Source organism: Lithobates pipiens, unplaced genomic scaffold (genome assembly GCF_037356315.1).
Source record: "Lithobates pipiens isolate NorthernLeopardFrog02 unplaced genomic scaffold, aLitPip1_a1.2 Scaffold_16, whole genome shotgun sequence".
In the NCBI taxonomy this organism is placed as follows: Eukaryota; Metazoa; Chordata; class Amphibia; order Anura; family Ranidae; genus Lithobates; species Lithobates pipiens.
Window position 1 is genome coordinate 148,713,778 of NW_027507748.1, and position 72,089 is coordinate 148,785,866.

The 72,089-nt window shown below is 43.0% G+C and overlaps 2 protein-coding genes across 3 annotated transcripts; one reads left to right on the plus strand and one right to left on the minus strand.

Moving 5' to 3' along the window:
* Positions 1–5,365: 5,365 nt before the first annotated feature.
* On the minus strand, positions 5,366–28,078 carry POLDIP2 (DNA polymerase delta interacting protein 2). The gene is made up of 11 exons (XM_077480592.1): positions 27,889–28,078; positions 24,470–24,551; positions 23,395–23,492; positions 21,275–21,371; positions 16,548–16,623; positions 16,267–16,374; positions 16,041–16,177; positions 14,493–14,519; positions 12,838–12,963; positions 9,855–9,934; positions 5,366–5,781 (listed from the first exon to the last, which is right to left on the minus strand). Exons 1-11 carry the CDS (start codon positions 28,038–28,040, stop codon positions 5,667–5,669), a joined length of 1,098 nt encoding a protein of 365 aa, XP_077336718.1. The 5' UTR covers positions 28,041–28,078; the 3' UTR covers positions 5,366–5,666.
* A 25-nt stretch (positions 28,079–28,103) lies between these two features.
* Positions 28,104–53,590, plus strand: VMA12 (vacuolar ATPase assembly factor VMA12). Of its 2 annotated transcripts, XM_077480593.1 has the most exons (6): positions 28,106–28,318; positions 33,542–33,615; positions 40,161–40,250; positions 47,048–47,087; positions 49,263–49,375; positions 51,823–53,590. In XM_077480593.1, the coding sequence occupies exons 1-6, from the start codon at positions 28,147–28,149 to the stop codon at positions 51,916–51,918; spliced, it is 585 nt and encodes a 194-aa protein (XP_077336719.1). In that variant the 5' UTR covers positions 28,106–28,146; the 3' UTR covers positions 51,919–53,590. The 2 variants fall into 2 exon arrangements, with proteins under 2 accessions (XP_077336720.1, XP_077336719.1); XM_077480594.1 differs by lacking the exon at positions 49,263–49,375 and having other exon boundaries at positions 28,104–28,318.
* The last annotated feature ends 18,499 nt before the right edge of the window (positions 53,591–72,089 follow it).

Sequence of the window (72,089 nt, forward strand, 5' to 3'; positions counted from 1 at the left end):
CAACAAGTGTCAGAAAAAAGGTTTAGTCTTTAAAGGGGTTGTAAACCCTCAGGGTGTTTTTCGCCTTAATGCATTCTGTACATTAAAGCAGAGTTCTGCCCAAAATATGACTTAAGATAATTAAAAAAAAAAAAAAAATACCCCTAGAATACTCATGCCTCGTGCAATGTAACAAAGGTATGCTGTAAACTATGCCCAGTTTTCTATTTGTGCAACATCGCTTTCTTACTTTGTAAAGTTCCTGCACAGCGTGGCCACCTGAAGCCTCAGTGTCCGTCCTTCCTGCATTCCGTGCATGCTGGCTACCCAGCATGCACTAGGGGTGCTGAATATAATCGCAGCATCAATACATCTCGATGCTGCGAGTTGGCTGAATCGATTCATGATGACGCCATCGGTCACTCCGCTCCGTCAAGTAACTTGAGTAATTTTTCCAGTTTCAAACAAAGATTTGAATTCCTTGGACTGTTAGGCCTATTTACTATCTGCATGGGAGCACATGACTAGAGCATGCTGTGTCTCCACTAACTTGTGTTTAACCAATGAGTGGGTTGGAAAGGACTACAAATCCTGATTCACACCTTGCATTTTGCATTTTTCAATACGCGCTTGTGATCCATTGAAGTCTATGGAACCAAAAACAAATCCCTGGCTCTTTCCATAAAATGTACTGACGTGAACTACATCCATAGGAAACCATATTAATTGGACTGTAGTGCGTTTCCGCAAAACACTTAAAAAAAAACTATTGTCTTTACAGCCCCTTTATCTTAATGCATCAAGATAAAAAGCCATCTATGTGCAGCAGCAGTCCCCCTAACACTTACCTGAGGTCTCTCTCTCTCTGTCTACGAGTGTCTCTGCTGTCCAAGATTCTCCCTCCCAGATTGGCTGAGACACAGCAGCCTCACCATTGGCTGCCGCTTCTGTCAAAGTCAGGAGAGAGAGGGGTGGGGGGGGGTCGGGTCAGGGCTCCGTGTCTGAATGGACACACAGAGCTGTGGCTCAGGTCATATGCCCCCATAGCAAGGTGCTTGCTGTGGGGGCACTGAACATGAGGAAGGGGCCAGTAGCAACGAAGAGGGACCCAAGAAGGGGAAGAACCAGGCTGCTCTGTGAAAATCCACTGCAACAGAGGAGGCAAGTATAACTAACTTTTTTTTTTCCCCCAATAAAAATAACAGAATTTACAATCACTTTAATGCCACATAATTTAATTTGCACTTGTATTTAAATTTAAACTACAGGCATACCCCACTTTTAAGTACACAATGGGGTTTATTTACTAAAGATGAAAAGTGCAAAATCAGGCTCACTTCTGCATAGAAACCAATGAGCTTCTAACCCCAACTTGTTCAATTAAGCTTTGGCAATAAAACCTGGATGCGCATTGGTTTCTATGCAGAAATGAGCCCGATTTTGCATTTTTCAGCTTTAGTAAATAAACCCCATTTTGTACTTAAAAGTGGGGACAATGGAAGTCAGCAGAGTTTCTGCTTTGTTTGCTAATTTTACTGCTATCATTTTTTGTGTGACAGGTGCTCTTTTTAGATACTTCAGGGGTCTTTTGGACCCCAATGTCTCTTCTGCACTTAGGCAACTCTGGAAACAGCAAAGCAGCCTCATTCCGCTCTCAACCTGAAGGTGCTCAGAGCTGAGCACTTCTGGGTTCACACACCATGGAATATCTCACACCACCCGCCATCCTGACGTGCCTTTCTTTGGTTCCATGAAAACTTCTCCCACACAGTCATGTCATTCATGCAAAGAAATCTGGGAATGAATGGACTACAAGTCCCATCTTCCACTGCAGCACATGGACTTGTAGCTCTCAATGAACTACTGTTGTGGTAATCCCCTGACTCTTCCTTCAGCTCTCTGACTGACAGCCTGCATAGAGGCTCTTGTTAAAAAAATAAATAAAAATAAATAAAAAATAAAAACACATACACATTTGTTTTTTTCTAAAAAAAAGTGAACTGAACCTTTTCAGGTTTCAGTGAATTTTGCTGAAAGCCCTGCAAATGCTTTGTAAGAGCTTGTTGTATGAACTAGGCTGAGACCCCATTCAGACTAGTCAGGAGAAACTAGCCTGCCTTCAAACTGTAATGCAGAACATTTGAAATCACATTATTCTTTTTGGTGCCTGTTGAGATTAATGCAACATGGTGCAGTGAGATTTTTAAAAAGGTGCAGGTACTTCTTTTGGTGCAGCATATTGCTTTTTTGGCCCCATGGGGTGATATGAAAAATACAAGTACTGTACATTTGCTTTTGATGCATTTTTGGCAGGGTTTTGTGCCTACTGTTAGAAAACCAAAAAAACACATGAATCATGAAAAGGCATCAAAATGTGCTACAAAAACACAGAAAAACGCATGGTTATGCAGCCCCACTGGTGTGAACCTAGGCTAATACAAGCTATAGCCTGTGTGAATAAGGCCTAAATAGGACTTGAACATATGTCACTTCTTCTAACATTGATTTTAAAACAGGTTCTTAGACACTCCAAGTGATCTTTTACTGGCCAACGTGTTACATAAACATCACTGCTTATATTACTGGAATGTAAATATCTGCATATTTTAGCAGACATAAAAAGGTATCAGATGGGAAAATCCAACCCTGCCTATAGGCTTTGACCTACAGATTTGTTCAGCTGCCACCCATTGCTTGTCACCCAGCTCTGTCAAAATCAGAAAATAGTGATCTAATGTGTATGGGTAGCGTATAGCGAACCAGCTGGCAGGAGCCAGGTAAAAGGGTAACATGTGACTATTTCCTGAAGGGTGACGTTATTGGTGAATGGGCAGCTGTCACAGACAGAGAGACAGAGAGACAGAGAGACAGAGAGACAGAGAGACAGAGAGACAGAGAGACAGAGAGACAGAGAGACAGAGAGACAGAGAGACAGAGAGACAGAGAGACAGAGAGACAGAGAGACAGAGAGACAGAGAGACAGTCTTTAGTCCCGAGAAATCTCGAGCTTGCAGGAGGGGAAAGATGATGAGTATGTGCTGCTGGGGTGATAAGTCTTTATGGACAAGGTTCTCTTTAATAGAAATACTGGCGCTGCCACTGAACTTGTTAAATGGTGGAGGCCTTGGGTCTGTAATCCCCATCCGGGCTTCATTAATTAAATGATTCCCCGCCATGGGACAGGAATCTGGGATGGGCTTTTAGACCTACAGAAAATCGGAACAGATCAGAACTGCTCAGCAGTATTCACATAGCAATGTATTACACAATGCCCATTTAGCTACAAAAACCTTTACAATGATGTACAATATGGTATTTTTTTTTCAAGCTTGAGTTTTTACTACCTACACAGGACATGTCTTTACAATATCTGTATGTTTGTATTTATTTGCCAAATTATATTTTTGTAACCTTGTATATAAATTTTTATATTTTGTACATTTTACTTTATTCCATATGTCAAATTGCAATTTCTTTACATACTATATATGCGATGGAAATAAATTGATGTGTTCTTTTGGAGGAAGAAGAGGAAGAAGAAGAAAGAAAAAGAAGGAGGAAGAAGAAGAGTATGCCTGTATTCTATTCAAAGCCTAATTCCATCTTTCCTTTCACTTTATTTTTTGGATCAAGCTGACCCAATCAATTTCTCCAGTGTGAAGCACTCTGTTCTTGCAGCGGTAGGACGACTCATCAAGTCGGGCTGTGTGTTTCTCAGCCATTCAGAAGAAGCATTGTATTTTTTTTCAGGGTGTATATAAATCAATGAAAAAAAAAGAAAAGAAAAAAAGATTTTTTTGATTCAAAAAGGATTTTTGGGGGATTTAAAAAAAATCTAAAGATAGTTTTCTATTTAAGATACATTAATAATTTAGTTTAGTCAGCATGAAATTAAGATTATGTAGCTTAAGGTTGTAGATTCTGCAATATTTACATTTTTAATAAACGCATTCAATGCATCAAAGCTCTGCAAGCCAGGATAACATGATGCATTCACACAGTTTCACAGTAACCATGAGATAAGCCAAAGTTGAGCAACATTCCTTTATCGCATTGTTGTACAAATCTATGTACGCTAAAAACTCTATGATCGAATCGGTTTCTGATATCGCGGTTTTACTAACCTCACAGCTTATTCTAAATAGGAAACCTTCATTTTGCTTGCAAATATTAAAGTGGTTGTAAACCATTACAAACCACTTTGACCTACAGGTAAGCCTAGATCAAGGCTTACCTGTAGGTCCAAGAAATATCTCCTAAACCTATACGGTTTAGGAGATATTTACCTGAAGACAGCCACCGCTGTCTATGGCGCATGCGCCGTAGACAGTGGTGCACAGGCGCACTGGGTAAGCCGCAGATTGTGGCTATATGCCGCGAGTGTCGGCTCCCGTGCGCATGCACGGGAGTGATGCCATCGCTGGGCAGTGAGACCCACCAAGAAGATGGACGCTCGGAACTACAGGGGACAGCAGTGACTTTGCTGGCTCCTGTGTCAGGTAAGTGACACATAATGGACTACTATGCAATGCAAATTAGTCCATTATGCTTTAGCTTTGCAGGGAATCAAAGAGGAAGTAAACCCATCAGGGTTTACTTCCTCTTTAAAGATTCTAACTACCAGCAAGAATAAGTCCTTACATTTAAAGAGCATCTGTCATTTCAGATTCATCATGGCAGCGCCTGTTAGCGGGCATCCACTCACCTGCTGCCATCACATCCCTCACCTTGTTGTGTCACTGCCGCATCACCAGCCTTCCTGTTAAAGTGAAGGAGACTGTCGGCGAGTCAACACCAGGTCAGAAGAGCTGCCGCTGCAGGACAGAGATGACAGTTGCTCTTTAAAAATGATTTAAACCAAGCCTTTTTAATAGAGATTTAAATAGACTTGATTTAAATCAAATCCACCCTGATTTTTTTTCAATGAATAGAAAGCATCATTTGAATGGTCGAGGTAGAGATTGTGAAGTTGTCTACCCACCTCAGCCAATCACAGGAGGCCTTGTATTCACTGATAAAAATATAAGGTTTCCTTTGAATGGCTAAGACGCACTCAGTCTGACTCGATTATTTTGATCTGGCAGTAGACAGGGATTCCTTGCCTTGACACTGCTGACAGAGAACAGTGCTACATGCAGTTTATACAGTGCTGACAGCAGGCACAGTAATTAGTAAAGGAAACATTTCATTTGGGTCAGCTTTGTCCAAGCTACAGTGGAAGGAAAGATGGAATAAGACTTTAAATTAAAGTGATATTAAAGCCAAAATCAAACATGCAGATTACCAATTCTTAACTGAATATTGTCATCAGTTAACTTGAAGGCTATGCCATCTTACATTATGCAGTGATTATGAAATGCTACACTCTAAGAAAGTTACAACACAGTCACATCAAGAAATGTATTGCTTTATTCAAAAAAAAAAAAAAAAAAAAAAAAATTCCCAAAAGGCTCTGATGTTTCAGGAGGACGTGTGATCGGGACAATACCTGCAGTGTAGGAAATTAAATATAAAGCAGCAACTTGAGTGTTCAGGAGGGGGAGGGACACACATCCTCATCTCAAACTAAACAAAAAGGGATGTCTGGGGATAGGGATTTGACAAATAGCTTCCTGTTCATAGTCTGAGACACAGTCTGATGAAAACAGTTCAACAAAGTGCTTTTCAGCCAAGGCTGTGCATCATCACTACCAATGAAGACCAGATGGGGGCGTCTTTTCATCCTTGTTACTCTCCAGAGAGAAAGGAGGAATCCTGACATCAAAGTGTGATCCATCAGGTCGCTCAAAGCGGAAGGTTCCCCTGAAGGAAAAATACAAGATGTGCTTGAGCAAGTGCACATTTATTCGCAAAGCAAACCTGTGCTAATGCAGGGGTGTCCATGCAGAAAGTGATAGATACCACAAGTCAAGTCATTCTAATGCTCTGGCTTCAATACTATCTTGGCTAAAGCGGTATTAAATCCAAAAACAAAAATATGTATAATGCAGCTTACCAATTTCCTCAGATGTGGCGATTTGTTTTTTTGTTTTTATTTTCACCTGGTGATCCTGCCAGTAAGTCTTTTTTTATCCTCCAAGACTCAGATCAGCAACCCAATCGATCACACCCACCTGACCGGTAGACCACAACGCTGCTCCTGACCGCCCCGGCTATATCTCAGATCACAGGAGCATTCTACATTACAGTCAAGGAAAGTACTAGGTAAGGGGCGGGCCAGATGGGAACAGGAGAGACAGTACCAATCAGGGAGCAGAGTCCCATGCCCAGCAGATCCCGGAGTGGTGTCTGTGTTAAAGCAGCCACAGCAGAGATTAAGGAAAGAGGTGCTGCAAAATAGGTAACTTCAGGGGGTCAGTGTCACAGGAGTTAGTGCTGAGCTGGCAGCGTTATAAAAGGCTGCTACTTGCAATGCCAGAGATATCCAAATGTATTTTGTATTATTGTGGTAGCAGTCTGAAAGGGGGAATTGGTAAATGGCTAGGGCTGTAGATACTTCTTAAATGGCACGCCACACAAACGGTGTGCGTTTTCACACACGTCAAAACAAATGCGATTCAGGGCAACTTTTCAGAAGGCCTAGAGAATTCTTTCCCCACGTTTCTCTCGGGTAGGGCAGCCCATTGAAATGAATGAGTTGCCCCAGACAGCACACAGTAGTGTGAACCAAGGCTTAGGGCCCATTCACCCAAATCCGAGTGTTTTAGTGAGCAGGCAGAAGTGCATTTTGGTGCAGTGATGTGCACCAGGGCGCGGTATGATGCAGGTTATCACATCACACAGCTCCCCCCCCCCCTTTTTTTTTTTATTTCACTTCATTCGTGTCACCACACAGCAGTGCAGTGCGTTTCACCTGCTATGCGGTGCCATACTATGAAGCATGTCTACATTTTAATCACACCTCACTGCACTGCACCTCCAGACTGTGTTGAAGTGGTTTTCTGTGTGCTATCTGCCTTAGCAGTGAATAGCGCTCTCTCAGTGCGGAATGTGAAATCACTGCTCCAGTGTGATCAGGCCTTTACGCACCACTGACCTCTGCTCGGTTACATTCCACTGACCCTGACCTCTGTGTTATTTACTACTTACCTCTGAATTCTGGTGTACATACTACTGATCTATGAACTCTGCACTACTCATATGCCTGTGCTCTGCATTATTTACACCTGACCTCCTGAGTTACATACTACTGACCCCTAAACTGTGCATTACATAGTACTGACCTCCTTAACCGCTGCATTATATATTACAGACCCCTGCACTACAGGTTACGTAATACTGATCTCTGAACTCAGCACTACTTGCTACTGCCCCTAAACTTTTCAAACCACCCTTTTTAATGGGGCCATGCTTATGTTTCTCCTAAAAAAAAAAAAAAAGATTTCTGTCAATTACTGACAAAAAGGTTACATCAGCTACGCTCTCTATATCAACTTAACACATTGGCCCCTTGTTCATGAATATCTGTATAAAACTAAACTAACTGACAGACCTCCTCAGTTAAACTAAAAGGTGACTACAGGTCCACAAGAATATCAGAGAGGAATCAACAGGTATACAGTAGGGAAAGTATTCTGACCCCCTTAATTTTTCACTCTGTTATATTGCAGCCATTTGCTAAAATCATTTAAGTTATTTTTTTCCTCATTAATGTACACACAGCGCCCCATCAAATTGACAGAAAAACACAGAATTGTTGAAATTTTTGCAGATTTATTAAAAAAAGACAAACTGAAATATCACATGGTCCTAAGTATTCAGACCCTTTGCTCAGTATTTAGTAGAAGCTCCCTTTTGATCTAATACAGCCATGAGTCTTTTTGGGAAAGATGCAACAAGTTTCTCACACCTGGATTTGGGGATCCTCTGCCATTCCTCCTTGCAGATCCTCTCCAGTTCTGTCACGTTGGATGGTAAACCTTGGTGGACAGCCCTTTTTAGGTCTCTCCAGAGATGCTCAATTGGGTTTAAGTCAGGGCTCTGGCTGGGCCATTCAAGAACAGTCACAGAGGTGTTGTGAAGTCATTCCTTCGTGATTTTAGCTGTGTGCTTAGGGTCATTGTCTTATTGTAAGGTAAACCTTCGGCCCAGTATGAGGTCCTGAGCACTTTGGATAAGGTTTTCGTCCAGGATATCCCTGTACTTGGCCGCATTCATCTTTCCCTCGATTGCCACCACCATGCTTCACTGTTGGGACTGTATTGGACAGGTGATGAGCACTGCCTGGTTTTCTCCACACATACCGCTTAGAATTAAGGCCAATCTTGGTCTCATCAGACCAAATAATCTTATTTCTCACCATCTTGGAGTCCTTCAGGAGAGGTTTCCTGTCGGGGCACTCTGCCATAAAGCCCCGAATGGTGAAGGGCTGCAGTGATGGTTGACTTTCTACAACTTTCTCCCATCTCCCGACTGCATCTCTGGAGCTCAGCCACAGTGATCTTTGGGTTCTTCTTTACCTCTCACCAAGGCCCTTCTCCCCCGATAGCTCAGTTTGGCTGGATGGCCATCTCTAGGAAGGGTTCTGGTCATCCCAAACCTCTTCCATTTAAGGATTATGGAGGCTACTTGTGTTCTTAGGAACCTTTAGTGCAGCAGAATTTTTTTTTTTAACCTTGGCCACATCTGTGCCTTGCCACAATTCTGTCTCTGAGCTCTTCAGGCAGTTCCTTTGACCTCATGATTCTCATTTGCTCTGACATGCACCGTGAGCTGTAAGGTCTTATATAGACTGGTGTGTGGCTTTCCTAATCAAGTCCAAATCAGTATAATCAAACACAGCTGGACTCAAATGAAGGTGTAGAACCATCTCAAGGATGATCAGAAGAAATGGACAGCACCCAAGTGCTAGTTCACACCAGACGCAGTTCCGTTCGTTTTTTTCTTGCACAAAATGCATACACAGTGATTTCAATGTATTCCAATGGCTCTGGTTCACACCATGTAGTCAGTTTCCAGTCAGTGTCTGCACTGGAAACTGACTGCATGGTATGAACTAGAGCTATTGAAATACATGGAAAACACTGCATGCATTTTCAGTGCAGAAAAAAAAGCACACAGAACTGAACGGAACTGCGTCTGGTGGGAACTAGCACTTAAATTTATGAGTGTCACAGCAAAGGGTCTGAATACTTAGGACCATGTGATATTTCAGTTTTTCTTTTTTAATAAATCTGCAAAAATGTCAACAATTCTGTGTTTTTCTGTCAATATGGGGTGCTGTGTGAACATTAATGAGGAAAAAAAAATTAACTTAAAGGTTTTTAGCAAATGGCTGCAATATAACAGAGTGAACACATTTAAGGGGGTCTGAATACTTTCCGTCCCCACTGCATTGATTACAGCTTTATTGAAATACAAAAACAGAAGTACACCTCCGACAGAACAATGAATTAAAATGACAACATTGCCATACCGGACACACAGCAGCTGCAGACATGCATCCACTCATTCATAAATAACAAATTCACCCAATCCAAAAGATAATAGGGTATAAGGAACTTTTTGAACAAGCTGCAATGGATGGGGATATATCCAGAACCAGCAGTGGCAGTCCTATGCTCAGAGTATCAGTCTGGAACCACAAGGAGAAATTCTCAGCTAGACCATTAAACATTTGTGATCATAGTTTACTTGTATTGCCCATATCGGGGGTATTTTGTGACCATGGTGCTCATGATCACAAAGCTATAAGCTGGATACACACGAGTCTTGTTTAAAGTATAAAAGTGGTTTCAAAGATAGCCTTGCTCATGTCCTCCTTAACATAAAGAAGTCTCCATTTACAGGATCAGACACTCCGCTGGAACTGGTAGGTCAAGGTTATCCACAATAAATGTGTATTCTGTTTATTGACAAGCACAAATGTAACTCACCACATATGGCCACTGGAGGCCTGTAGAGACACATGACTACTGTACTGAAAAGCTGGCTGCTCCTTAGACAGAACAGGCTCCTAAAATACATAAAAAAAAAAGATATAAAAGATATATATAAAAAAACAGCCTGGCTATATAAAGAATACACATAGATAGCAATGATATCGAAACAAGTTACACATATCTACATTGTTTTATTAATGTTCATGAGCAGTTCCCTTACTCCAAGGACCCATTTACACCTGAGCATAGTGTTGCTTGAAGCCTGAAAAAGCACATGCGCTTCCTCTGAGCTACAAGCGTCGGGCGTATTTGGCCCAAGAGACTAATGAGAGCACCTAAAAAAAGTGTGACAAAGACACATGTATTGCAAGTTTTTTTTCCTAGTTGCTAACTTTCCACTGGTCAAAAAAATAAAAATAAAACAAACTCACTCCTCAAACCCGCAAGAACTTAAAACATCACTAGTAGACATTTAGCGGTTGCCCTTTTACCTAGAACTTTTCTGTCATCCATTTTTCTGTACTGTGTAGATACAAAGAAGCTACCATATTCATGAAGGTGCAAGCCATCACCAGCTATTCACCCATTCCAAGTTCCACCAAGATTCTCGAGGTGGATGCAGTAATGCATACAGGGTAAAGCAATGATTAAAATGTATGACTAAAAACATCCTATTGAACCAACAATATCTTGTACTATACGTGCAAGTACAAATACCCAAAAACAAGTCAATTAATAGAAAGAATAGGTATAATAATGGGAGCTATGACACAACCCCCCCCCCCCCCCCATCTTTAAATGCCTAGTTAGGGAACGACTAACGAGAGCACTTAAAAAAAAAAAAAGTGTGAAAAAAAACATGTATTGCAAGTTTTTTTTCCTAGTTGCTAACTTTCCACTGGTCAAAAATAAATAAAATAAGTAAATAAAATAAAAATAAAAACAAACTCACTCCTCAAACCTGCAAGAACCTAAAACATCACTAGTAGACATTCATCGGTTGCCCTTTTACCTAAAACTTTTCTGTCATCTATTTTGCTGTACTGTGTAGATACAATGAAGCTACCATATTCATGAAGGTTTAAGCCATCACCAGCTATTCACCCATTCCAAGTTCCAGACCCTTGATAATATCAAAGTGTAATCCAGCGATCCCCAAAAGGTAGTAGTGGGCTGGATTCTTCTGCACGGAATTATAAAAAAAGTAAAGGAACGTTGAGATGTAAATGTTGTATCTTGAATTACAGTATAGGCTTGATATTCACAGACCCTGTTGTATAGGCCGATACCTTCAGGTGACTGGACACTAACCAAGCTTTAAAGACTTGTCCCCTGGATAACCCTGCCGCACTGTGAGAGTCCACAGGGAACTCACTGTAGTAAGCAATACAAAAGAGGTAAATAGAAATTTTGGCTGAAAACTGTTTTCAACATGTGGTTGAAAGAATAATGGCACAAAAAAGGGGCAGTCTGCCCCGGGTGCCGCACATTGTGGGGGTATCATCCTGGCGGCTCAGTCAGAGTCCTCCCCTCCCTCCTCCTCTACTTGTCACTAATCGGCGATCTCCCGGTGTCAGCGGAAGATCACTAATCTGATCTGGGCCCTGGTGAGACTGCACTGATCCCTTGTATCAGAGTAGTCATTCCAATAGCTCTGGAGAATAGGTTCAAAAAGACTCTAACCTGTTCACAGTGTAAAAAAATAAAAAGATTTTAGGTCCTACCGTGGACCTAAAATCCCTACACAAGCACTTTCAAGTTACAAAGTTCTGTGTGGAATCCACAAGGTCTATTTCATCTGTGAGACAAGTGGGAATACCTGGCATCCATCGACATCCAAGATACCCATATGCATAATCCCATTTATCTACCTCATCCACCTCTTATTATGCCTAACAGGAGGAGACAAACATTTCCAGTCCCTGTAAGATGTCACACTGCGTATATACAGCTATGAGGCTGAAGAACCTGCCTTGCATCCACGCAATACAGCAGAATAGATTACAAAATATAGAGCTAAAAAAAAAAAAAAAAAAAAAAAAAAAAAAAAAAACTACCACACACACACACACACACACACACACACACACACACACACACACACACACACAGAAGGGGCAAACACACCTAGTGCATTACCAAAAATGTATTGGGAAGCTATAACCCAGAGGAAGTGGGTCTGTCCCCGAAATGTGTCAGTTTGCCAGTATAGTTGGGTGTCGGAGTACGTGTATTCTGCACCACACGGCTTCTTCTGGTTTGCATGCTCTCACTTGTTGCACTTTTGTGAGTATTCATTTTTTAAAATCGATTTTATATCTTTCCAATAAATTGTTGGTAATGCACTAGGTGTTTGCGCCTTCCCAGTTTGTTTTTTGTAGTTTTACATTGGATTCCCCCATCTGAAGGCTGCATTCGCCATTCATTCTGGATGTGCCTGTTAAGTCCGATCTCTGTGTGGAATGCCAAAATGTTCCTAGGCAAAAAAGCAACCTCTGAATGCCTACAGCTAGTGCAGTATCCTTAAAAACGGTCTTGTCCTTCACAGAGTTTCCAGAGTCTACTTCTGCTTTAGGCTGCATTCGCACTTAAGGGAAGTATCTTTAGTTGAATCTTTTTAGCATCTATACAGGCATTTTTCAGTGTGTTTTGCAGGCATCTGGGACATTTTCTTTTTGATTTTTTTTTCTGCCAATGGAAAGCTAGTTACTGGGGAAAAAAAAAAATTGTACATTTTCATAGGTGCTTCCACTAATGTTTACTGAAGCCTAAAACACTTGAACAAAGTAGCTTAAACAAGCATGCATACTTTGAGATGCAAGCATCAAGCGACACTATGCTTAGGTGTGATGTGTGATCAGACAACTGAAAACCATGGGATTTTGGATGTTGAGGATTTGGGAGCTTTGAGCTACAAAATGCTCAGGTGCGAATAGAGCCTTAAAAACATTGCAATCTATCTGGACACAGAACTTACCCTGCCAACAACACCTCGACCTCTCACAGTTTCTAGAGTTCCAGAGAGACTGAAAATCCGCCAGTGACGTTCTCTTAGCTGAACAACTTCTGCTCCAAGATTCTCAAGGCGGATGCAGTAACGCCACTATACAGGGTAAAGCAACGATTAAAATGTATGACTAAAAATATCCTATTGAACCAACAATATCTTGTACTATATGTGCGAGTACAAATACCCAGAAACAAGTCAATTAATAGAAAGAATAGGTATAATAATAATTACACCCCCTCCCCCCCCCCCCCCATCTTTAACCACTTGCTTACTGGGCACTTAAACCCCCCTCAGTCCCAGACCAATTTTCAGCTTTCAGCGCTGATGCACGTTGAATGACAATTGCGCGGGCATACAACACTGTACCCAAATTAAATTTTTATCATTTTTTTCCCACAAATAGAGCTTTCTTTTGGTGGTATTTAGTTACAGCTCGGAGTTTTATTTTTTGCTAAACAAACAAAAAAAGATGCAAAAAAAAAAAAAAAAAATCATGTTTTAATAGTTTGTTATACAATTTTGCAAACGGGTCATTTTTCTCCTTCATTGAAGTGCGCTGATTAGGCGGCACTGATGGCTGCATTGGTGGGCACTGATGGGCTGCATTGGTGGGCACTGATGGGCTGCACTGGTGGGCACTGATAGGCATAGTTAAGGCGGCACCGATCGGCACAGATAAGGCGGCACTGATGGGCACAGATAAGTGGCACTGATGGGCACTGATAGGTACCACTGATAGATGGGACTGATGGGCACTGATAGGTGGCACTGATAGGTGGCTCTGATTGGTGGCACTGCTGGGCACTGATGGGCGGCACTGCTGGGCACTGATGGGCGGCACTGCTGGGCGGCACTGCTGGGCACTGATGGGCGGCACTGCTGGGCACTGATGGGCGGCACCTTTAAGGAAGATTGTGGGCACTGTGGGTGGCACTGTTGGTTGCACTGCTGGATGGCACTGTGGGTGGCATTGTGGGTGGCACTGTGGGCACTATGGGCACTGCTGGGTGGCACTGATGGGGGGCACTTACTTTCATTCAGGATGGCACTGCGGTGGGCAGGTGGGCACTGGCAGGAGGCAGGTGGTCAGCTGTATTGCTGGCCGTGATCGGGACTAATGTCCCGATCACGGCCGCCGGTGATCGGCTTTTTTTTTCTCTCCTCACGCTGTCAGCGCGAGGAGGAATAATAGCCGATTACCGGCTCCGTTCTGTCACATGATCAGCTGTCATTGGCTGACAGCTGATCACGTGATAAGGGGTCGGGATCGACCCCTTGCACGGATAGGTGATCAGGCGAGTCTCGTGGACTCGCCGATCACAGAGCGCGCCCCTCAGGGGGCGCGCAGGCCGCTCGTAACCGGGACGACGTCAATAGACGTAGTCCCGGAAAAGTAGATCCGCGCTAATGCCGTCATTTGGCAATAGCGCGGATCTCAAGTGGTTAAATGCCTAGTCAGGGAATGACCCAGAACAGTGAAAGTTTGGCTCTACTACCTGTTTACTCTAAGCCATTGACTTAGTAACAAAATCGAGAGTTAAATGATATCCTCCAATGGCTTACAAATGTTGTAAGGAACATTTATCTTAGAATGGTAAAACTGAAATCAAAGAGATAATTACCCAATAAACATGTGAATTTTGGGCTTCCTATAGTGAAACAGAGAAGGGAAATGTTAGATTACACAGTACATACCATAAACTCTTTTGCATTACATTCTTAAAGCATATTCACTCATTAAAAAGTAGTAGTAAACTCTCAAAAGTTTTTTTTTTTTACCTACAGGTAAGCTTATAACACGTGTGGTAAAAAAAAAAAAAAATACCAATAAGCTTATACTGATTGGTTTGCAGAAAAGTTATAGCACCTACAAACTAGATATTTTAATTTGGAATTATGGAATGTTTATTTTACTAGAAATTGAGGCAATCAGCGATGTTTAGCGAGACAAATCAGACACCTGACCCTTTTTGGGGACCAGTGACACTAATACAGCGATCAGTGCTACAAAATATGCACCGTCACTCAGGTTCATAGCCTGACCATAGTTCTGCCTCTCTTATTTACAATCACAGCAGGAAAGGGGTCGCCGATGGCACGCAAGCACCCCAGACCCACTGCACAAAATCATGTACCTGTACTTGATTTCATGTAGGAGGGCCGCCCTCTGCGTGGGGTGGTCCTTAAGGGATAAAAGCAGACCAATTGGTAAGGGTTAGTGAAAAAGCAGAAAAAAAAATAAAATAAAAAATCTAGCAGCTCATGGAGACATGACTAGAAGTGAGGATACACCCTCCAAAGTTAGGAGAGTCGTCAATACAAGTGCCCTCATCTTAATATAGTGACCCCCCCCCCCCCCCAAACTTCTGTTTAAAACAACTAACCACACTGGGATTTTCACCCCACCTCATGTCATAGTGACAACTGCTACCACAACAAAGCGAAACAGTAGAGCCCATCACAGTAGCGCTCAGTCAGAGTAAGCAATGTATTCCATCAATGAGTCAGAGTAGTGGGCTGATGTCACAACCTTTGACACAGTCAATCAGAAGAAGCTAAGTATTCATTGAGGGATTACATTGCTTTCTCTGAATGGCTGAGCGCTGCTGTGATAGATTCTACTGTGTTCTGGGTATGAGACGGGAAATCTCGGCTCAAAACCGGAACACAGTGCGTATGCTGTATGTAGCCGCAGCTACATACACTTTATACCGCACATCTACCAGCCTCAAAATGTCGGTGCCAAGCTGGCCCAAACTATGTGAAGTGTATGAAAAGATGGAATTCAGCCCTTCTCTACTCTCCACACTAAATAAAAGTATAGTTGAAATTCTTTTTACAATGTGGCATCAACCGTGTATAAGTGGAAAAAAATACAAATAAAAAAAAAAAAAAATAAGTGTTTATTACATTCAACACATCTGAAAATAAATCTCTGAAAACAAAATATTGGCATGTAGCCTCAGAGAGAAAAGTTACCATTCTGACTACTAGTCAGAAGTGAAAAAAGGAGAGATTTACCTTTACTAACCCAAAATGATTACGTAGCTTAAGGGTTCAAGGAATTGAAGGCTTCTTACACAAGAAATTGGTATTTTGATGGATTAATTTTAAAGCCAACCCAACACATCACAGCAATTAAAAAAATAAATAAAAATAATAATACAGACCCTCATTCCCATGTAGAAGGGGATTACAGTGACCCGAATATGCTCAGTGGTCTCCCTGTGTACATCTGAGAGCTCCAACCACGGATGATTCTTTTCCTGCCAAGCACGCAATGTTTCCCGCGCTATAAATGGTGGCACTGCAAGAGTGAATTGTCTTAAAATGAAATCTGATTTTAACTTTAATTTCATTTTACTCTGAAGAAAGGAAAGTATTTGTGCTTTTTACCTCTGGTTTGATCATAACTCAGGAATCTCTCAAACAGTTCATGCTGTATGGGTACTTGATCAGTAGAGTTGTATGGAAGTATGTCTTCATGACTTACATAATCTAATCCTTTGTGTAAACAGAACGCAAGAAAGAAATATACATTTATAATTATGCTAAGTGACAAAGCGTGAAAAATAAACATGTAAAGCAATTTTAATAATGTTGCCAAAAAACTATGTTTCAGTTGATCATTATGACAACATGCCAACAAATACCTAAGAAGCAGAAGCCTCACTTACCAGGAATTGCATACAAAGCTCTGCTATCGTCATGATTTGCAAGAAACGTCACTGCTTCCGTCTGTGACCTCTGTGACTAACAAGAAACAGAAATCAGGATATTTAATTTCTATAAAACACACCAGGGCTTACCAACTATGGTACAAAGAGCAATACTGTGCAGTAACCCATGACACCCAGAAGTAAAACGGCTATTGTTTTATATAGTACATTCTACCACAGCAACGTACAGAGTGAGGACATACAAGATAACAATTACATTAAAACACACAGATCAAAAGAAGTATGAGTTTGCATTTTTTTTTTTGATTCATATTTACCTAGGTGGATCAGTCTGATGCTCTGTCCCCTGGCATGTCTACACAGAGCTGAGTGATAGAACACCGCCGATTGCTCGGCTCTCAGGGCTCCCTGAGCAGAGAGCAGATGACTGTCCATCACAGCTCTCTGCTCTGCCCCCCTCCTTGCTCACTGGAGCACTGGGCTGTGGAGGGGGTGGCCTGCTCAGGCTTTCAGCAGCTAGCCGAGAGCCTGAGCCGGGTGTTGGTTCAAAGATCTGGCGGATCCCAACTCCATGGTCGTGATGATGCCAAGCCTGGACCGACTGACATCAGCAGAAAGTGGACTTCCTCTCTGCTGAAAATGGGTAACAGGAGTGCAAAATGAACTGCACTCTTGTGATCTATAGGAGAAGCACAGCCAAACGAGCTATGGCTGTACTTCTTTAAACACCACCAATAGAAACTCAAACCTAGAAGCATACAACCAAAAAAAAAAAAAAAAAAATTATATATCAATAATCTCACTACAATCTTAAAAAAGTGTAACTAAATGTGAAAGTTCCTCCTTGATCATCTAGCTCTGCTTCTACATAATGTTATTGCACTCAAACATTAAACACTTAAAGGACCTCCTCACGCCGATATACGTCGGCAGAATGGCACAGTTGGACACAAGCACAAGTACGTTGCCCTTTAAGAGTCCAGCTGTGGGTCGTGCCCACGGTGCACTCACGACCCGGTCCTGAGCTTCGTGACCGCAGGACCCGATCGCCGCCAGTGTCCTGCTATCAGGTCACAGAGCTGAAGAACGGGGAGAGGTAAGTGTAAACAAACCTCTCCCCATGCTTCCTAGTGAGCTTGTCACTGATTGTCTGTTCCCCGTCATAGGGAACGACGATCAGTGATGTCACACGCCAAGCCACGCCCCCTACAGTTTAAAAAAAAAAAAAAAACACACACACACACACACACACACACACACTAGGTCACACTTAACCCCTTCTCTGGCAGTGACAATTTTACAGTAATCAATGCATTGCTGTATTAATGCCAATGGTCCCAAAAAGTGTCAAAATTTTCCAATGTCGCAGAAAAAAAAAAAATAAATAAATAAACGCTGATCGCTGCCATTACTAGTAAAAATAAAATATAAATTATTAATAAAAATGCCATAAAACTATCCCCCATTTTGTAGACGCTATAACTTTTGCGCAAACCAATCATACGCTTATTGCGATTTTTTTTTTACCAAAAATATGTAGAATACGTAACGGCCTAAACTGAGGGAAAAAAATAAAAATGTATATATTTTTTGGGGATATTTATTATAGCAAAAAGTAAAAAATATAGCATTTGTTTCAAAATTGCCGTTTTTTTTTTTTTGTTTATAGCGCAAAAAAAACAAAAAACGCAGGAGGTGATCAAATACCACCAAAAGAAAGCTCTATTTGTGGGAAAAAAAGGACGCCAATTTTTTTTGGGAGCCACGTCGCACGACCGCGCAATTGTCAGTTAAAGCGACGCAGTGCTGAATCGCAAAAAGGGGCCTGGTCCTTTAGCTGCAAAATGGTCTGGGGCTTAAGTGTTTACAGCCCAATTGTATTTTTTTTTTTAAAGGAACCTCTGGTAAAGTCATTACTTTTTTAAATGCAGACCGACATGACCTCGCACAGTCAAATACAGAGACGGCACACAAAACTTTTGGTTTAGGTTCTCGATTATTCTCCAATTATACGGGCTTGCTCTAAATTTGCAACTATTCCAGTCTGAATAGTTATCTCATTTGATTTGTCCAATCTGATAACTTGCCAATCATCTGTCGCCCTGTGTAGAGGATCATTTTAGCTGTGTCATGTGAACACCCTTGTCCACTGCCTTTTTAGCTGAATGTGATGTTAAACACAGCTCAATTACATTTGTACCACCCACCCCCCAAACTCAACCACCTATTTATTTATTTATTTTTGAAAAAAAAAATAAAAATAAACACCTCTACCTGCATTATAACAGGCCAGCAAAGACTTAAAGTGGTTGTAAACCCTTACAAACCACTTTGACCTACAGGTAAGCCTAGATTAAGGCTTACCTGTAGGTCCAAGCAATATCTCCTAAACCTATATGGTTTAGGAGATATTTGCCCGAAAACGGGCACCGCTGTCTACGGCGCATGCGCCGTAGACAGCGGCGCGCAGGCGCACTGAACGCGGCAGTTCCAAGAATGGAGCTGCCGCATTTGTCGACTCCCGTGCGCATGCGCGGGAGTGACGTCATCGCGGCTTCGACGAATGACAGCGGCGGAGCTGCGAGACGCCACCAGCAAGATGGATGCGGCGGACTACAGGGGACCGCGGCGACTTCGCTGGCTCCTGTGTCAGGTAAGTGACACATAATGGGCTACTATGCGATGCATAGTAGTCCATTATGCTTTACCTTTGCAGGGAAAAAAAGAGGAAGTAAACTCATCAGGGTTTACTTCCTCTTTAACAGGGTTTCACAGAGCCTGTTCTGCCTTCATAGTTTCTGTAGAAGGTGAAAGGTGCAATAACCTTAAAGAGTAAGGCTGGCCATACATTTGAAATTATCTTGTACAGTTTTCCTTTAGATTTACCTTAAACCTATGCAGTGCAAGGGCCTGCATAATTAAATACAATTGAAAGTTTAGTTTTGACCTCGCATATGTTTTTTGGTAAATCTAAAGGAAAAATGATACAATTGAATTGAATGTTTATGGCCAACTGTCTATCAAACTCTTGTTTATATATACGATTACAGATGATACAGCAGTGTATAATTAGCCAGCAGAACATTTAATGAAGGAGAAATGGCTAAAATGTAGAGGCTTAAGGCTGGGTTCACACTGCTGCGATGCGGGAATGCTGCGAATCTACTGCGGGTTTCCGCATCGCATGCCTCCCGGCGGCAGTTCACACTGCCCTATGCGAACTGCTGGGAGTGTCAGTGAAAAGTTAATGACACCTCCAAATCAGTTCGCATATTGCAGGAGTGTGAACACCCATGCGTTCAGATTCTGCTGCGGACCAAAAAAGGGTCCTGTACGAGTTTGGGCCGGATGTGATGCGAATTCAGCCATACTATCTGTATGGCTGAAATCGCATCGCACAGAGATCGCATGTGATTTGCACTACAGTGCGGTGCGAATCACATCCAATCTCGTACGCCGCAGCAGTGTGAATGTAGCCTTAGGCCCCTTTCACACAAATGGACCATTCGTTTTTCTTCCATCCATCAATGGACAACAATGCATTCCTAAGGGCAAACGGATGACTATCCGTTAACCTCCACTTCCGATTTTATCCGTTTTATTTATTTATTTTTTTAACGTACAAGGCTACGTCGAGATCCGTGAAAACGGATATTAACTGACATCAACGGACAATGTCCGACAACGTCCAATCAGTTAAGATACGTTTTGAAGAAATCATTTTTTTTTTTTCTTGTTTTTTCGTTTATCTGTGAACTTAACCTATAACCCAGGAAGTAGTTGGACAATAGGAAGGACACTGGAAGTACATCCCCAAGGAGAACCATGGCCAGAGACGTCTCCCTGGAGCAGCTCCTAGTCACAATCTTTTTTTACGCTCCTTTCTCCACATATAGGCAAATATGACAAACAATGTCACGCTGTCCCAAAAATTGATGGAATCTATCGCACAACGCAGATAGCACACACAAGGACAAAAAGGAAGGACACAGCAAGGACGGAGTCATTCACTAAAAACTGCAATGCAGCATGGGAGGAGCAATGCTTTCTGGGACATCAAAGCCACAGAAATTGCTGTAAATGGATCGAAACGGATGCAAACAAGTAAATTAACAGATGATGGAACGGAAGACGGAACAAAACGGAGATTAATGGAATGGAGATTAATGGAATGGAAGACGGATGAAGCAACGGATTAGCACTGATATGTTTTTAAAGTGGCTAAACTGATGGTGAATGAGGCCTTACTTTCCCTCTGGTTGATCAAATTACATTGCAAGGAATTTTAACAAACTTGTTGCAGATTCCTAATTGTTTGAACTCTGAAGAAAAAGCGGTTTGTTTGGATATGTCAATGTATAAATGCATCTGAATGGGAGTGACTTTTTCTTCATTAATCAGCTGATGCACCTGCCCTTTTCTAATAGCTGTGGGGTCGGCAATCATTTAGAAGTGATTAACCCTTTGAAAATACAGTTGTGTAAAAATCTTGGTAAGAAACCCATGCATAAGAGGAGCTGTAACCAACAGCTACAACCTAAACTAAAAAAAAAAGAAAAAAAAAAAAAAGAAGAAAATCCAGACTATTGGAGTGGCATGTTCCAGGCCTGGGACCCACATCTGTAAAGCCCCACATTTAATCAAATGTAATGAAAATAGAACAGCAACTCCCCTTAAGAATTACGTTTTGTTTTTCCCAATATAATTCTGTAAATCATACTTACTATATGGGGACAGTCTCTGGCATCAATTAGTACTTGATAGTAGGTATGAGTTTTGCCCTTGACCTCTTTGGATCCATGAGCTGCTGAAGTCTCTGTCCTGTCAATGCAAGACAACTACTTTTTATATCAACTAAAAGGAAGTGATTCATACTAGGATTTCTCTGACATGAGGGAAATTAGTAAAGTTATTTTCAGGCACAATGCTTGCACAACCCTTCTAAACTTAGAAGATGAAGCAGATGTTGCCCCCCGTTAACAAAAGGGGCGCAAGCCACTTTAACGTGTTACTAAGCCTACAACCGTAAAATCAGTATGCTTGTGATACTCATTGCTTATGATCTTATGGCTCCTAACAGTAGTACTCCTCCCCTAGACTCTCTTGCTATCATTAATTGGAGGCTTAAAGGTTACAAAGGACCACAGCCTTCCAGCCCAATGCCAACTCAGTTTCTCAAGCTATGGGACATGTCCAATTAGGTAAATAGTCACACTCAACTTTGTCAAAATCAATCTTTGTCTCAGCTTTGTATGATGCCACATCATGAGCTTTGGTGTAGATGGGGCTAATTTTGATAAGACTGGTGGGCAATGCAAATCTCTTGCTTTCTATTTTCTAGTAAGAATAAAATTTGGGTTTATGAGATTTGCAAATTATTGCATTCTGTGTTTATGTAGACTTTACACCGCGTTCCCAAATTTTTTGGAATTGGGGGGGTTGCAGTATCCCTAGAAAAAATAGATCACAAATGATTATATGGCACTGCAGCCTTGGATACATTGAACATAAACACATAAGAGCCATTGTTCAAAATCAAGTAGGAGTTATGTATAATGGATGTCAATTAGCAAATAGTAAAGTCTTCTTGCTTGCAGGTGCCCCAAAGTTTCAGAAATGTTATCGTATGCTGCAGGACACAGAATCTTCATGACCATTACCATAGGGTTATACCATCACCTACAGGTGATTGGGTGGCCCTGGAGGTAGTAGACTTCATTCTATCTTGGGCAGAACTCCCTGTTTTCCACATTCCTGGTGAGGAAATTTGACAGGTGTTTTTTACTCAGCCAGCAGCAACAGTCTCCGGTGGAGTGGTATATTCTCCCATAAGTGTTTGGGCCAGCGATGGGGTACCCCAGATGTGCACCTTCTGATGTCCAAGTTCAGTGTGAAGCTGAACAGATTTGTCTCTAGGAGCAGGGATCTCTCTCAGTGGATGCTTTAGTGACATTGTGGGGCCTGCTCTCTCCAATACAAAAGTCTTCTAATATCCCCTCAGGTATATCAGTGTGTTAAGCCTACACCCTCACCCTCAGGTGAGGACTATCAACATGAAACAAGTAAAGACCAACGTCTCCACACCCTTTCCCCCTCACTGATCCAAATCATCTCCCAATGTCTCATTTAAGTCAACAAACCTAAACTTCTTGGGAGCTGGCTTCGTACATCATACGGTAGAGAAGAACATGCGCATTCACAAATTTCAACCACATCCCTAACATCAGTTGTTCCCCATAGATCCACCTCCTAGCTATGACTTTCCATACCCCACAATATAGAACCCCAAGCAACAGCTTGGTGTACACATCCAACTCCTCTTGGTCAAAAATTCCCATGAGGCATCTCAAAGGGGAACATATATTAGGGAGATCAAATTTATCCTCTATAAATTCAGTCGGTGTATAGCAGGGATATGCAATTAGCAGACCTCCAGCTGTTGCAGAACTACAACTCCCATGAGGCATAGCAAAACTCTGACAGCCACAAGCATGACACCCAGAGGCAGAGGCATGATGGGACTTGTAGTTTTGCAACAGCTGGAGGTCCGCTAATTGCATATCCCTGGTGTATAGGTTTTTAATACCTTCTGGAACACCTAACCTGCACAGATGATTTTCTGTACAATGAGCAAAGTATCCATGTCTCATTTACAAGGGGAGCATATTTAGAAGTGGTTGGGACATGAGTGAGGTAGGTACTTGTGGGAAAACAGCAAATAAATAACTACCAAAACATTTAAATAGTTGAGAGTAGATAGACACCATCTTCCAGAAGAACCAAACTTTAGCAAACGTCACAGGACATATGGTCCAGTTTAGCAAAATAATTTTATCAAACTAACTTTTCTGAGACAGGAGAAGCAACATCTCGATCGTAAAGTCTTGCTTGCCATGGAAACAAAACGATGCCTCTGTATCCAAAGACACTATGAAGGAAAAGCTGCAACAAAAAAGTTGAAAAGCTTAGTACAAAGTAATTTAGTCATTACCCTTACACAAAATTACAAAACTTCCTACTCTGCTCTGGGTAGACTATACACATACATTTTTGTAATATTTAAACTAAAGTAAAAACAATTCTATATTGCAGATAACTTTGCTAATCTATAAAAATGTCTTCCATATTAAATCAGATTGTTTCAAATACCAGGAAGATGATGCAATGGTTTTCTTTTTCTGCATTTTTTTTGCCCCAATTCCCCCACTATTTTTTTTTTTTTTTTTTTTTTTTTTTTTTTTTTTTTTATACTGAGTATATCTATACTTAGGGACAAAAATGGGATACTGCAGCTTACCGATCCTTGATGTGCTGGCTGCATTAGTTTGCTTTATTCAGGCCAAGCACATAACTGTTGATCGTGCAAGATTTCCAGCGTCCTTTAGGCTGCATTCACACCTGAGCGTTTCAAAATGCCTGAAAAATGCCCTAAGCTCAAAAAAAAAAAAAAAAAAAAAAGAACATGAGCTTCTTTGGAGCAGATTACAGGCATTTTCTGCCTTTTACATTGCCTGCCTGTCAGAGCTGCAGCACTCTGGGTCTATCAGTGGCTGCAACACTGCGTGCGATTTCCATTTTCTGAATGATCAGCAGCATCAAACTGGTTCGGTTTATGACACAGCCTGCCTGCGCCGCCTGTTCATCCATAAAACTGAAAGATCACTCAGCACTGTGCGATCCATTGGCTGGGCTGTGTATATGAAAAAGCAGCCTCTGATAGACGCACAGAACCACAGACTGATTTTTGCTTTGTTTTTTGGAATAGCAGCGCTGGTCTCCTTTCTATCATTCTAGCTATGAGGAAAAACTTTCTGATGATGTTGCTTAGAAATTAAGGGACAGATTTAAATGAGCCAACTGCAATTAAAAAGTTAAATAATAATGTTATAGCTGATGTTGACATAGTTAAAAATCCTTACCTGACCCGTTTCATATTTCCCCTGCTGCTTTGGCACTTCAAAGACCCCTACCGTTTCCAAAACTTTACCCTCTGGTCTATTCCTGGAATGAAAAACTATTTTAGTCCAAAACCACATTTAAAAAACCGATGACGCAAGTCTACCAAAGCTATGCTTGCAGACTACAAATAAACATAGGAAGTTCAAAACCAATGCTACAAATTGCTTTAAGGAACAGGTATATTATGGAAACTATAGTGGAACTAAACCCTCCAGATCCTTACAGCTGAGAAATTTGCCAACTTACCCTCTATTTAGATCTGTAGTTGCCATGGTGCTGCACATGTGATCTGCTATAAACTAGAAGATTCAGTTGAGAGCAGATATAAGCACACTGGCAACTCCGACAGGTATCACACCTTGAATGTTACTGCTTGTTAACAAAAATCAGTGGGTGTAGTTCCGCTTCAAGTCTAAGCCCTGCTTCACACCAGGGCGGCTTAAAAAAATAAAATAAAATAAAAATCGCACTACTTCAGATCTTTTATTGTGACTTCCTTTAACAGAAGTCTATGAAAGTTGCAATGAAATCAGAAAAAAGTAGTGCAGGAACCTTTTTCAGAGTCGCCGCAATTTGAATGGTTCCATTGTCGGCAATGGGGTGCGACTTGTGACACTATTTGGAACTGTCAAATCGCATGACAAATTGCACAGTGTGAATGAGGACTTACTGTAGCACTGCTTGCAAATTAAAATGAAACTAAAGTCTGCATACTAACCTCCACTCCAACAGTTTGCACATTCGGGAGCTCCCTCCCTGGCCCAACATCTCCCTTAGCCATTCCTGGAGCCCAATGCCATCTTTAATAACCGGCATAGGATGATATCATTTCTGTACAAACGCAGGAGTTCAATTATCTCGGCACATAAGCTCTATGCCAAAAATGTAAACTGAGCTGTACATGCGCACTTCAGTGTACCTTCTACAGAACACTATGGGCAGGCCAGTGTGTTTAGTTTATTGCAGATGAGACATTGCATGTTTTTTATGCAATAGCCTGCCTGCTCGCAAGTTACATATTGGGCTAGGACCACTAAAGTGCTGTTTCCTCATTCGATTTACACAGGCATGTCTTAACAATCCTTACATAGTACTAGCTGGTTACCCATCATTCAGCACATACAAACATCTCCAGTCATGGGCCATGAACGGAGAGGTTTGAATGTGTGCTGAACGATAGGCTCATGGCCAACATACTTGCAGCATGGGATAATGTACACTCTTGTTAAATCAACCCAGCTCTCTTTCAAAACACCACCTTTCCCTCTGGTTGCTGTTTCTATGTCTTTATGTTCAATTTATAAGTCTTAGGCCCCATCCACGTAGGGTGCAGATATGCGTCTACCATGCAGGACTGTCTTTTACCAGCATGGGGATGCACAATTATTACATGCATCCCTGTGACATTGATTTCTATTGGGACATGCGGCTGCTAATGTAACATGTAGGTAGGTGGGGGTCCTTGAACACATATTGTGCGTTTGGGGACCTGCACCCGTGTGTTATATTAGGACATAGTGGCTGTGCCCATGCAGCTGTGCGTCCCAATAGAAGTCAATGGTACGCCAGCACAAGGATGCACGCAACAGCTCTGCATCCCCATGCCAGTAAAAGATGGCCCTGTATGGGAGATGCATGTCTGCGCCCTGTGTGAATGAGCCCTTAAAAAAGAAAACTAATGCAGCTACCACATCTAGTTGGTTTAAACCAACACCTTTGTGGTGCGATTTGAGCCCATACAAAATAAATAGGCTCGCACTGCAGAGAATCACATGCTATTTGAACATGAATGTGGTGCAATTCCTGTCCTAATTGCATGCGGTTTCCCGCGACACTCATGTGAACTCAGGCTGAAATCATTTTGGCAAGCTTGGGCTCACACAGGAGTAGTGTGAGAATCCGCATGCGATTCGGACAGTAATTGCACCGCATTTGACCCTTTGCGGCGCATACGTTTTGTATGGGCTCAAATCTCACTGCAAAGATATTCTCTCCAGGTATCAGAGCATTTGCACGAGTACTCGTGCAAATACTTGGTATGGTTGCAACCCTACATCTAATGATTGGTAAGCTACAACGTTAAATTTTTGGTTAAATACCCTGTAAAAAAAAAATAATTAAAATAAATGCATGCGTTTTTCAGGTCAAAAAATAAAATAAAATATGTTTTTTTCTCAGGAGCCTGCAGAGCATTGCATCCACGATCAAAGTACTGCAGGATTCACAATGGTGTGCTGTAGTTTGGCCACAGCGTGGGTGTATCCAGTTTTTGTGCATTTTACCCACGGTCCCATAGGCTGAGCATATTGCTTTCAGAAAATGTAGCGCAAATGAATAAAGATCTATATGGGATAACAAAAAGAGGTAGGTGATCTGCGCAAATTCCTAAAGTGATGAAATCTAAATATATAAATCGATGCAGTAATAAGTCCAATAAGGTGTAACACAAAGTGTCTAAACAAGTGAAAGTGAAATTGCTCTTCTGAAAAAAGTGATAACAGAATCTATGGGATGATAGCTAAACACACACAAATCGTGGATACACCAGCACTGTGGCTAAACCACTGTGCACCAGTGTGAACCTGGCATAATAATGTGTAGCCACTGCTAGCATGAGCACACATAGAAAGTGTCTGACAGAGTCCAGAGAAGATCAGAAACACAGAGAAGGCAGAAAGGATGAAAATAAGGCTTTGATCACACAGGGGGCGCTATACCACGCAGGACCAGGATTACCCACATGGGATGCAGGCGCTGTACGATATTGCTGTGTGTCACCAAATTCAGTGTCTGCATTCAGGGACACATGCCCATAAGAATAACACATTGGGACCAAGGACTGTCTGTGCAGACGCTGTGCCCCAGGGGCATGAATGGGATACACAGGTATACCCGGCCCTCCGTGGGCATACACTATAATAGGCCCTGTGTAAACAATGCCTATATGAAAGTTACTTTCTAAAATACATGCTGCTCTAGCAAACTAAACATGTGCACATGTGAGGCCACAGATCCCTATGGAGGGAGGGAACGAACACACACACACACACACACACACACACACACACACACACACACACACACACACACACGACTCCCCCCAAGCAGCTCACTCTATTCCAGGCCTCTTATGTCACCACAAGGTGATCCTGCCAAGTCTCAAGGTGCCACAGCAATGTTTACAGCTGCAGGCTGTGTGTCCACAGAGCACAGCGGCCCCCAAAGGAAAGCCCGTGCACTGCACTACTACACAGAAGTTACATAAACTCGTGCGCTGTATAATGTGCACACGGGCGGCAGGTGACAGGGGATCTCAGTGGATCTCTATGGAATCCCCTCCCAGACCCCATCCATAGACATGCCCGCCCAATCCTGTTACCGAGAGGAAAGCGCCCGCTCCAGCTGGAAGCGGCAGCCGCACACAGGCCTCAGCAGAGCGGACCGGGCCTGCCGGAGCTCCATACCGACACCGCTGGCCAGGCCTCCCTGGCGGAACCGACCGAGCACCGACAGGCAGCGTCTAGCCGCCATGGTAGTCCAAGAGCCGGACGTCACACGCAGCGGACTTCCGGTACGTAGCCTGTCATGTCATGTGACCCCCCTCCCAGAATCCTCCGCTCTGTGTTCATTGGAAGACATGGCGAGTGAATGCAGGGCGACCGAACCTCTGCTGAGGCGTCTAAGGGAGGAGAAAAGCGACCTGTGTGAGGGTACCAGGAGCAGGGCGGAGGAGATACTGAGCCAGGGGCCCGGGGCTCTAGTGCCATTCACTGTCCTGAGGGAGCTACATGCTGTACTACGGAAGAAAGGTCAGAGACAGGGTCACCTACCAGAGAGTGACATGAGGGGGCGGGGACTGAGCGACACCTGATCAGTACATAAGGTCAGGAACAGACATGGGGTGACACTGGGTCAGGAACAGGCGCAGGGCGACGCGGGGTCTGGAACACTCACTGGGGTGACACGGGGTCTGGAACACTCACTGGGGTGACACGGGGTTGGGAACACTCACTGGGGTGACATGGGGTCAGGAACAGAGACGGGGTCGGAAACACTCACTGGGGTGACACAGGGTCAGGAACAGACACGGGGTCGGGAACACTCACTGGGGTGACACGGGGTCGGGAACACTCACTGGGGTGACGGGTTCAGGAACAGAGATGGGGTCGGGAATACTCACAGGGGCGACACGGAGGTCAGGAATAGACACGGGGTCGGGAACACTCACTGGGGTGACACAGGGTCAGGAACAGAGACGGGGTCGGAAACACTCACTGGGGTGACATGGGGTCAGGAACAGATAGGGGTCGGGAACACTCACTGGTGGTGACACGGGGTCGGGAACTCTCACTGGGGTGACACGGGGTCAGGAACAGAGATGAGGTCGGGAACACTCACGGTGGCGACACGGGGTCAGGAACAGAGACAGGGTCGGGACCACTCGCTGGGGTGACACGGGGTCAGGAATAGACACGGGGTCGGGAACACTCACGGGGTCAGGAACAGACACGGGGTCGGGAACACTCACGGGGTGTCACGGGGTCAGGAACAGACACGGGGTCGGGAACACTCACGGGGTCAGGAACAGACATGGGGTCGGGAACACTAACGGGGTGACACGGGGTCAGGAACAGGCACGGGGTCGGGAACACTTGCTGGGCTGACACGGGGTCAGGGACGGGGACGGGAACACTCGCTGGGGTGACACGGGGTCAGGAACAGACACTGGGTCGGGAACACTCACGGGGTGACACGGGGTCATGAACAGACACGGGGTCGGGAACACTCACGGGGTGACACGGGGTCAGGAACAGACATGGGGTCGGAAACACTCACGGGGTGACACGGGGTCAGGAACAGGCACGGGGTCGGGAACACTTGCTGGGCTGACACGGGGTCAGGGACGGGGACGGGAACACTCGCTGGGGTGACACGGGGTCAGGAACAGACACTGGGTCGGGAACACTCATGGGGTGACACGGGGTCATGAACAGACATGGGGTCGGGAACACTCACGGGATGACACGGGGTCAGGAACAGGCACAGGGTCTGGAACACTTGCTGGGGTGACAAGGGGTCAGGGACACCCGCTGGGGTGACACGGGGTCAGGAACAGACACGGGGTCAGGAACAGACATGGGGTCAGGAACAGACACGGGGTCGGGAACACTCACTGGGGTGACACGGGGTCAGGAACAGAGACGGGGTCGGGAACACTCACTGGGGTGACAAGGGGTCAGGAACAAAGACGGGGTCGCGAACACTCACTGGGGTGGAACGGGGTCAGGGACACCCGCTGGGGTGACACGGGGTCAGGAACAGACACAGGGTCAGGAACTGACACGGGGTCGGGAACACTCCCGGGGTGACACGGGGTCAGGAACAGAGACGGTGTCGCGAACACTCACTGGGGTGGCACGGGGTCAGGAACAGAGACGGGGTCGCGAACACTCACTGGGGTGACACGGGGTCGCGAACACTCACTGGGGTGACACGGGGTCGCGAACACTCACTGGGGTGACACGGGGTCGGGAACACTCACTGGGGTGACACGGGGTCAGGAACAGAGACTGGGGCGGGAACACTCACTGGGGTGACACGGGGGCAGGAACAGAGACGGGGTCGGGAACACTCGCTGGGGTGACAGGGTCGGGAATGCTCACGGGGACGACACAGGGTCAGGAACAGAGATGGGGTTAGGAACACTCACTGGGGTGACACAGGGTCAGGAATACTCACAGGGGTGACACGGGGTCGGGAACAGTCCCGAGGCAACTGCTGCTGATACTTCATCGGCAATAGAGGCAGAATGACATTTAGACAGGAACAGGCACGGGGTCAGGAACAATTCGCTGGGTGACCTAGGTCAGGATCAGGTGTGGGGTGACATGAGGTTGGGAACAGGCACTGGGGGACACAGGGTTAGGAACTGCTGCGGGGGGATACCACATTGAGAACAGAGGCAGAGTGACATTGAGACAGGCACAGGGTCAAGAAAAAAGTTCTGGGTGACATGGAGTTGGGAACAAGCGTGGGGTGACACCTCAGACTTGTATATTTTATTAGGACAATTTTTTCTCACTATTGTCTTTTTTTTCCTTCGTATTTAACCACCCAGGTTTAACTTTTTGTTCTTTTATATTTGTTGCCCATTGGAATTCAGTGACAAATGCTAGTCTTTAGCATATTGCTTTCTTCAGTGTTCTTCATTGTGTGTATTTGATCTCATTTAGTATTATGTAGTATGAGACACAGCATAATAAATTTGGCTTTTTTAAAGAAAATAGTGTTCTTGTCCTATCCTCATGTCTACAAATGTAATTACTCTGTGATCGCTGTTACCTACCCTTACTTCCAGATCTGCAATCAGCGCTGTGTTTGTAATCAGTAGGTCCAGTACAGCATTATTTCCACCATTCGACACATGAAATTGTCTTGCATACATTAAAGAAATGAGGAGCCATAGTTGAGTTAGCAGTTCCTTCTACCCAATCGGTATCAGCAAAATTGAAATCCCCCATGATAATAACCTTGCCCTGCCTACCGTTGTCTCCGACTGTCAAGAGATAGGTCTCCTCCTCCTCCCTAAGGGGCTATAGCAATGATGGTGAACCTTGGCACCCCAGATGTTTTGGAACTACATTTCCCATGATGCTCATGCACTCTCAAGTGTAGGTGAGCATCATGGAAAATGTAGTTCTAAAACATCTGGGGTGCCAAGGTTTGCCATCACTGGGCTATAGTATACACCAAGGGTCTCTAAGAAAAGAGCGAGTTTACTGTCCTTCAGACTTGGGGGGGGAGGGGGGGGGGGGGTTACAGACTATAAAATGTCCCAGCATCAGTGGAAGGAATAGTGCCCTGTGATTTGTTTCAGTGGGAGTGGCTGTGCCCCATTATTGGTGTCAGTGGGAGGAATTGTCCCCCCATGTAGGTGTCATTGAGAAGAATTGTGCTCTGTCATTGGGAGGAATTGTGCCCGATTGTTGGTATCAGTGGATGAAATATTGCCCCAAGGGCCGGATAAAAGCAAGCAAAGCTCTAGAAAAGAAAAGCAACTAAAACATAAACATACAGTTAGATATGTGAGTTTCTTGATCTCATTGTGTCTTTACTCAGTACTGACGGTAACTGCTCTAATCTCAGGAGCACTGGCTGTTGAATCACAATATTGATCTTTTATTCATTATGTTATGAAAGTACTTCTGCCCATGATTCACCATGTTCTTTGCCGTGGGGGTCTAAGCCCTTGTACACACGGTCGGATATTCCGATGGGCAATGTCCGTTAGGACCGTGTTGTCGGATAATCCGACAGTGTGTGGGCTCCATTGGACTGTTTCCATTGGAGTATCCGATGGACCAAGTTTTCCGATGGCTTTGGTTGTCGAAATGTCCGACCGTGTGCACAAGGGCTAAAGGAGATTTTTAGGCAGAAGGATTCCTCCATGTAAAAACAAAAAACAAAACAGCTAGTTAGCCTTAGCAACCAGCCAGCTTCTACCGTTTGCTACCTTTTGTAGGTTTGTAAGTAAATATGGTAACGTGATTTGTTAAGCCTCATACACACAGTCGGACTTTGTACAAACTTTTCCGTGGACTTTTGTACAAAGGGTGTGGTCCACAAGTTTGTATTGCATACACACGGTCGGACTTTTTGACAACAAACACGAACGTAATGACGTCACAACGTACTGACGCCGCTTCAAAAGAGGACGTTCAATGACTCCAGCGCCACCTTTGGTGTACTTCTGTATTGTAGTCTGATCTTTTGCATTGGTTCTGAGCATGCGTGTTTGTACCTTGTACAAAAGTCCGATGCTTTTGCGTACACACGGTCGGACTTTGCTCCATCGGACTTTTGTTGCCAGAAAGTTTGTCCGTTCGCACAGCCAACAAAAGTCAGATGAAAACAGAAAAAGTTTGTCCGATGGAGCGTACACACAGTCGGATGTTGCTCCAAAACAGCTAATTTGCATGTTTGTTGTCAAAAAGTCCGACCATGTGTACGGGCCTTAAGGATAAATTGCAGGTTTTTGTTTTCTACCAAATACAAGTACCGTATATACTCGAGTATAGGCCGACCCGAATATAAGCCGAGGCCCCCAATTTACCCCCAAAAAACTGGAAAACTTATTGACTCGTGTATAAGCCGAGGGTGAGACATGGCTGTCCATCCCTGTGTGTCCGTCCATCCCTGTGTGTGTGTCCGTCCATCCATCCCTGTGTGTGTGTCCATCCATCCATCCATCCATCCCTGTGTGTGTGTCCGTCCATCCATCCCTGTGTGTGTATCCATCCATCCCTGTGTGTGTGTGTGTGTGTGTGTGTGTGTGTGTGTATTCATCCATCCATCCATCCCTGTGTGTGTGTGTGTGTATCCATCCATCCATCCATCCATCCATCCCTGTGTGTGTGTGTGTGTGTGTGTGTATCCATCCATCCGTGTGTGTGTGTGTGTGTGTGTGTGTGTGTGTGTCCGTGCAGCCTTGTGTGTGTGTCCAGCCTACCTGTGTCCCAAGCCTCCGTCCCGAGCCGCCGTCGTCCCGAGCCTCCTCCGTCCCGTGCCTCCTCCGTCCCGTGTCGTGCCGATGGATCGCCGCTCCAGGATCGCCGCTCTTCTCGGCGGCCATTCTACAATTCAAAAGCCGCGCCTCCGCCTGTGATAGGCGGAACACTCAATTTCCCAGCAGCCTGTGTTCCGCCTATCACGGACATCCTCTCATACTCGTCCGTAGTATGAGAATGAACGGATGTCCGTGATAGGCGGAACACTGACTGCTGGGAAATTCAGTGTTCCGCCTATCACAGGCGGAGAAGGAGGCGCGGCTTTTGAATTTTAATGTCCGCCGTCTGTCTGCTCGATACGCTGATCGAGCAGTCAGACAGCGGTGACTCGAGTATAAGCCGAGGGGGCACTTTCAGCCTCAAAAAAGAGGCTGAAAATCTCGGCTTATACTCGAGTATATACGGTAACTGTCTGGATCTGAATTTGTGTAAAGAAATTTATTTTCTAATGTTTTCTTCTTTCAGGCTCAGCTGTCTATTTACATGAGCTGCTGGAAGGCAGTGAGATTTGTCTACCTGTAGTGGAACTGCCAGAGCGGGTAATATTGGTTTTCCAAAAATTATATGAGTGTGATATAAGGAACAAGTCTCTTAACACATTTTTTCCATGTTCTGCCCCCTCAGGGTACAATGTGGATGTAGAATTTTATCCTGTTCGGATAAATGCAACCCCCCCTCCCCCGCACTGTCTGACCACTCTGCTCTAGAGATAAACACTTAAAGTGATACTAAACACGCACTGTTTAATTTGCATTATCCCTTCTCTTTCTGTTGGTGGATGGTGGCACTGTAAATCTTTTAATTATTTGGGTAACATGACCCAGCTCTTTCCCAGCCTTTCCACAAGGAAACATAAGCAGGGGGAGCGTCTAGTCCTCTGCTGCTGGTCACATGTTCAAAAAACAGCAATACAGAGTAAAAATAATTACTATCAATAAATTGTTTTAAATTGTCATACACATATATATTTAAAATCTTTATTATTTTTTTGGTAATAACATGGTGTGGGTGGATTTCTGCCAGTCGCAGACTGTCATGCCCCTCCAGCTTGTGTCTTAGAATAAGAGGGAGGTGATGCCTCCATCAATCTGCATGTAATATCGTGCCCTATCTGGTTAGTGGGCATGGAAGAGGAGGGAGGGAGTGGGCTGTCATTTACCACTGTGTATTTGCCCACATGTGTGATAGTCACATGGGCTGCTCAGATGTGATAAAGAGGACAGCATAGAAAATCACTGAAAACTGAGCATGTGTAGAGATGCCACCACAGCTCCAAAATCCCTAGCTGAATTGAAGACATGGACAGAAAGGGGAGATAGAGAGCAGCCGGATCAACCAGTTTTTTTGTTTTTTTTTGCAGAATACAGAAAACAAATAGTATGAACAACATGTAATTCACCATTTATTGATAGTTTTTATGATGTGTGTTTAGTGACACTTTAAGCTGAGATTCACAGCAATGGTCTTGGGTGCTTGCTCAAGCTCAGTATTGTCAAAACTAGAGGTCGACCGATATATCGGCCGATATTTGCCGTTTTTGGACGATTGTGCTGATAAAAAGGCTGATTAGAACTACAGCACGACTTGCAAATGACTTCTGTAATAGAAGTCGGTGCAAGTTGCCTGAGTCTTCATAGAAGAGACTTTGCTCTTTCTTGGCTGACTGCCCAGGGAGGAGGAAAGAGATACAATGTTTACACTTGAATGAATGGACTCAACTCCCTGTGTAAAGTTCTCAGTTTAACCATTTAAAGACTAAATCTTTTCTGACACTTGTTGCTTACAAGTAAAAATCCAGTATTTTCTGCCAGAAAATCACTTGGAACCCCCAAAAATTATATATATTTTTTTTTAGCAGAGATCCTAGGGAATAAAATAGCGGTTGTTGCAATATTTTATGTCACACGGCATTTGCACAGAGGTCTTTCAAATGCAATTTTTTGGGGAAAAAAAATACACTAATTATTTTTAAAAAATTAAATAAAATAAAACAGTAAGGGCCGGTTCACACTGCGACGCTCCCGCAAGTCGCCCCCATTCAGTACTATGGAACCGTTCTGAGAGGAGCGACTCGAGTCGCTCCGACTCAGAAAAAAGGTTCCTGTACTACTTCGGGGCGACTTCGGGGGCGACTTGCATTGACTTCTATGCAGAAGTCCTCTGCAAGTCGCCGCTGAGCTCCCAGCAAGTCGCGGCGAGGTAAGTCGGAGACGCCTCGCCGCGGCTCGCTGTGTGAACCGGCCCTAAAGTTAGCCCTTTTTTTTTTTTTTTCGTCCAAAAGTTTTGACTACCTGTTTTTATTTTATTGTTTTTTTTTTTTTTTATCTAAATACAAGTAAACTGATTGGAGGTTTTGTTTTGTTTAATAAATGTTTAAATGTAAGAAATTTTCTGTATCACATATGAACGCTGCTTTTACACTGGAGCAGGCAGGCATTAATGGTAAAATGCTGCTAGTTTTAGCGGCGCTTTACCATTATTTTAGCGGTGCTATTCGGCTGCTTGTGGGGCGCATATAACCCAGCTAGCGGCCGAGGAAGGTTAAATGTGCCCGTGAAGCACCGCTGCCAAATCGCATTGCATGCGCTTAGGCAGTGGTGTCCATTAATATCAATGGGCAGGAGTGGTGGAGGAGCGGTATACACCACTCCAAACGTGCTGCTTGCAGGACTTTTTTTAACATCCTGCCAGCGCATCGCCTCAGTGTGAAAGCACTCTGTCTTTCACACAGACTGCAGGGAAGCCGTTTTTTCAGGCGCTATTTTTAGCCCAAAAGCGCCTGAAAAACGCGCCAGTGGGAAAGGTGTCTGTTAGATTTTATGAGATGAAGGGGGATAAGAAAAAGGAAAAAAAAAAAATCAGCCTAACATATCGGCCCAAAAAAATCGGCATCATATATCGGCCACCATGATTTCTAAATATCGGCATCGGCCAGAGAAAAACCCATATCGGTCGACCTCTATTCACAACACAAGCGTTATCTGCTCCATCTATGTCCCTCCCCCTTTTTTTCCTCTTTTTATCCAATTATCACACATACCAGTACACACTTGTTTATTCTGCTGCTCCGTTTTTTTAATTTTAGTTTTTTACAGACAGGCTTTATTGAATAAAAGGTGTACAGAATGAGCATATATTCATCATATGGTCAGACATTGCTACAATTAGTGTATTGCGTAAAACAACATAGAAACTAGCACAGTGAAATTAAATCGATAAACAAGCAATTGCCATTGTATAAAAACAAGGCGATGTATGCCAAACAACAGATAATAAACAACAAATATAGCTGGGCAAATCCCATGTCATATATAAAGGAGAATATTTGAAGGATTTAAAAGGGGGAGAAGACAAAACGCAAAACAACCCCAGATTGCGTGTAGTCGGAGGGAGGGTAAAGAGGTGCCAAATGTATCTGTCTATGGGAAAGGTTTGTTAAAAGGATAAAAATTGCAAAGGGAGGATTTATTACAATTTCCAATGGTACCCTCCTTTTAAAAGCTGAATTTATTTCCATAATGTGGAAGAAGGGGAGGAGAAGAGAAAAAAAAGGGGGGCAGGGGGGGCACAAAGAGGAAAAAATAGCGCAAATTAGGTTGGATCACCACCAAATCTTTCTGGTTAAGGGGCCATCCCCCAGTCCCCTATTTTCTTTTTATTGGTGTGGCTTTTGTTGTTCTGCTACTCCATTTAGACCTCCTTTGTTCATCCAGTCTTCTTCGCTCTTCAGTTGATATAACACAGCCTGAGCAACACCTTATTTATGTCCACTCCTTGCCTCCCCATTCACATTTCTCCCTCTGTTTCCACACCGTTTAGTCTTCAGTCTTTTTTCACTGTCAGAGCAGCTGCCTGGAAAAGATCAGCAGGCTAGAGAAGGGGCTCTGCTAGCTCACTTGCTATGCTGTTCTTGCTACTGCAAACAGTAAGTCATGTAGGGGAAAGGAGTGTCAGTGCTCACTTCCTTTTTACAACAGAACACATTAGATGACTGTCTGCAGTTAAGAGCTATGTGATATTTAGCAATGTACATGCAGAACATGAAAGGGGCTTAAATGAACGACGTCAGCACAGGGGGCAGTAGCAGCTGAGCTCAAGAATAGGGAACACCCACAAATTAGGCTTCTGGCAGGGGAAGGGGCTGACAGGTAGTAGAGCTGCGTGATTCTGGCTAAAATCAAAATCACAATTTTTTTGCTTAGTATAAATATCACGATTCTCATGGCATAACATCATCTTTCATATTACACAACAAAAATTGGGCTAGCTTTACTGTTTTAGTTTTAGTTTTAATTCCGTAAAGTGTATTTTTTTCTGAAAAAGTTGGGTTTAAAAGAACGCTGCGCCAATACCGTGTGTCATAAAACATTGCAATGACTGACATTTTATTCTCTAGAGTCTCTGGTAAAATAAATATATATATATATATATATATATATATATATAATGTTTGGGGGTTCTAAGTAATTTTCTAGCAAAAATACTGATTTTAACTTGTAAGCAACAAATGTCAGAAAAAGGTTTAGTCTTTAAAGAGGAACTGCAGCCTGCTCACATAATTTGTAATAAAAACATCTTTTCCATTCTGAAGCTTCCCTCCAACCACTTTGCATATTATTTTATATATACTGTAATTCTGTACTTGCCAAATATGCTGCAGAAATCTCCCTCCACGGAGTCTGGCTGTAATCCATTTTAACTGTGGGCAGCTGAAGCTGCTGTCTGTTTACATCCACACAGACACACCTCCAGCTCTGCAGGTCTTACTGGCCATCCTATGGCTCCATCCCCCCCCCCCCCCCCTCCTGGTAAACTCTCACAAGAGAGAGAGAGCTGTGCATGATGTCATAAGCCTAGGCTTTTTTCTGGACAAGAAACGGGAAGTGGGCTGTATAGGTATTGACTGAAAGAAAAAAATGTTTTACTATCCAAAGTTAAAACAACAAGGGAAGAGCATTTAATAGACGGAAAGATGAAAAAAATATACAGACCGAAGTTCATCCTTTTTGGTTAACGAAATGTTACTTTGTTTAAAGTTATCTCCAATGTTGAGATAAACTTGGCTTGGGTTTTTATTTTTTGTCCGCTGTCAGAACTGAGCAGAGAACTCCACTTGTTACATAGAATTGGGAAATCCTGTCTTAATATCTGGAGAGGGGTAAAATCACGATTTTGATTCTTTAACAATTAATTGTGCAGCTCTAACAGGCAGTATTAAGAGAAGTAAAGAAGAGATTTTGTGCACACTCGTTTAGTTTTTTTTTTTTGGGATAGGTGTCTCCACATTATGCTTTAGACAAGCTACGCTCTATGATATCTTGGGAACAGAGAGAGATAAATCAAGCAAGATGGCAGGAAAGTGGGTGGATCCAGACTACCATTGTCAGTATGATGCTTCAGGAAAGTCTGTAGATCCTCCCACAGGTATTTGGCTTGATTTTATCGGAACAGGGGCACTTCTGAGAGGACTGGAAAGATTTGTGAATAGATGAAAGCAAAAAAAAAAAATGGAAACCCATACATCTCTTTTAAGATTACAGGTATACTGTTATTTAAAATATGTGGGGAAAAAAACGCGCTGTCTTATACAAATGGTGATAGCTGCCAGCACATCAGATAATCTGTAGATAAGTGAACGAATAAAGTAATATAGTGCAGCGCTGATGAAAAATGAAATAATGATTATTTCCAAAAAATTGATACAATATATAAATGTGCAGATAAATACACAACAAATTAAGATTGCCCAACAATAATGAAACATTTAAGCAAACCAACAGTGTTAGTGCATATAAAGTGCATATAGTCCATATAATATGGCAAAGAATGGGCTCTGCTGATGCCACTGCGTTACTTGGTTTTATCCATATGCTTTTAATGTCTTCTCAAATGTGAGTGACCATTTTAACTTTTTTTTTTTCAATAAATGTTTTACATTTAAAATGGAATCGCACTATGTGGCCCAGTTTTTCTCCTTTTGCCATATTGAGAGGAACAGCTTATGAATTTCGGTCATTATACCTATGGTAGATACCTTTTTGATGTCACTACTTTAACGGATCCCTACCAGATTGGTCTATATGGGAAGTCGTGGTTGCTGTACCTTTCCTTGGGTGTGTTACACCAAAAGCTTGGTGGACCCATCAGGCATACGCCAAGCTGGGTTCAACGTGTCTGGTAAGCCTCTTTCCTTACAGTGGTGGATTATCTACAGACAACCATTTCACCCAGATTCTGTCACATTATTCTTTGCCATATTATATGGACTATATGCACTTTATATGCACTAACAATGTTGGTTTGCTTACATTTTTCATTATTGTTGGGCAATCTTAATTTGTTGTGTATTTATCTGCACATTTATATATTGTATACATTTTTTGGAAATAATCTCATTGTTTATTTCATTTTTCATGAGCGCTGCACTATATTACCATACTTTATTCTATTATTTAGAGGCAGAGGTGCACAGTGTTTCTGAAAACTTTCACTAAATATATTTTCCTATCTTGTATTGTAGCTTTCAAAATGTTTTGTTGTTTTAACTAGGTATTAGTGTAGTTATATTCCCTTTCGTCATTTGATTTCTTTACCTTGTAATAATGGGTTCACATGTTGTGGCTGTGTCATTGCCTTAAGTACATGTATGCTCAGCCATCTCCTCTGCATTGCAGCACAAATTTAGGAGTGCTAATGTGATGAAAACACATCTCTTCCCTTCTTCATTCCTCTGCCTTTTTGTGTTTGTCAGATCTGTCTACTTCACAAGTTCTAGACAGAGACTCAGGAATGTAGGATATGTAGTTTCTTCACAGGAATTGTCAGTTCTTAGACTACAGACAGAGGGCATGCATTAAGCTATACAGATTCATGCCGCATGCCTCATATTTGTCTGTTTGAACAAAAACAAAAATTTGTGACACCGGAAAGTGAAGATTCCTGCTACTAAAGCCTGTGCATACAGGGCAACAAATGACCCCATGAGACTACATGATCAACTCGCATCTTATGCGGGTGGAAAACACAAGGTACAGGTAGGAAGCTTTTAATGCTTTTAATTTTATCTGAATATTTGTATGTTTAGAACCCAGAACTTGTGGCACGTCTTGAGAAGATTAAAGCTAAGTTGGCAAATGAGGAGTACAAGAGAATCACAAGGAATGTCACCAGCCAGGTACGGTAGTTTTAAATTTTAGTATGTGTTTTAATGAGTCGAACAGACCAAATCCCAAAAGGTTAATCATTTTCTACCAATCTAGTGCCATAGCTGTTTTAAAGTGGAAGTAAACCCTCCTATCGTTTTCAGCCAAGGAAGCTGCCATCTTGGCTTCAGTTTAATCTTCAACTGCCATGATGCTGCACAACCAATGGGAGTGTTACATTTCCGGCACTTGCTGGAAATGTAACTGTTTTTTGAAACTGTTAAATACATGGGTTTACTTCCGCTTTAAAGAGGAAGTAAACCCTGATGAGTTTACTTCCTCTTTCTTTCCCTGCAAAGGCAAAGCATAATGGACTACTATGCATCGCATAGTAGTCCATTATGTGTCACTTACCTGACACAGGAGCCAGCGAAGTCACCGCTGTCCCCTGTAGTCCGGTGCATCCATCTTCTCAGTGGGGTCTCGCAGCTCCGCCGCTGTCATTCGGCAAAGTCGTCACTCCCGCGCGTGCGTGCGGGAGCCGACGCGCGGCAGCTCCGTTGTTGAAAATGCCGCGCTCAGTGCTCCTGCGCACCGCTGTCTATGGCGCATGCGCCATAGACAGCGGCGCGCAGGTCTTCGGGCAAATATCTCCTAAACCGTATAGGTTTAGGAGATATTTCTTGGACCTACAGGTAAACCTTAATCTAGGCTTACCTGTAGGTCAAAGTGTGTTGTAAGGGTTTACAAGCACTTTAAGACAGGACATAGGATAATAAAAAATGTTGAAGCAGCTTTTGTCACACTTGAGCTGTAGATCCAGACATTTAGGTATTTGAAATTGTATGGAAACCCCAATTTTCTTGTAAAAGTTAAGCTTGGCCCACCTCTTCTTTCTACCAAGCTGCTCTATTGGTCCTATGTTGTGATGGACAGAAACAATGACCAATAGGAATGGGTAGGAAGAGTACAGAGTCAGCTTTATCGTTTAAAGGAAAACCTAAGACCTGCACATAGTTGCATTTGGATCTACTGATTATTACTAAAGATATCCAAGAAACATAGAAAAGTCGCAGCAGAAAAGACCACGTGGTCCATTGTCTGCCCCTTTTTGTTTTTACCTTTTTTGTCTGAGTATAGATCGGTTTGTCTCAAACACTTTTTAATCCACTTACTTTTGACATAATCACTACTTCTGCTGGAAGTTTCAGTAAAATAATAATTTCTAAGGTTAGTTTTTAAGGTTTTCTCCTGGTGGTTGGAGTTCAAATTTCCATATTCTTGATCTCTGCTGCATATCGAAAATGCTGCCCTCCATAACCTTATTCACACCATTAGGCAGCAAATGCACAAGCAACTAGCCTTGGTGCAAGTGATGGTGACAGGAATCTACTAATTTCTGCAGCTGTTTCCATCACTTGTGAGCCTCTAGCTGTGGCCGCTGAGCCCTGTACACTTCAAGGACAAGTTGGTGGCAGCCTCAACTATTTGTTGTTGTCCACATAGCTAGTGATTGCCTGTGGCAATCACTGCTGGACACACATTCCTGCCATTATCATTTTCACCAGGGCTCGTTGCCCATAACAATGCAGCCTTAATATATTTAAATGTATTTAAAGGTTTTAAACTTGAAATGAGGTCTAAACTTTGACCTATATAGGGGATTCAGGACCTCCTTCCTTCTGCTTGTTATTTTAGCCCAGAATTCTGTTAAAAAATGTGCAAATGTAATGGCGCTTTACCATGTGAAGCAGAATCTGGAAATGTGTATACAACATATAAGAACCTGAATTAAATTTAAAAAAATGCACATAAAATTCCAATGTGACTGTGCCCAACACCAATAATACAAAATGCTTCTGAATAAAATATATATATATATATACACAGTGTCTTGCGAAAGTATTCGGCCCCCTTGAACTTTTCAACCTTTTGCCACATTTCAGGCTTCAAACATAAAGATATAACATTTTTATTTTTTGTGAAGAATCACCAACAAGTGGGACACAATTGTGAAGTGGAACGAAATCTATTGGATATTTTAAACTTTTTTAGCAAATAAAAAACTGAAAAGTGGTGCGTGCAAAATTATTCGGCCCCTTTACTTTCAGTGCAGCAAACTCACTCCAGAAGTTCAGCGAGGATCTCTGAATGATCCATTGTTGTCCTAAATGATTGATGGTGATAAATAGAATCCACCTGTGTGTAATCAAGTCTCTGTATAAATGCACCTGCTCTGTGATAGTCTCAGGGTTCTGCTGAAAGCGCAGAGAGCATCATGAAGACCAAGGAACACACCAGGCAGGTCCGTAATACTGTTGTGGAGAAGTTTAAAGCCGGATTTGGATACAAAAAGATTTCCCAAGCTTTAAACATCCCAAGGAGGAGCACTGTGCAAGCAATCATTTTGAAATGGAAGGAGTATCAGACCACTACAAATCTACCAAGACCTGGCCGTCCCTCTAAACATTCAGCTCAGACAAGGAGAAGACTGATCAGAGATGCAGCCAAGAGGCTCATGATCACTCTGGATGAACTGCAGAGAACTACAGCTGAGGTGGGAGAGTCTGTCCATAGGACAACAATCAGTCATACACTGCACAAATCTGGCCTTTATGGAAGAGTGGCAAGAAGAAAGCCATTTCTCAAAGATATCCATAAAAAGTCTTGTCTAAAGTTTGCCGCAAGCCACCTGGGAGACACACCAAACATGTGGAAGAAGGTGCTCTGGTCAGATGAAACCAAAATAAAACTTTTTGCCCACAATGCAAAACGATATGTTTGTCGTAAAAGCAACACAGCTCATCACCCTCAACACACCATCCCCACTGTCAAACATGGTGGTGGCAGCATCATGGTTTGGGCCTGCTTTTCTTCAGCAGGGACAGGGAAGATGGTTAAAATTGAGGGGAAGATGGATGCAGCCAAATACAGGACCATTCTGGATGAAAACCTGTTGGAGTCTGCAAAAGACCTGAAACTGGGACGGAGATTTATCTTCCAACAAGACAATGATCCCAAACATACAGCAAAATCTACAAAGGAATGGTTCACAAATAAACGTATCCAGGTGTTAGAATGGCCAAGTCAAAGTGCAGACCTGAATCCAATTGAGAATCTGTGGAAAGAGCTGAAAACTGCTGTTCACAAATGCTCTCCATCCAACCTCACTGAGCTCAAGCTGTTTTGCAAGGAAGAATGGGCAAGAATTTCAGTCTCTCGATGTGCAAAACTGATAGAGACATACCCCAAGCGACTTGCAGCTGTAATCGCAACAAAAGGTGGCTCTACAAAGTATTAACGCAAGGGGGCCAAATAATTTTGCACGCCCCACTTTTCATTTTTTTATTAGTTAAAAAAGTTTCAAAAATCCAATAGATTTCGTTCCACTTCACAATTGTGTCCCAATTGTTGGTGATTCTTCACAAAAAATAAATAAAAATGTTATATCTTTATGTTTGAAGCCTGAAATGTGGCAAAAGGTTGAAAAGTTCAAGGGGGCCGAATACTTTCGCAAGGCACTGTATATACACACACAGTATCTCACAAAAGTGAGTACACCCCTCACATCTTGTAACACATGACACCGGGGAGGGAAAATAGCTAATTGGGCCCAACCTAGGGGTGTAATCACTTTTGATGCCAGCGGTTTAGACATTAATGGCTGTGTTGAGTTATTTTGAGGGGACAGCAAATTTACAATCTTATACAAGCTGTACACTCACTACTTTACATTGTAGCAAGGTGTCGTTTCTTCAGTGTTGTCACATAAAAAAGATATATTAAAATATTTTCAAAAATGTGAGGGGTGTACTCACTTTTGTGAGATACTGTGTGTATATGTCTGGTTGCTTTACCACAGGTGCTCAGAGGGTAGATGGCAAGTAACCAGATGTGTTTGACCCCTTTTTACAGGAGGTCAAAATGCATTTTTTGAAAACCACATCGGTTTTTGGACTTCCACCATTTCACTCCAATGATCCCTCTGGTTTAGCAAGGGAGGTAAAGATGTACTCTGCCAGGGACACGGGCTTTATAGTGTAGTATATATAGTTATTGGTAATTGTATTAAAACAGGCTGAGAAAATATTGCACTCTTGTGACGCACCCGACCTGGCACTTGGGATCTACAGCATGTGACTGCGCCCAACCTAGTACTTGGGATCTACAGCATGTGACCATGCCCAACTTGGGATCTACCCGCACATGCTATAGATCCCAAGTGCCAGGTCGGGTACGGTCACATGTGAGTGTATATATATATATATAACTATGCTGTATACACATTTACAGATTCTGCTTAGAGACTGGCATATTTATATTGTATACGATTCAAGCGCCATTACCTTTTACATGTGAAGCGCCATTACCTTTTACATAAAAAAAAAAAAAAAAAAAAATCATATTTTGAGAAGTGTCACATATCACTTATTTAAAGGGGCAGCTATTCACATGTGATGATATAATAAAAATCACTTGTTTGTTTGCCAGAATTCTGTTTGTTTTTTCCCACTGCTGGACCACGTTTGCTTGTTTTTCAGTTATCTGAAATAAGTTCTCCAAATCTTTTTTGTCTGTAGTTATGAACAACACTGTAGCCACATTAGTGACATTTATGAAAGGATTCATATAACTTACAAACAGATTTACTTTAAATTTTCTTCATTTACTTGGTTAAATTGCCCAGGTTTGTATCGTGTATACTTTGTTGTACCAGTCAGGAAGGCAATAAAACAATGGTGTATACTGTACATATAGGATACATTCATTGGGGTAGTTTGCCATTGCTGCAATTGTATTGTCAAATCATGTTGTAAAAATGGCTTGTTATATCCACATGCAAATATCCACAATTTTTAAATGTCAACAGTTCGCATTTCTTACCCCTCCACTGCTGGTGATCCACATCTCAGGAATTTCCTACGCCGGCTCAAAGTGTGAGACATCCCATAGCATTTCCCTTAACCACTTCAATACCAGGCACTTAAACACCTTCCTGCCCAGACCAATTTTGAGCTTTCAGCGCTGTCGCACTTTGAATGACAATTGCGCGGTCATGCTACACTGTACCCAAATGAAATTTGTATCATTTTTTTCCCACAAATAATAGAGCTTTCTTTTGGTGGTATTTGATCACCTCTACGGTTTTTATTTTTTGCGCTACAAATAAAAAAATACCGAAAATTTTGAAAAAAAACATGTTTTTTTTTTGTTTCAGTTTCAAAACTTTGCAAATAAGTAAGTTTTCTCCTTCACTGATGGGGTTACACTGATGGGCAATGATAAGGCGGCACTGATGGGCACCGATGAGGTGGCACCAATGAAGTGGCACTGATGAGGTGGCATTGATGGACACTGATATGTGGCACTGATAGGCGGCACTGATGGGTGGCACTGATGGGTGACACGGATGGGCACTGATAGGTGGCACAAATTGGCACGGATGGGCATGGATAAGTGGCACAGGTGGGCATGGGTTAGACGGCACAGATGGGCATGGGTAGGTGGCACAGGTGGGCATGGGTAGGTGGCACAGGTGGGCATGGGTAGGCGGCACAGGTGGGCATGGGTAGGCACTGATAGGCGGCACAGATGGGAACTGATAGGCGGCATTGTATTATAATATATTGCACTAATGGATGCCAATCAGTGCCAATCAATAATGCATGCCAATCAGTGATGCCCATTGTGGGCACTGATTGGCATCCATTATGGGCACTGATTGGAATCCATTGTGGCACTGACTAGAATCCCTGGTGGTCTAGGGTGGCATACCTTGTCCTTGGCATCCCTGGTTGTCTGGTGGCATCCCTGGTGGTCCAGTGTGGGCATCCTCAGGGGGGCTGTGCTGATAATTGATCAGCACAGACCCCCCCCCCGTCAGAGGAGCAGCCGATCGGCTCTCCTCTACTCGCGTCTGACAGACGCGAGTGAGGAAAAGCCGATCACCGGCTTTTCCTATTTACACTGTGATCAGCCGTGATTGGACACGGCTGATCACGTGGTAAAGAGTCTCCGTCAGACTGACACCCCACAACAACGATCGCCGGGGGCGCGCAGCGGGTCATAATCCTGATCACGTCATATGACGTCCGGTCAGGATTATGAAACCACTTTGCCACCGCCCATTTGCTATAGGGCGGGCGGCAAGTGGTTAACTTAGGTCATGCTTTCCTGTGTAGGTGCGGGATTTCTCTTTACCCTTTGACTGACACCATACATTTATCTGTGGAAAATGGCACCGTAGTAAAAATGGCCATCCCAGTCTATTCAAATCAAATATGTTTTAATTTGATTCCAGTCACACTTTGTATGTTTCTGACAGCTCCAGTGAAGAAGGCTGGCATGCTTAAATTTGTAATTGAGGTAAAAGAAGGCTTAGACAGAACCTCAGGCAGGGTTGTATTGCTGTCTAATATCCTAATTTATCCTAACTTTCATCATGGTTGCCATACAGAACAGGAACGGAGTTATCACACATTCACCCTCACCGATGTGGATGAGAGAATCCTCCACTAAGCCTTTTGTATTCTGACAGCGGGGAGACTTTCCCACCATAAAATTGTGCAGGCTACATTTTTTTATTTTGCAGTGCACCACAGTGTGTTGCAGCATATGTGCATTGTTATTATGCTATTTAAAATGAATTGACCACAGCACACCAACTTGCATATAATGCCTTACCGCACATGTTTTTTGCCAGGGCATTAATTCTGATTAGTGGCTTAAGGCAACAGCTCCATCTTTGTCGTTTTCTCATTTTTCTTTTTCCAGGTTTAATGAAATTGTCATTTTGACCTTTTCTTTTATTTATTTTTTATTTTTCTAGAATGGTCCACATGGAACTCTGGCTGATCTAGGCAGAGAAAGTAAGTTGTCTCCTGTAGGATGGATGTATGATTTCTAATTTTCAGATAGTACTATTACATTTTCTTGTATTCCAGTGGAGCTTCACTTTAAGCCCTTGTACACCAGGTTGGACATTCCGACGGAAAATGTCCGATCGGACCGTGTTGTCGGATAATCCGACTGCGTGGGGGCTCCATCGGACTGTTTCCATCGGAATATCCGACGGGCAAAGTTTTAGAGCTGGGCTATAAAACCTTTCCGACAACGTGATCCGATCAGACTTTGTCCGATTGTGTGTAGAGAATTCCGATCGGACAAAGTGCCACGCATGCTCAGATCAAATTCCTAGACCAAAGCTATTGGCTGCTAGCCTGAACTTAATCCCGTCATAACGAAATAACGTCATCACGTTCAGAACGATCGGATTTTCCGACAACTTTGTCCAACCATGTGTATGCAATAGACGGATTTTGTTGTCGGAATGTCCGACCGTGTGTACAAGGGCATATACATATAACAGGTTAACCATAGACAGGATATAACTCGTCTGATCTCTTCTTCTCCATGAACAACAGGAACATTCTCATAATGTGTGACCTAATTGAACAGTCCAAATAATCTCAACTGTTACTCTATGAAGTGAGCTGAACATACTGTAGGCTAGATCAGATTTGATCACCTTTTGTTTCACGTAGACCCAAATGGATCTACATGGTCAATTTATTTTAGCTTTTTTAAAGTTTTTGGAAAATTCCTGAAGGGACAAACTCCAAATTTTTTTCTCATAGAGGAACAGAACAAACCGTTTCTTTTAATGTGTACCGTTTTATAAAATTTTCATACAAGAAAAATCGGAAAAGAAAGACTACGCATGATCAGAAACAATAAACAACAAAAAAAAGCCTTTGTGCTACAAGAAGTTTCGTACAAATTTTCGTTCATCGGTTCCGATTTGCTGTGAGACAACGAGGAAAATCGGACAATCGATCGTCCAATTTTTCTTAGTGTGTACTCTACTTTAGGCCACAGATTGATTGTACTCCAGTAATGTTGAGCTCACTGGTTGGCTGCAGGCCTTCACTCACATACTGTATATTAGTTCTAGTCAGTGCTACTTGTATATTATTGATTAATTAATAGAAGCCAATAGCAAATAATTAAATTGCATTCACATCAGTCAAATGAAAAAATAACTTGTTTATAAGAAAAAAAATGTGGCCTCTAAAATGTGTTTCGTTCTACTATAAGAGCCTTGTCTCCTATAGGACCTTCAGGAATCAGATGTTTTCAAAAGGGTATTCCACCTTCTACTTTATTTTCAAGTATCGCATAAGTGCCCAAACTACAACTTTTTGTAGTGTATGTTTTGTTAAAGGAAACCTGTATTGAGATAAATGTACCATTGCCTGGTTGTCGTGATGATTCTCTAACTCCAATAATTTGTGAATCACTGATCTTTATAAAGCATGTATACAGATAAGACGTTCTAACTTTGGTTTTACTTTTCTTGCTTTATGCTTATTTTGGATCAGTGATTTATAAAGTACTGAAGGTAGAGAGAACCATTCTTAAGCCATAAAAGTTATACACCGGCCATCAGTACTTATTTTTTGTGTGAAAGGTAATGCAATAATGCTCCCTTTTGGTCTGTTAAGTATACCAGTAAAAGTGTTTTTGTTTATATATGTTTTGATAAGTGCAACAAATGCCTGTTGAGCCTGCCAGATATACAGCAAACTCCTAACTTCCTTTGCATTTTGCCTGCACTAAAATCCCAAGCACAGTTATTAGGCCTGACCTGTCAACTTATGTGGACTACAGAACACCCCTCATGTTAGAGGGGAGATGAGAAAAGGGGGAGTCCTAATCAGCAGCAGCCAAGGATGATGATGCTGCTCCTCCATAGATACAGCAGAGTGAATGAGTGTTGTCTACCTGCTGCAGAAGTTTGTTATTTGCAGGATTACGTGGTAAAAATAAAGAGAAAAAAAAAGAAAAAAAATGCAACCACCAGATGTAAGGACTGATGAGCTGCAATATATAATAGTTTTGTTTTCATGTTTAGTTTACTTTCCCCACCGCCTTACATAATTAGGTGTTGGATAATTGCATGTTGTAGATGATTTGAAAATATTATTTGACAGTAATTATTGACATTTTGTAGTAATTTTACATTTTTTTTTGTGTGTTTACAGTACGACCTCTGAAAAAAATAGTTATTACAGTCTTCAACTTCTTTGTCACAGTGGCAACAGCATTTGCTTGCACTTATATCGGCAGTCAGTATGTTTTTTCTGAGTCGGCTACGGTGAGTTTAGCTCCAGTATAATATACCTAAATTGTCATTAGTTGCCATATATTTACTGATTATTACCTTTTGGCTTGGTCCCCATGGTGTTTGATTTTTTTTTTAACATTATTGAAAGTGTCGCAATGGAGAACGATTTTTCCAGAACCTACACACGCACCATAGCATGATTTTAAGGGTCCACCCAGAAAAAAACAATGGTATTCAATGGACTTGCCTTTTTTTAGATTGCCCATACACAGGCAGATCTTTTAGAAAAAAATAGCTGATTGTGGATTTGGCTCTCTACTTTGAGATTTAGCCCCAATTGGGACCTGCAAGTATAATAAACGCACAATGAAGTGTGTTTGCTCTTTTTATTTTAGAAAACAGAATAGATGTTGGTATGTCACTGGGATTTCCCAGCATATTAATACATCTCTGTACAGGCTAAAAAAAATGCTTCTAACAGATGGAAATGCTTATTATATATTAGGCGTTAACCCCAGACATCATTGTCACAAGAGATACTTGAATCATTTCATATTAAATGCAAAAATCAGCCCATGGGTGAATTCCATTAATCTTTCCACTTAAATTTATCAAGACATCTCAGAAATGATTCCTTTTCCTTTTAGAAAACTGCCTTTATGAGACTTGTTGATGCCATTGTTCATTAGGCGCAGTATGCAGCAGTCCTGTAAACCAGGATTACGAGCTTGTGTAGACAGGTGAATTAAAAAGGCAGCTGTTAAAACCAATGTAGTGCTTTTCAAGACCTATGCGAAATAAGATGAATACGATTTATTGCCGTTGTAAAAATTTATAACAAAATTTCAAAAAGGTAACTCCTCTCAAATGTGGTGAAGGCTGAGTTTGTTGAGTTTGTTCTCTTTTTGCCTGTAATGCAAACAAAATGTAATTGGACCTGCTGCATCCAAAGACATGCAGCACAAAACAATGTAGGGTAAATGCAGCACAAGAACTGTCGCCTATACTGTACCAGTAAAGTAATGGAAACCTGTTGACCTGCGCTTTTTTAACACATGTCAAATGCAGGAAAATGCCAATCTATGTAAACCTTTCTAATGTATATTTTTTTATGTTGGAATCCATTGTTTTTTACTCATGTCAGAGAGCTCCATGTTTTTCATGTTGGTGAATATATGGTACAGTGATGGTTCCATTCAAATTCAGGTAAATTCTCACTGACAGAAATGTGGGGATGCTGTTGGTAACCTTGAATAGGGTATAATTGCCTTATTGATTACCTTGAGTACCTTGGTTGAGGTAAATGTGTTTAGTTTTCTTTTGTTTTTTCTTTCATTTTTACCTGGTAATCCTGTGATTAGCGCATTTCTTGTCCCTGGTTCGCTACACTCACTCCTTCACTTGGAGGGTTAGACCCCTTTCACACTGTGCCGTCAGCGCCGCTAAGGGCCGAAAAGGTGTTAAATCCACCCGCAAAACTCAGCCGGTATGACAACACTGCCCCATTGATTTCAATGGAAAGGAGCGGTGAGTTCACCGCTCCTTCACTGCACCAAAGAAGCTGCTGGCAGGACTTTTTATGACGCCCTGCCAGCGCAACGCTCCAGTGTGAAAGCCCGAGGGCTTTCACACTGGAGTGAATGGAGCAGCTGTTTTAGGGCGGTTTGCAGGCGCTAGTTTTAATGCTATAGCGCCTGCAAAACGCAAAAGGGGTCTTATGGTTGTCACCCAGACTCAGCTTCATACATCTCTGCCTTTGTTCAACATCTTCATTAAAAAGGAGCTCCAGGCTCCTGCAGTAAAAAATAATAGCAACAAATACTGTAGCTGCTGACTTTTAATATTAGGACACTTATCTGTCCAGGAATCGAGCGGTGTCTTCACCCGAGCCAATTTTTTAGTTGGCTGTCAGGTGCTGCCACCGCCATCTCCACTAAGGGAGACCAACTGTGAAGATGTGCGGCTACACAGCCAGTTTCATACTGCGCATGCGCTGCACTCTGTAATTGGGCCAGCTGCGGGGGAAGTGGGGGGGCAACTTCAAAACCAGGTACCCGCTCTCCCCAAAAGGTGCCAAATGTGGCAGCAGCGGGGGGAAGGTGGTAGATAAGTGGAGCTTCCCATTTTGGGTAGAGCTCTGCTTTAAATAATAGGGGGATTAGCAGTTTACAGGATGAAGATGACCCTTTCAGGACAGTGCATAGAAAGATACAAGGACACTGCATTTCTGGCATGATAAACAGATTTATTTTCTGTACCTGAACATGTATTTAGTCTGAAAAACAAATGCAGCCACAATACATAACATTTTTGTTTTTGGGTCTAGTTATCCTTTAGAGATTTTTGGTACTATGCTTTTTAATTATCAAATATGAATTTCAGGTTTGGCCATCCATACACAAAGCTTTATTTATATGTCAATTCTATGTGTTGTGCACTGAAAAATACTGATTGATATGCCCTGCTCTTCTTTACAGCGGATCCTGTCCTCTGTGATTGTGGCGTCATTAGTGGGACTGGCAGAGCTGTATGTGTTGGTTCGGGCCATGGAAGGGGAGCTTGGAGAGTTATAGCATGTATTCCTGGCACTCCTGGAGAGAATGCACCCTCTACTGCTGAGCTGGACTCTGTCTGCTGATGTACGAGTTAAAGCAGTACTTCACTCCCTCAATCCACACTATTTTTAATACTTCTGCTGCAAGCATTAGTAAATAGAAATGAGAGTAAATCATATTTTTTTTCTTTTTTTTCTTTCTTGACATTTCTTTAGTTACTTCCTGGTTTCCAGGCCTAGACAAATTATGTCATACATCCCATGAATCTTCAGGAGGGGAGGAGGGGTTTTCTCAGCTAAGCACACTCTCCTACCTGCATGCCTGAGCTAAGGGCAAATTGATTCCTGGAAGTAAATGCTGCAAAAATCATCTGCCCATACTCGAGATTGGTTTGTGGTGCTCAGATGCAGTGTAGTTCCACTTTAAGATCGCAGTAAAGCATGTTGCACTAAAACAAAGGAAGCTAAGTTTATTTTCATGTAATTTATGATTAGTAGTTTTCTTCAACTCCTGCTTATTCAAAGATATCCATTTTTACAAGGATCCATTAAAGCTGTGCGTTATTTGGGGACTGTTTTTAGAAAGGCTGTATTTGGGGTTTGCACTTTGTTGAAGTGGTTTGATCATTTCCATGCTGCCTGTTAACCATCTTGTTCTCCATTATTATTGAAAAGATCTCTGTATAGGCTAATGTTGGCCATGCAAGTGGCAGTTTCCTAGATGATAAACTTTAGCCAGTTTTTAACAGCAATTGATCGATAACCACTTTTATATGGTAGGGATGCCTTTGTGATCAAAAGCTGGTTGACATTGCTAAAAAAAAAACACCCCCATGTATGACAAGAAAGGCTGTTGATGCACATTTGATCAGTGGTGGTCAACATAATTGAAAAAAAGAGCTTTCAGTTGTGACCTTTTCATCACCAAAAGACTGCAGATAATATTTCGTAAATGTAATAACGGAAAGCTGCAAACATGCCCCAGGAGTTGGTCAGAGACTATACAGAGGCAATAGTAGATGGTTGGAGAAAGGCTTCAGGAGACAGTCATAGACTGGTAAAAGGTTCCATGAGACTGCTAGCAAATACTGCTATTACTGCTTTAAAATTCAGTTGAAGGAAAGAAAATTGGTTAATGTATGGTCAGACTAACAGTGCCCTCCATGCACATAAATGGGGTGGACGGATGAATCTCCCCTGCTGGGACATTGTATTCTCTTGTCCAAATCTACCGATCAGTGACTACAGTCACTGATCAACAGAAACTTTTCCAACATGTCACGTCTACAGAAGTCAATTACACAATCGACTTCAGTCAAGTGAGGAATCCGACACACTGATTGAAATTCTCCTGCTCAAATTTTGATCAGTGTATGGCCAGCTTTATTAGAAAACACTTCTACAGATAACCTTTTACTGTACAGTGTTACAGTTTGTCATATCACAATAATTACAGAGGCAGTTGTACCTGTGGCAACGGAACATGCAAATGTTAACCTACAAGATTTATTGACTTTCTCTGATGTACAAATTAAACATTTATGGATGTCTGTTCCTTGTTACAGTTCTAATCTATCTTGTATTTTTCTATTTAATGTGTATATTTGTTTTTCTACACCTGTTTTATTGAAGACTGTACTTTATTGCCCTTTGCCTAGAAAATTACTTTAATAAATCTGTACTAATATGTACTTGCTTGTCTGCTTTTTAGAATAAATAGCACACAAAGGCTACATTCACACAAGCAGCCAAGGGCAAATAGTTTGCTGCATTAAGGCTGAATTCACACCTATGCATTTTTAGTGCTTTTTGCATTTTGCAGATTTGCACTACAGAAGATGTTCCAAAGGAAACCATGTTAAATGGACTGTAGTGCAAATCTGTAAAATGCAAAAAGCACTAAAAATGCATAGGTGTGAATCCAGACTTAAAAGCAAACTAAATGCCCCACATTGTCATTGGAAACATACAACCTCACTGGTTAGCTTTGAGCGATTACATGCAAACAATAGCGGCACTGGTCATTGATTTGTACCCCTGCTGCTGGCACACACTGTGTATGCAGCACAAGCAGTGGATATAAAAAGTTTACACACCCCTGTTAAAATGTCAGGTTTCTGTGATGTAGACAAAAAATGAGACAAACCTAAATCATTTCAGAACTTTTTCCACCTTTAATGTGACCTATAAACTGTACAAGTCAGTTGAACTACAAACTGAAATCTTTTAGTTGGAGGGAAGTAAAAATAAAAAAATAAAATAATATGGTTGCATAAAGCTGCGTACACACGTAGCCGTCTGTCCGACGTACTTAGTCTGGCGGGCTTCCGCCAGACTGTCCGTCGGAATTTCCGAACGGGCTACTTGCCCACACACGGCACTTTTTCAGCGGACTAATACGGCGTACTAGGTCCGCCGTACTTTCGAAATGAACGGACTCGCCCACACACGCGGAGGAAAGTCCGCTCATTTCGAGCGCGTCTCCAGGTAGGCGGGGCCCGCGAAGGAGACGTTGCTGGCCCCGCCGCCTGGTATGGACTTAAAGAGGAACCCCAACGCCGAAAAAAATCGGCGTGGGGGTCCCCCCCAAGTCCACAACATACCCTTGTCCGAGCACGCTACCCGGCCGGCCAGGAAAGGGGGGCGAGCGAGCGCCCCCCCTCCTGAGCCGTACCAGGCCGCGTGCCCTCAACATGGGGGGTGCCTTTGGGAAGGGGGGGCCGCGCGGCCCCCCCACCCCAAAGCACCTTGTCCCCATGTTGATGAGGACAAGGGCCTCTTCCCGACAAGCCTGGCCGTTGGTTGTCGGGGTCTGCGGGCGGGGGGCTTATCGGAATCCGGGAGCCCCCTTTAATAAGGGGGCCCCCGGATACCGGCCCCCCACCCTATGTGAATGAGTATGGGGTACAATGTACCCCTACCCATTCACCTGTAAAATAAAAGTACAAAAAAAAACACAACACACGAGATAAAATACTTTATTGCACAGCTCCGGGGGTCTTCCGTCTTCTCGCCGGACTCCTCCGCTATCTTCTTGTAGCTCTTTTGCTAGCGGAGGAGTCCGGCTTTCTTCCTCGCCGCCGGCCTCTTCTTCCGACTTCGGGGGTCTTGTCCCCCTCTTCGGTCTTCTGTCGCTGCCGCCGCCTTCCGTTCTTCTTCTTCTTCCTTCTTTCTTCTTTCTTCTTCTTCTCCAGGAGATGTTGACTCGATGATCTCTCCGGCCGCAATGCCAGGGACGCGCTGCGTGGCCAGTTATATAGGGACAAGGGGCGGTGTTACATGGCTTTATGTCACATGGGTTGGTGTCACATGGTGACCCCGCCCCCTTACGATGTAACAGTCCCCATGTGACATCAACCCATGTGACATAAAGCCATGTGACACCGCCCCTTGTCCCTATATAAGTGGCAGCGCAGCGCTTCCCTGGCATTGCGGCTGGAGAGATCGTCGAGTCAACATCTCCTGGAGAAGAAGAAGAAGAACGGAAGGCGACGGCGGCGACAGAAGACCGGGCCACCGCCTGTAAAAGAGCTATAAGAAGGCACGGTGGCCCGGCAGAAGAACCGAAGAGGGGGACAAGACCCCCGAAGTCGGAAGAAGAAGCCGGCTTTTATTTTACAGGTGAATGGGTAGGGGTACATTGTACCCCATACTCATTCACATAGGGTGGGGGGCCGGTATCCGGGGGCCCCCTTATTAAAGGGGGCTCCCGGATTCCGATCAGCCCCCCGCCCGCAAACCCCGACAACCAACGGCCAGGGTTGTCGGGAAGAGGCCCTTGTCCTCATCAACATGGGGACAAGGTGCTTTGGGGTGGGGGGGCCGCGCGGCCCCCCCTTCACCAAGGCACCCCCCATGTTGAGGGCACGCGGCCTGGTACGGCTCAGGAGGGGGGCGCTCGCTCGCCCCCCTTTCCTGGCCGGCCGGGTAGCGTGCTCGGACAAGGGTATGTTGTGGACTTGGGGGGACCCCCACGCCGATTTTTTTCGGCGTTGGGGTTCCTCTTTAAGTCCATACCAGGCGGCGGGGCCAGCGACGTCTCCTTCGCAGGCCCCGCCTACCTGGAGACCCGCTCGAAATTAGCGGACTTTTCTCCGGGCGGGAAAAGTCCGCTCATTTCAAAAGTACGGCGGCCTGGCACACACACGGCCGGATTGTTCACCGAAATGCGAGTCCGACGGATAGATTGGTGTGCAACACGGCAGTCTAAGTCCGCCGTACTTTCGGGTCAAAAAAGTATGCCGGAGGCTACACACGGGCGGATTGTTTGGCGGACTTGAGTTTGCCGGACTTTTCCACCGGATTGTTTGATCGTGTGTACGCGGCATAAGTGTGCACACCATTAAACTAATACTTAAGCACCTTTTGATTTTATTACAGCACTCAGTCTTCTTGGGTATGAGTCTATCAGCATGGCACATCTTGACTTGGCAATATGTGCCCACTCTTTACAAAAACACTCCAAATCTGTCAGATTGTGAGAACATCTTCTGTGCACAGCCCTCTTCAGATCACCCCACAGATTTTCAATCGGATTCAGGTCTGGGCTCTGGCTGGGCCATTCCAAAACTTTAATCATTTTCTGGTGAAGCCATTCCTTTGTTGATTTGGATGTATGCTTTGGGTCATTGTCATGCTGAAAGACGAAGTTCCTATTCATGTTCAACTTTCTAGCAGAAGCCTGAAGGTTTTGTGCCAATATTGACTGGTATTTGAAACTGTTCATAATTCCCTCTACCTCGACTAAGGCCCCTGTTCCATCTGAAGAAAAATGGCTCCAAAGCACATTGCTGCCACCACCATGCTTTACTGAGTATGGTGTTCTTTTGGTGATGTGCAGTGTTGTTTTTGCGGCAAACATATCTTTTGGATTTATGGCCAAAAAGTTCAACCTTCGTTTCATCAGACCAAAACACGTCTTTTGGGAGACTTCAGATTTTTTTTTTTTTTGCAAAATTTGACTGGAATTGGATGGGTTTTTTTTCATAAGAAAGGGCTTCCGTTTTGCCACTCTACCCGATAGCCCAGACATATGAAGAATATGGGAGATTGTTGTCACATGCACCACACAGCCAGTACTTGCCAGTACAGCCGGAGCCGTAGTGACGTCACTCCCGCACATGCGAGCAGGCACGGCTGGTAATGGCACGCAGACTGAAGCAACGGTACATAGGTGCCATTGATCAGGGGCGGACTGACAACTTATGGGGCCCCCGGGCAATAAGAGATTATGGGGCCCCCAGGCTTACAGATGGACTCCACGTGGCAGCCATTTTTTTTTTTAGAGGAGGGGCACCAAGCTCGGCGACATGCAGGGTGGCAGGAGACCTAGAGCTGGTGACCCAGTAAAGGCACCACGAGCCTCTCATGGGCAGTGCCACCTTAACATCATGGGCCCCTGGGCAAAATACTGCACTGGGACCCCTACCAGGGAGATGATGATCTGTGGCATGCATAGTGAACCATGGCGAACAATGGGCATGGTCAATGGGAGAGTCTTAACCACTTCAGCCCCGAAAGTATTTGCCCCCTCCCTGACCAGAGCACTTTTTGCGATTCGGCACTGTGTCGCTTTAGCTGACAATTGCGCAGTTGTGCGAGGTTGTACCCAAACAAAATTGATGTCCTTTTGTTCCCACAAATAGAGCTTTCTTTTGTGGGATTTTTAGTTTTTGCGCTATAAAGGAAAAAAGGCAGACAATTTTTTTTAAAAAGCAATATTTTTTACTTTATACTATAAAAAAAAAAGTAAGATAGATAGAGAGATAGATATACACACACATACGCATTTTTTTTTCCACAGTTTAGGCCAATATGTATTCTACATATTTTTGTTAAAAAATAAAATCACAATAAACGTATATTGATTGGTTTGCACAAAAGTTATAGCGTCTACAAAATAGGGGATAGATTTATGGCATTTTTATTATAATTTTTTTTTTTTTACTAGTAATGATGGCGGGACTGCGACATTATGGCAGACAGATTGGACACTTTTGACATGCCCTACGGCAGAGCCCCCAGAGTGCCACCTTCCATGAACATCCCCTTACACACACACACACACACACACACACACACACACACACACACACACACACACACACACACACACACACACACACACACACACACACACACACACACACACACCACACACACACACCCACACACACCTTTGCACCTTGGTGCTTGGTGAGGTAGGCAGCTGGCAGGCAAGGCCTTTAAAAAAAAAATAAAGCCACATGTTGCAGGCTCTGAACTGGCATGTGCTGTCGTAGAGCCAGCGGAATAGTGAACTGCAGTGGTTGGCCTCAGATCGGGCAGTGGGGCATATGAATAAAAGCTGTGCACCATGATATCACTGCACAGGTGTGCACCCAGACCTGCCTTGCTGCCTGATCTGAGGTTGAGCTCAGCAGTGCACCAATCAGATGGCTCCGAATGGCAACAAGGGCATTTTTCATTAGCACAGGATTGTTGGATCATATTCTGTTGAGCGGCAGTGTGCACACATGGATCATACAGTATACACACACACGCATGCATAGTACACACAGATGCACAGTATACATACACGCATGCACAGTAACACAGACACGTGCACAGTATACTTACAGACACACACACAGTAGTGCACAGTATACACACATACGCCTGCACAGTATACACACACACACGCCTGCACAGTATATACACAGACAGTATATACACGTGCACAGAGTACACACACACACACTATATATATACAGTGGTGTGAAAAAGTGTTTGCCCCCTTCCTCATTTCCTGTTCCTTTGCATGTTTGTCACACTTAAGTGTTTCGGAACATCAAACCAATTTAAACAATAGTCAAGGACAACACAAGTAAACACAAAATGCAATTTGTAAATGAAGGTGTTTATTATTAAAGGTGAAAAAAAATCCAAACCATCATGGCCCTGTGTGAAAAAGTGATTGCCCCCTAAACCTAATAACTGGTTGGGCCACCCTTAGCAGCAACAACTGCAACCAAGCGTTTGCGATAACGTGCAATGAGGCCTTTACAGCGTCCTGGAGGAATTTTGGCCCACTCATCTTTGCAGAATTGTCCTAATTCAGTTACATTAGAGGGTTTTTGAGCATGAACTGCCTTTTTAAGGTCATACCACAACATCTCAATAGGATTCAGGTCAGGACTTTGGCTAGGCCACTCCAAAGTCTTCATTTTGTTTTTCTTCAGCCATTCGGTGGTGGACTTGCTGGTGTGTTTAGGATCATTGTCCTGCTGCAGAACCCAAGTTCGTTTCAGCTTGAGTACACGAACAGATGGTCGGACATTCTCCTTCAGGATCTCTTGGTAGACAGCAGAATTCATAGTTCCTTTTATCACGGCAAGTCTTCCAGGTCCTGGAGCAGCAAAACAGCCCCAGACCATCACACTACCACCACCATATTTTACTGTTGGTATAATGTTCTTTTTCTGAAATGCAGTGTTCCTTCTACGCGAGATATACTTGGACACACACCTTCCAAAGAGTTCCACTTTTGTCTCATCGGTCCACAGAATGTTGTCCCAAAAGTCTTGGGGATCATCAAGATGTGTTGTGGAGAAATTGAGACGAGCTTTGATGTTCTTTTTGCTCAGCAGTGGTTTTCTCCTTGGAACTCTGCCATGCAGGCCATTTTTGCCCAGTCTTTTCCTGATGGTGGAGGCATGAACGCTGACCTTAACTGAGGCAAGTGAGGCCTGCAGTTCCTTGGACGTTGTTGTGGGGTCTTTTGTGACCTCTTGGATGAGTCGTCGCTGCGCTCTTGGGGTAATTTTGGGCGGCCGGCCACTCCTGGGAAGGTTCACCACTGTTCCATGTCTTCGCCGTTTGTGGATAATGGCTCTCACTGTGGTTCGCTGGATTCCCAAAGCTTTGGAAATGGCTTTATAACCCTTTCCAGACTGATAGATCTCAATTACTTTCTTTCTCAATTGTTCCTGAATTTCTTTGGGTCTCGGCATGATGTGTAGCTTTTAAGGATCTTCTGGTGGACCTTACTGTGTCAAGCAGCTCCTATTTAAGTGATGCCTTGATTGTGAACAGGTGTGGCAATAATCAGGCCTGGGTGTGGCTAGAGAAATTGAACTCAAGTGTGGACAACCACAGTTATAGTATGTTTTAACAAGGGGGGCAATCACTTTTTCACACATGGCCATGATGGTTTGGATTTTTTTTCACCTTTAATAATAAACACCTTCATTTACAAATTGCATTTTGTGTTTACTTGTGTTGTCCTTGACTATTGTTTAAATTGGTTTGATGTTCCGAAACACTTAAGTGTGACAAACATGCAAAGGAACAGGAAATGAGGAAGGGGGCAAACACTTTTTCACACCACTGTATATATATATATATATATATATATATATATATATATATATATATATACAAGCAGTATACACATGCATGCACAGTATACACACAGTATATACACATGCACAGAGTATACAAACACAAGCATGCACAGTACACATACAGTATACATATACACAGTACACACACCAGCACTTTTTACCCAAAAAAGTCTGATGGAACACACTGCTGCCTCCATCTCCTGGCATGCTGGGACTTGTAGTACCCCAGCAGCTCACAGACACAGGAAGTAGTATAATGCATGTGAGGGGACTGTGCCTGTGTACTGGTAGGCAGGTAATGAGTAGGGAGGTGTAGCAGAGATTGGGGGGGAGACATTCAGCACATGTACTTCCTCCAGAAGCAGTTCACTTCTCAGACAAACGATCTAACTGCTTCAGAGACAGAAAGAGCCCTGCTCGAGCAAACACAGCCTCCCCCTCTCCCCCTTCCTGACAAGGGTAAACCACTCATAATAATACATTAAGCTCAGTTGCTTACCTTCTAGCAGGCTGTGCCCTCCTTCTTCTTCTTCTCTCCTCCAGCTGTCGGCATCTCCTGCTCATATCTCAAATAAGCCGTGCTGGAGAAGGGGGCGGGTACACTCTTTTCCCATTGGCTGAGGAGGCAGTGGAGAGGCGGGGCAACTACAATCTCGGGATTTATACATTAAAAGTATGTCGGTAAGGGACATTTCAGGGACAGAAGTAAAAAAAACACAGATTTTTTACATACTGTCCCTGGTTTTTATTATGGCTGACAACCTTGATGGGGCCCCCTAGTGGCCGGGCCCTCAGTCCGTGACCGAGTGACCGAATGGTCAGTCCGCCCCTGCCATTGATTCAGTTTGCCCAAGTGCGCATGTGCCGATGACATCGGCACATGCAGGGGACAGGGGACATCTCCTAAACTGTGCAGGTTTAGGAGATATCCTGCATAGCTACAGGTAAGCCTTAATATAGGCTTACCTGTAGCATAAAGTTGTAAAAAAAAAAAGGTGTTTACAACCACTTTAATGTTGCTGTAGGCCCCTTCATCCATTTTAGAGGGATGTCCAGTTCTTGGTAATGTCACTGTTGTGCCATATTTTTTTTCCACTTGATGATTGTCTTCACTGTGTTCCATGATTTATCTAATGCCTTGGAAATTCTATTGTACCCTTCTCCTGACTGATACCTTTTAACAATGAGATCCCTCTGATGCTTTGGAAGCTCTCTGTGGACCATGGCTTTTGCTGTAGGATGCGACTAAGAAAATGTCAGGAAAGACCTACTAGAACAGCTGAACTTTATTTGGGGTTAATCAGAGGCACTTTAAATGATGGCAGGTGTGTACTGACTCCTATTTAACAATAGTTTGAATGTGACTGCCTAATTCTGAAAGCGAATGTGCACACTTATGCAACCACATTATTTTATTTTTACTCCCCCCCCCCCCCCAAAAAAGATTTCAATTCTTTTATTTTAAAAAAAACATTAAAATGTTCTTACAGGTATATCTTCCCATGCAGGGGTTCTCACTATTGATGCAACAAACATAATATTCAGACTCCTGGCTGTCTAGTGGCAGCTTTACTGCTCAGAGTAGTACCAAATGATCCTCCTGACCATCAAACATGTACCAGTGTTTGTGCACAGACGCTGTACCTCAGCTCTGCATCTCTCCACCCTGCATTTTCCTAGCTGCTCTATCCCTCCTGCACAGTCTCCAGCTCGGGCCTTGGGGTGTCTTGACCTGGGCCATATGGTGCATACCAGCACCTCTCACAGCTCCCTTTAAACACTGACTTCTTTGGGTGGGTGGGGCTCTGACCTCTAACTTTATCTCTAACATAAACCCAGCACACCCCTACATCATTATTGTGCCTATTTCCTGGAAAATCTGGCCTGGACCGCTATGTTAAACAGTGGCACGGGCTCGACCTGCCACAATATATACAGAGCTGTGAAAAAGTATTTGCCGCTTTCCTAATTTTTTTTTTTTTTTTTTTTGTATATTTGTCACACTTAAATGATTCAGATCAAGCTAATTTTTTCACACAAAGATAACCCAAGTAAACACAAAATGCAATTTTTAATGATTTAATTTATTAACCACTTCAGCCCCGGAAGATTTGGCTGCTCAATGACTGCTTTTTACAATTTTGGCCCTGCGCTGCTTTAACTGGTAATTGCGCGGTCTTGTAATGCTGTATGCAAACAAAATTTGCGTCCTTTTTTTCCCCACAAATAGAGCTTTCTCTTGATTTTGATTTTTTGCGATTATGAACGGAAAAAGACCAAAAATCTTGAAAATAATGATATTTTCCACTTTATTAAAAAAAAAAATTTTGTATAAACTGAATTTTAGTCATACATTTAGGTCAAAATGTATTATGTATTAAGCCACATGTCTTTGGTAAAAAAAAAAATGTCAATTAGCATATATTTGCGCAAAAGTTATAGCTTCTACAAACTAGGGTACATTTTCCGAAATTTACACAGCTTTTAGTTTGACTGCCTATCATTTTTTGAGGTGCTAAAATGGCAGGGCAGTACAACCCCCCCCCCCCCCAAACGACCCCATTTTGTAAAGAAGACACCCCAAGGAAATTGCTGAGAGACATGTTGAACCCATTGAATATTACATTTTTTAGGCACAAGTGGTTGAAAAAAATTAAAACAAAAAATTACACAAAGTTGTCACTAAATGATATGTCTTGCTCACACATACCATGGTTATATGTGGGATTACACCCCAAAATACATTCTGCTGCTTCTCCTGAGTATGGTGATACCACATGTGTAAGACTTTTTGGGAGCCTAGCCACGTACAGGACCCTGAAAACCAAGCACTGCCTTCAGGATTTCTGAGGGCGTAAATTTTTGATTTCACTACTCACTACCTATCAAAGTTTCGAAGGCCATAAAATGCCAAGATGGCACAACCCCCCCCCCCCCATGACCCCATTTTGAAAAGTAAACGCCCTAAGCTATTTTCTGAGAGGCAAATGGAGTCCATGGAATATTTTATATTTTGCCACAAGTTGCAGGAAAATTACAAACTTTTTTTTTTTTTTTTGCACAAAGTCGTCACTCAATGATATATTGCTCAAATATGCCACGGGCACGTGAAATTTCACTCCAAAAAAGTACAGGGATACCACATGTGTGAGACTTTTAGGGAACCTAGCCATGTACAGGGCCCCACAAAACAATCACCACCTTCAGGCTTTCTAAGGGCGTAAAATGGTGATTTCACTTCTCCACTACCTATCACAGATAGAGGTTTGTTAGAGAACCTTAGTGAGCAAACCGCATCATGAAGGCCAAGGAATACACCAGACAGATCAGGGATAAAGTTGTGGAGAAGTTTAAAGCAGGGTTAGGTTATAAAAAAATCCCAAGCTTTGAACATCTCACGGAGCACTGTTCAATCCATCATCGGAAAATGGAAAGAGTATGGCAAAACTACAAACCTATGAAGACATGGCCATCCACCTAAACTGACAGGCCGAGCAAGGAGAGCATTAATCAGAGAAGCAGCCCATAGTAACTGTGGAGGAGCTGCAGAGATCCACATCTCAGGTGGGAGAATCTGTACACAAGACAACTATTAGTTGTGCACTCCACATATCTGACCTTTTATGGAAGAGTGGCAAGTAGAGAGCCATTGTTGAAAGAAAGCAATAAGAAGTTAGATTGCAGTTTGTTCGAAGCAAACATGTGGAAGATGGTACTCTCGTGAGATGAGACCAAAATTTTTTGACCTAAAAGCAAAACACTATGTGTGGTGGAAAACTAACACTGCCACCACCATCCCCACTGTAAAACATGGTGGCGGCAGCATCCATGTAGCGGGGATGATTTTCTTCAGCAGGGACGGGGGAGCTGGTCAGAATTGATGGGAAGATGGATGGAGCCAAATACAGGGCAATCTTAGAGGAAAACCCATTAGTCTGCAAAAGACTTGAGACTGGGGTGGAGGTTCATCTTCCATCAGGACAACGACCCTAAACCTACAGCCAGAGCTGCAATGAAATGGTTTACATCAGAGCATATTCATGTGTTAGAATGGCCCAGTCAAAGTGCAGACCTAAATCCAATTGAGAATATGTGGCAAGACTTGAAAATTGCAATCACAGATGCTCTCCATCCAATCTGACAGAGCTTGGGCTATTTTGCAAAGAAGAATGGGCAAAAGTCTCACCCTCTAGATGTGCAACGCTGGTAGAGACATCCCCAAAAAGACTTGCAGCTGTAATTTCAGCGAAAGGTGGTTCTACAATGTATTGACTCGGGGGCTGAATACAAATGTCACACTTTTCAAATATTTATTTGTAAAAAACATTGAAAACCATTTATCATTTTCCTTCCACTTCACAATTATGTGCCACTTTGTGTTGGTCTATAACATAAAATCCCCAAAAGATAATTTTATGTTTTTGGTTGTAACATGACAAAATATGGAAAAATTCAAGGGGTATGAATACTTTGTCAAGGCACTGTGTGTATATATATATATATATATATATATATATATATATAGCAGTATCATCCCTGAATATGTGTAAATGCTCAGGTGGCCAAAGTAATTGACAGTATAAAGATATTTCTATAAACTTGCATGTGTGCTTGTTGCTTTAACTGCTTTCGGACCACCTGCAGTACATTTACTGAGGGCAGGTGGCGTGGGCAGGTAGATCACCTACCTGTACATCATACAGCCTGCTCTGGGTTTAGGTTTAACATGTGCCCCCGCCCCATCTGTGCTGTGATTCACTACAGCACAATTTTGTCATCAGGTTCCGGCCAATGATTTTGGCATTGAACCTGCTGGTCGGCTATAGCAAATCACACTTTCAGACATCTAGTTAGGCGCATGTAACCCTTTAAATCGCTCCAGTTACCCTTTGATTGCCCTGTCAGTGTCAGTGTAGTGTGCAGCATTTTGTTTATAGTGATCACTTTATTAGTGTCACGGGCGACTTCAGATAGCATCAGAGTCAGTTAGATTGCCTGCTACACTATCTACATCCACAGTTAACCCCTTGATTGCCAGCAACACTATCACAGTTACACTATAACCACCATTACTACTATAGTGTCTGGAAGAATCAGTATTTTAATTTAGTATCAGAACTATATTTGTGTGCCCATTAGTATAGTGTCCACAAAAATGCAGCGTTAGCAGGATCAACCCTGTTCGCTACTACCATTTTTAGCCAGTATAATCTGGTAAGGTGGCTAGCACTAGTAGCGGAATGCAAACGTAGCCACCAAGAATTCAAGCACAGGCCCACAGAGCCCATCGTAGCCTTCCAGAGATGCTTGTGTAGCACTAACCACTGAAGGAGCTGCTGGTTTAATTGGGCTTACCGTTACCTTCTTCACCTCGATTTGCGTGTCTAGGGGTTCCCGTGGTAGATGGCCCAGAAACTTTGGAGACTGACGACAGATCCACTTAAAAGGAATTTTTATTTGCAAAAACTTAGTTAATGAACAGTCTCTCAGTATAGGATCAGAGGGTTAGGAGAAAAGTCCAGGTACTCTTATGCCGCGTACACACGATCGGACTATCCAGCGGACTCAATGGCAGGCTGTGTAAGTTGATTTTGGACCATGTCAGTCTGCATCCCGATGCTGCCTTGGGCTTATTGGCTCTTGAACTTTTTGTTTGCAAGGAGGCTTCTTGTAACAGTGGAAGAGACGATACTAGGAAGATTGGATATTCCAACTACGAGAATAGCCTCAGGCACCCGGAAGATGTTGGGCGGCCTATCTAGCCCTGGTGGGCTGGGGAGTTTGTCTACAGCAGAGGTTCGTCCTTTTTTCACTTGAACAACAGAGCAACAGTGCCATATATCCAACGACAGGGTACTCACAATTTCCCTTCATTGAGTTCAGTGGGGGAACCTGCTGGTATTAGGGGCAGTTTATCATCCGCACCAACATTACGAGGAGGTGGTTCATCTGCCCTGATATCGGCAAAGACAGCAGCGAGTGGTCTCTTCTTCTCTCGATATTCAGCTGGGTCATGACTCTCCAGGGTTCTCCAGAAGTCGTTCTCTTTGCCTCATCGATGGAGACCAAGTTACCAAGTTTACTTTCGCGCCTGCTTCACCCTCAAGCGAATACAGGAGATACCCTCTTGAGTCCTTGATGGTGAAAGTCAGCCTTTGGCATTTTCTCCAAACCTATATTCTCAGTTTTTTTTTCTGCGAATTGGGGCAGGAGCCAGTCGAAGCGGTGGCAATACTCCAAGTTACCAAGTTTACTTTCACGCCTGCTTCACCCTCAAGCAAATACAGAAGATACCCTCTCGAGTCCTTGATGGTGAAAGTCAGCCTTTGGCATTTTCTCCAAACCTATATTCTCAGGTTTTTTTTCCGCAAATTGGGGCAGGAGCCGGTCGAAGCGGTGGCAATACTCCCCATCTGGCCAAAGAGGCCACATTTCCCCCTGGCCATTATATCTCGGGGTTGTCGCCTCGTCAAGATTCCGATTCTACCTCCATTTTCTCTCTCGGGAGAGGTTTGTTCACTCAGCACCTCACAAATTGATCTGGCATGGTTGGATACTAAGAGGGAGATATTTCCAAAGCCCTAGGCTGCTCAGCCAAAGTAATATCAACACCTGTGGAGGCCAGAAAACCGTCCCCGAATTCTGAGTACAAAAGTCGGGAATGGATGCAAATTGTTTGCAACTTACAGGTGTTCGGATCTCGCGGTCCCTTCTTCCTCACTCCTCATAATTGTTTGTACATCCAGGCCATATTCTCCAAGTTCTCTGGAGGCTCAGGTAGCAGCTATTTCTAGAGTGATGCAAGAGAGATGGGGGAGAAGTCTTGCCTTTCATCCAAATTCTTCGAAGCAGTTAAGAAAATTTGACCTCCTGGGTAGTTTTCATTTCCTTCTTGGGATCTGCCCTTTGTCTTGGGCTGTCGGATGGCTCAACCTTTCGCCCCAACAGAATCCTCCCATCAATGGAACCTGGCACACAAGACTACCTTGCAGTTGCAGTAACTTCTGAAAGGAAGGCTTCAGAAGTACAAGCCTTTAGAGGCAGAAGATGTACACAGATCCTTTTCCAGTTAAAAGTGGTACTGCAGACAGGATTTTGTCCCCAAGGTACCTTCCTGAGCTGCTCTCTCGGTCACAGCCCATTGATCTTGATGTCACACGTTCCCATCTATGCGTCTTTGAAATTCAGAGACTTGGAAAATGTGCCTACACTTCTTTTGATGCGGTTGTCGAGTCATGCCAATGGAGACGTGGCCCAAGAGGATATTTCCTGCATGTTCAATAAGTGTGACAACCCTAAATGGGTCATCAGGATACATTCGGGGCTTTGCCTGCTAAGTGTTGCGGGATCAATTTAAGCCAATGCTTGATAGCGGCCAAACCAGAGGGGCTAAATGGTAGTTTAAATTCTCATACACCGGTAGGAAAATCGTCTTTCCTGAATGGTGCCCATTGTCTCCTTGGTATCGTCCGGTTACCAGGAAAAGTTGACACGCATGGCTTAGCAATATAAGCAAGGGGATTTACAGTAAATTGACAGTAAGAGAGACAATAAGGTAGCTCTCTTGGAAGCTTGGACCTACTTTCCCTTTCAGTTCTATGATCAGGATCTTTGCAAGGTTTGGACATTTACAGAGTCCTGAGATGTTGCCTACAGCACCCTCGGCTGCATCAAGTATTTTGCGCATACTCCCTTGGGGTGAGAACAGAAGGTAGGAAACAGCCTCAAGAGCAATTGCTTCCTGCATTTGTAAGCTGGTTCAAGGGCATATAGGGCTAGAGGGTTGGTTCCTCCAACGGTTAGAACTCACTCATCAAGGGCAGATTCTTCGTCCTGGGCGACAACGTCTCTCTGGAAACAATGGGCAGAGTGGCTACTTAGAAAATCTCAATTCACTCTCCTCAGTAGAGTTTGGAAGGGGGACAATTGAGTCAGCTCTTTTCAATTCCTTAATATATTTTTTCATTATAAGCATTTCCCACCCAGTTTTTTGAAGCTATTTATTTTATCACAGGTATGCTGCCATGGAGGCACCAGGAAAACTGAAAATTGTATCATACTTACCGTAATTTTCCTTTCCTGGTGCAGCATACATGCCTATCCATGGCAGCATACATGCCCTCCCATGGTATTCGATATAATAGGAGAATGCTAATGGGGGGTATGGTTGTCACTTTTATAATCTATTAACTATCCTGAGGGGAGGATTCTGGGGCGGAGCTTATCACAGGTATGCTGCCATGGATAGGCGCCAGGAAAGGAAAATGACGGTAAGTATGATACAATTTTCCGTTTTCGTTACTGTGTGTTATTGTTAATTGTTGTTTGCTTTGCAGGAATGCCAATCAGCTGCAACACTGATCTATGTACTCTGACAGCAGCAGGGTGCTGCTCTCAGAATGGGGGTGCACCATATCTGCATGCGATTAAAGGGTAGATCTGGCATTATATCAGATGTCCTCTAAAAAGTGTTGCCAATGTGGAATGCTTTTCAGAAGGCACCACAAGTCTGAAAAATACCTGTCAGCTGAGCTTACACAATACAAACAGGGAAATTTCATGTTGCAACCTAAGAGCTATGTTTTTTTTTTTTTTTCCCCCTACTACTTGCTACTTAGTTTTGTATAGCCATTTTCACCTATTCAAGTCTATGGGTGACTGTACGCAGCTCCAGGACATCTTGGGCACAAGAAATATGCAGTAACTTTACACTGTCTGCCTTCAAGTGAACCTGTTCTAAGCCTAATGCCCTGTACACATGGTTGGAAATTCCGACGGATAAGGTCCGATCAGATTATGTTGTTGGAAAATCCGATCGTGTGTGGGCTCTATTTGACTTTTTCCGTCAGAAATCCCAATGGAAAAAGTTTGAGAGCTGGATCTAAAATTTTCCGACAGCAAAATCCGATCAGACTTTTTCCAAACGTTTGTAGAGAATTCCGACAGACAAAGAGCCACACATGCTCAGATTAAATTACGAGACCAAAGCTATTGGCTACTAGCCTTTACGCAATGAACGTCACCTCGTTCCGAACGATCAGATTTTCCGACCATGTGTATGCAACACAAGTTACGGTCAAAATCCACCGGAAAAAATACGATGGATTTTGTGCTCGGAATGTCCGACCGTGTGTACACAGGGCATTAGTCTGGGTTGATACCTAATAATGATGCGGCTCCCAGCAAAGGTCGTGTGCGTTCACCGTTTCAGGTCCAATTTCAGCCCGAATTTTTGACTGAATTCGGACCTGAAACGGACCAAAAGACGTACAGGGCCCCTGTGCAAATTCGCACCTGAGATATGTGAACCACCTCCATAGAGAGCTGGTCAAAATCTCCTGCTATTGTGATTCGCAATGGTGTGAACCCAGTCTAAGGGCCGGTTCACACTGCTGCATGGTGTGAGTTTGCATGTAATTCACACCGCACTGCAGTGCAAATCACATGCTATGTCCGTGAGATGCAAATTCAGCCATATAGATAGTATGGTTGAATTCGCATTTGGACCAAACTCGCCCAGGACTCTTTTTTTTGTTCCGCAGCAGAATCGGATCACATGGGTGCGATCTGATTCCTATCCGAATTTTCAGATCGCACTGCGATATGCAAACTGATTTAACTTTTAATTGACACTCCCACCAGTTCGCATAGGGCAGTGTGAATAACCGCCAGGAGACGTGAGATGCGGGAACCTGCAGTGGATTTGCGTATACACATTATATATATATATATTATATTACATATATATACAGTGCCTTGCGAAAGTATTCGGCCCCCTTGAACTTTTCAACCTTTTGCCACATTTCAGGCTTCAAACATAAAGATATAAAATTTTTATTTTTTGTGAAGAATCACCAACAAGTGGGACACAATTGTGAAGTGGAACGAAATCTATTGGATTTTTGAAACTTTTTTGACTAATAAAAAAATGAAAAGTGGGGCGTGCAAAATTATTCGGCCCCCTTGCGTTAATACTTTGTAGAGCCACCTTTTGCTGCGATTACAGCTGCAAGTCGCTTGGGGTATGTCTCTATCAGTTTTGCACATCGAGAGACTGAAATTCTTGCCCATTCTTCCTTTCAAAACAGCTCGAGCTCAGTGATTATGCTTAAAATTATGCGAAACAAGTGCTTCTCTGCCATGGAGTAAGGCTGGATTCACACCTATGCAGTTTTAATGCTTTTTGCATTTTGCAGATTTGCACTACAGTTCATTTACCATGGTTTCCTATGGAACACGTTCTGTATTGCAAGCATCCTGTAGGTCAATGGAATTTACCATCATGAAAGTATTTAGCTTCATAAGGCTGGATTCACACCTATGCATTTTTACTGCTTTTTGCATTTTGCAGATTTGCACTACAGTACGTGTTCCATAGGAAACCATGTTAAATGTACTGTAGTGCAAATCTGCAAAATGCAAGAAGCACAAAAAATGCATCGGTGTGAATCCAGCCTAACAGATTCCCAACAGGAAGAAGTGGCCACACCATCCTGCTTGCTGATTGTGTGCTACCCTATGAGCAATTCTGTTTTTTATTCACTAAAAGTGAAGGAATTTTTTTTATTGTTTAGAACTTTGGGCTAAGGCTGGATTCACACCTATGCATTTTTAGTGCTTTTCGCATTTTGCAGATTTGCACTACAGAATCTGTTCCATAGGAAACCATTGTAAATGGACTGTAGTGCAAATCTGCAAAATGCACAAAAAATGCATAGGTGTGAATCCAGCCTTAATGTAACAAATCATACAAATGAACCATTATCTGGAAAGCCTTATGTCCTAATCATTGCAATTAATAATAGATCGATCACATACCTGGACTGCATACTGTATATTTGATATACTGATTTTCAGTAGAGCATTTCTTCTCGGTAAAGAGCTTGTGCAATCCAGCACAGGTTTTATGCTAAAATCACCATGTGTAATCACAGCTGTAACCCTGCACATGAGACAGACTGGCTGAGTTTAACATTGTCGATTAATGTTTTGATATCTGTTAAGCCCTTCTAAAAAACACTTAATATTTTATTTGTGATATGCACAGCTCTAACCTGACTATAAAGTTATGGCTGGATTAGGTAATGCGGTAAATCCAGAGCTCCATCTCCCTGACAATCATCTGAAAATAAGGGGCCGGATTAAAGTAATGTTCGCGAAGATTAGTTGGTATTACATCTGATTGTGATATTCACCGACAGTCCAGAATTGTGGTTCGTAGCATGTTTATTGCAAAGTTCTTCAAGAATAAACTGAAATATAAATACGACTGAAAATTAAAATAGGAGATAAGCTGAAGAAGATTGTTTATGATAACCAATGTAATATACCTCTTAAATAGTCCTCACAATGAAAAATAAGGTGGAAAACCTTGATTTAGGAGGTTCAGATTAAGGGATTGTCTGATATACATATTACTTTTTTTCTTAAGCAGAAATATATTTGTAAAATAATAGTCAGAATAAATAGCTGGTACAATGGCTTTGGGTACCTTTATTGTGTTGTATTCCATGAAGAAGTGTCCGTTGGATTTTACAGGTCCAGTGCAAAATTTATTGGTATTTAGTTACTAATAGATACTTTACTATATAAAAAAGCTTTTTAGCAGCTAAACTATAATAACTTCACCTTTTCCCTCATTTTTGCATTTTACCTACATATGGCTTTATTGCAGTTTACCGATTCGTACATTCATTTTTTTGAAAAGGCAAGTACAGTGTATTTTCAGTGAAAATGTTTATTGAGGTTGTATTGCATTATTCACCCTAAAGGAAACCTGCCATGAGTGCTATACATAGGCTTCCAT

Excerpts from the sequence above, each read along its gene's own strand:
- VMA12 (XM_077480593.1), top strand. The coding sequence starts at position 28,147 with ATGGCGAGTGAATGCAGGGCGACCGAACCTCTGCTGAGGCGTCTAAGG. Across the intron at positions 40,251-47,047 it reads CAAGGAATGTCACCAGCCAG|AATGGTCCACATGGAACTCT; the intron begins GTACGGTAGTTT and ends TTATTTTTCTAG. Across the intron at positions 47,088-49,262 it reads GGCTGATCTAGGCAGAGAAA|TACGACCTCTGAAAAAAATA; the intron begins GTAAGTTGTCTC and ends GTGTGTTTACAG.
- POLDIP2 (XM_077480592.1), bottom strand. The coding sequence starts at position 28,040 with ATGGCGGCTAGACGCTGCCTGTCGGTGCTCGGTCGGTTCCGCCAGGGA. Across the intron at positions 16,375-16,547 it reads AGCTTTGTATGCAATTCCTG|GATTAGATTATGTAAGTCAT; the intron begins GTAAGTGAGGCT and ends GTTTACACAAAG. Across the intron at positions 16,178-16,266 it reads GAGTTATGATCAAACCAGAG|TGCCACCATTTATAGCGCGG; the intron begins GTAAAAAGCACA and ends TCACTCTTGCAG.